Source organism: Sipha flava, unplaced genomic scaffold (genome assembly GCF_003268045.1).
Source record: "Sipha flava isolate LNK unplaced genomic scaffold, YSA_version1 100_pilon_pilon, whole genome shotgun sequence".
In the NCBI taxonomy this organism is placed as follows: domain Eukaryota; kingdom Metazoa; phylum Arthropoda; class Insecta; order Hemiptera; family Aphididae; genus Sipha; species Sipha flava.
Genome location: NW_020271714.1, coordinates 731,222 through 796,524, shown reverse-complemented (window position 1 = coordinate 796,524; position 65,303 = coordinate 731,222). Strand labels below are relative to the sequence as shown.

The 65,303-nt window shown below is 26.8% G+C and overlaps 4 protein-coding genes across 5 annotated transcripts in view; 3 read left to right on the top strand and 1 right to left on the bottom strand.

Annotated features, from left to right (window-relative positions):
- The window catches only part of LOC112679516 (eukaryotic translation initiation factor 3 subunit C), a 12,991-nt gene extending 5,512 nt beyond the window's left edge, over nucleotides 1-7,479 (top strand). For both annotated transcript variants that reach the window (XM_025549364.1, XM_025549357.1), the window contains 13 exons: nucleotides 2,629-2,761; nucleotides 2,844-3,220; nucleotides 3,328-3,455; nucleotides 3,525-3,663; nucleotides 3,764-4,026; nucleotides 4,098-4,310; nucleotides 4,388-4,541; nucleotides 5,842-6,057; nucleotides 6,132-6,272; nucleotides 6,347-6,485; nucleotides 6,568-6,761; nucleotides 6,818-7,160; nucleotides 7,230-7,479. In XM_025549364.1, the coding sequence (XP_025405149.1) occupies nucleotides 2,629-2,761; nucleotides 2,844-3,220; nucleotides 3,328-3,455; nucleotides 3,525-3,663; nucleotides 3,764-4,026; nucleotides 4,098-4,310; nucleotides 4,388-4,541; nucleotides 5,842-6,057; nucleotides 6,132-6,272; nucleotides 6,347-6,485; nucleotides 6,568-6,761; nucleotides 6,818-7,160; nucleotides 7,230-7,384 (2,595 nt within the window). In that variant the 3' untranslated portion in view covers nucleotides 7,385-7,479. The remainder of the gene's footprint in view (nucleotides 1-2,628; nucleotides 2,762-2,843; nucleotides 3,221-3,327; nucleotides 3,456-3,524; nucleotides 3,664-3,763; nucleotides 4,027-4,097; nucleotides 4,311-4,387; nucleotides 4,542-5,841; nucleotides 6,058-6,131; nucleotides 6,273-6,346; nucleotides 6,486-6,567; nucleotides 6,762-6,817; nucleotides 7,161-7,229) is intronic.
- A 6,635-nt stretch (nucleotides 7,480-14,114) lies between these two features.
- On the top strand, nucleotides 14,115-19,675 carry LOC112679830 (serine/threonine-protein kinase polo-like). The gene is made up of 9 exons (XM_025549757.1): nucleotides 14,115-14,747; nucleotides 16,273-16,517; nucleotides 17,753-17,950; nucleotides 18,014-18,109; nucleotides 18,179-18,480; nucleotides 18,545-18,751; nucleotides 18,820-18,973; nucleotides 19,041-19,287; nucleotides 19,354-19,675. The coding sequence occupies exons 1-9, from the start codon at nucleotides 14,130-14,132 to the stop codon at nucleotides 19,543-19,545; spliced, it is 2,259 nt and encodes a 752-aa protein (XP_025405542.1). The 5' UTR covers nucleotides 14,115-14,129; the 3' UTR covers nucleotides 19,546-19,675.
- A 6,600-nt stretch (nucleotides 19,676-26,275) lies between these two features.
- LOC112679816 lies at nucleotides 26,276-27,558 on the bottom strand. The gene is made up of 2 exons (XM_025549737.1): nucleotides 27,254-27,558; nucleotides 26,276-26,862 (listed from the first exon to the last, which is right to left on the bottom strand). Exons 1-2 carry the CDS (start codon nucleotides 27,270-27,272, stop codon nucleotides 26,294-26,296), a joined length of 588 nt encoding a protein of 195 aa, XP_025405522.1. The 5' UTR covers nucleotides 27,273-27,558; the 3' UTR covers nucleotides 26,276-26,293.
- Nucleotides 27,559-39,588: 12,030 nt separating this feature from the next.
- On the top strand, nucleotides 39,589-61,055 carry LOC112679822 (ubiquitin-like protein 3). The gene is made up of 5 exons (XM_025549746.1): nucleotides 39,589-40,180; nucleotides 40,248-40,432; nucleotides 53,018-53,126; nucleotides 59,356-59,520; nucleotides 60,371-61,055. The coding sequence occupies exons 2-5, from the start codon at nucleotides 40,397-40,399 to the stop codon at nucleotides 60,433-60,435; spliced, it is 375 nt and encodes a 124-aa protein (XP_025405531.1). The 5' UTR covers nucleotides 39,589-40,180; nucleotides 40,248-40,396; the 3' UTR covers nucleotides 60,436-61,055.
- The last annotated feature ends 4,248 nt before the right edge of the window (nucleotides 61,056-65,303 follow it).

Here is a 65,303-nt window from a genome sequence, read left to right as displayed (position 1 = left end):
GTATCATTATGTATATAAAATATTAGTTAAGAATTATAAAAAAAAAAATAAGCATTTACTTCCTAATGTTTTTCACTATTAAACTAGTTTCAATTATTCTTATCATAAAATGTAAATTAACCAGTGTGTTCATTACTAAATTTCTAAATATTTTGATTCTTTAACCCATATTTTGTGCCATTTTATCCATTTTTATTATAAAAATATGTAACAAAAAAATAAACATCAAAATAAAATGTAAGCTAATGACTTGAGCCATCAGTAGAAAGCATGAACATTGATAAATTCATAAAATTTAATTTTGTCTATATTGGTATATAGTCAATTAGAAATATTTATAGTTTTATATGAAACTAGCTGAATTACCCGTCGTTGCCGGGTTTAAGTATATAAATGTATGTAACCTGCCAAGATTAAATTTTGTTAAATCTATTGAAATTTAAATTAATTAAAATTTTTGAAATAATATTTTATACATATTAATTTAGTTTTTAAGATAATGATTATTATCATAACCTATTCAATAAGTTATAGCTTTTGGCGGCAGATGCTTTGTTCACGATAAATTTTAGCACTAAAGGTTCAAAATAAATGTTTTACTAATAGTTTTTCAATATGTTATCTACAAAACTTCTTTGTAGACAATGTTCTTCACTGATCTATTAGTAGGCAACAAAATCACCAAGCTACTGGATGAGCTTACGCGTGAGCAAGCTACGTAGAAATGCCCATGTGAAAAACATTTTCTTGCATATCTATTCCTGCAAATTTAAGAGTTTGGTCTTGAGACTTGTTTATAGTCATTGCAAAACAGACTTTCAGGGGAAACTGTAATCATTTAAATTCGAACTGATGATCATTCGGAATTAAAGGGATTCTTAGTACAAACACAATTTCCCCTTTTGCACATCCTGTTAAAATTTGACTTTAAGCCTGGTCCCATTGCACAGTTTAGGCGGTTTCAAATTTCGCAACAACATAATAGGTATGCCCACACGCAGAATAAGCCTATGATATGGCATGCCCGGTGGTTTCAATGAATTTAAAATCGACAAAGCAGCCAAGTACATATAATTTACAGCACGTGGGCATACATTTTATATAAGCAAACGTTTTCGTCACGCGCAGCTATAAATATAATATGTAGGATAATCACAATAAACGACAATGGTGCTACCGCGGCTCTATCCGCCGACAACGCGTTAACGCCGACTTAGGACCTTTAGGTTAGGTTAGTTAGGTTTAATAATACATAATTACTTGTAAAAATTTTCTTTTACCGATTTTAACCCTTTTAATTCAAAATTTCGAAAAATCCTTTCTTAGCGCACGTCTACATCATAATAGCTATCTGTATGCCAAATTTCAGCCAGATCCGTCCAATGGTTTGAGCTGTGCGTTGATAGCAGTCAATCAGCTTACTGTTTTATATACACAGACAGATATTCCAAAAACAAGCTAGTTTTGACTAAATGTGTTTAAATGTGAGGGTAGTCCTCATATCACGTCTACTGATGAGTTAACATATCTTCTCTTAATATAATCTTATCAGATACCAATATAAGCTTTATAATCTTTAATGTTAAAAAGATATGAAAAAAATTAATTACCTAATTAGGTATTTGATACTATATAATAATTTTTTGGTTTTATGTTAGATTAAACAATTATTAAACAAATGATAAAACATTTCAATGATCTAATAAATTATACTAGTTAATAGTAATTTAAATTTTAAACTAGCTTAAGTATTTAGTCTAGGGTTGCCATACGTCACAGAAAATCGGGATTGTCACCGGTTTCGGACTTTTTGTCCCGGTGTCCCGAAAAATGTTTTTGGGGCGTCCATATATACCAGCTTAGATGATAAAAAGAAATGTAGTATTGTTTAATTTTTAATTTCGACCATTTTATCTCAAAGTACATTTTTAATCCTAATCGATTAATAATATATATTAAAAACAATTTGTAATTTATACTTATAAATATATAATATATTTTATTTTACAAAAGAAATTTTCATATTATATTACCTGTCATTAATGATCCTCTTCAGTGGTGTATACATAAATTTTATGTGGGGGGATCATTTGCAAACAAATCATTATTTTTATTTTTATCATTACTTTTTTTTTACGTTTCTAACACCCTTACATTAAAAACATTATTTTATAACATTTAAAAAAAGGCCTAGAGGGGATCTTACCTCCACGTTCCCCCCCTTGTATACTCCACTGATCCTCTCACTATATTAAAAGTTATATAAAAAGTATATTACTCGATACTGTGTTTGTGTTGTCCCAGTTTCACCTTATAAACTTATGACAACCCTAATTTAGTCCTGAATAATAAAATTATTTGTATTTTTTTTTTTTAATTTTGTTATTATTTGCACCAAATTAAATTTAATAAATAAATAATTTTAATATTACATTAGCATAAATTATAAACTTGAAAGAATAGGTTTATTTTTCGTTATTTCAAGGGGGAGTAGGGAATTTTTATTTAAATTACATTAATTTCCTCCCTGGAACATTTTTCTATTATGATATTTATATAGATCAAGTCGCTTGAAAATTTTGTCAAAATTTATTACACTAATATTTAAACCAATTATTTTGTTTATAGTTTAGTGATGATGAAGAAGACACAAAACGTATTGTACGTTCACTGAAAGAAAAACGATATGAAGAATTAACAATGACTATCAAACAAATAAGAAATCATAAAAAAATTAAGGATATGAGTAGCTTGCTAACTAGTAAGTTGAAAAATATATTTTATTTAATTGACAGCTATAGAATATTATTTTTTAATATTCTTAAATATCCTTTTCTATAAAGGTTTTGAAGATTTAACTCGAGCATATACCAAAGCATTTAATGCGGTCATATTGAAAGAAGAAAATGGAATAGCTCCACGTTTTTTTGTCCGTTGCTTGGTTGAGATGGAAGATTTTATCAATGAAGTCTGGGATGATCGTATAGGACGTAAAAATTTATCTAAAAATAACTCTAAAAGTTTGGCTTCACTTAGACAAAAGTTTAGAAAGTATGTTAAAGATTTTGAGGGTGATTTAGCTAAATTCCGAGAAAACCCGGATCTTCCTGATCAAGAAGAAGATCAAAAAGAAGATGAAGATTTAGATTCTGATGAAAGTGAAAGTGAAGATGAAGCTCCAGCTGCATCATTTAAAAAAATGGAAGATAAAATACCCAAAGTTAGATTTTTTCTTTTAAATTCTAAAATAATTACTTTGTATTTAGTAGTAGTATTTAGTAGTTCATATTATTGACTAACTTTCTTTTTTTTTTTTTTTTTATTTAGGTACCAAAAACTGGTGGTGAATCTGACAGTGATGATTCTTTCGATTGGGGTAGTGATTCTGAAAGTTCCTCATCAAGCAGTGAAGACGAAGGACAATACCAAAGTATAAGAGAACGGTTTTTGAAAAAGTTAGTAGATTTTTATCTCAATATATGTATTTAATTATAATATAAACTAATTATCTTATTTTTTACTAGATCAACTGATAAAGATGATGATGAAAAAAAAGAAAAGAAAAAAGAACGTAAGGAAAAACCAAAGAAACAGAAACGTGAAGAAGAAGATGAGAGTGATACTGAATGGCAAAAAGTCCGAAGAGGAGTAGCTATTCCGTCTGTAAGTTATTCTAATCACAATTTATATTATGGTTAATTTTTTAGGTAATTTAATCATAAAATATTTAGTATTACTTAATCTTCAATAATTAATATAATAGGAAAAACCAAAAATGTTTGCAAAAGATGCAGAAATTACTCCAGAAGCTGTTTTACGTAAATTGTCTGAAGTAGTTGCAGCACGTGGAAAGAAACGTACTGATCGCAGAGAACAAATTGAACTATTACATGAACTATTGTTGATATCAGAAGCTCATAATTTAGGATTAGGATTAAGAGTAAAAATAAAGATGTCTATTATATCTTCTATTTTTGATTACAACCCTAAAGTATCTGATGCTATGAAGCCAGAAATTTGGAGCAAGTATGCATTCATTGTTTATTGATTGTATATCTAATACAAATCTTTATTATTAATTACAATTTTTTAAATAGGTTGTTAGATTGTATCGTTGAACTTCTAGAATTGATACTTCCTGTTAAAGACACAATATTCATTGGAGAATCCGTAGCAGAGGATGCTGAAACATTGGATAAACCTAATTTTAGAGTACGTGGTTGCATACTTACAATTGTTGAAAGATTAGATGAAGAATTCACTAAACTTTTGAAAGAATGTGATCCTCACAGTAATGATTATGTACAAAGGTTAGTATATTTATATAGATTTTAGAGTATCAACATTTAGTATTCAAAGTTTTATTTTTATTTTAATGAACATATAGACTTAAAGATGAAAAACGAGTATGTGACATAATCGATAAAGTTCAACTTTATTTAGAACATCAAAATATTGAATCTGAAGTTTGTCGTATTTATATGCGTAAAATAGATCATTTATACTACAAATTTGATCCATTAGTGCTAAAACAAAAGAAGGTAACCTTACATAAAATTTTCATAATTCAAAATGACATTTTTACCTGTTTTTTTTATTTAATTATGTATATATACAGTGAAAACTTTATAACGAATCTGAAAATACCAAGAGATTTCTTTCATTTTAGAGAGGGTTTAAAAAAAAAAAAATTATATATATCATTATTTTTACATTATGTTATATTTACGTATTTTATACAATTACTTTATTTAAAATAGTCTGTCATTTTTGTTTGAACTTGTTTATTTTGCTTTTTTTTTTTATGATAACTTTGGATCATCTTCATGAAGCAGTACGTACTTTTCTAATAATATAGCCGCGTCAAGTGCTTGTTGAATACTTGGTGTTACCACTACGTCAGGTTGTTCTTCCTCTTCATCTTCTTCTTGCTCCTTGTCTTTTGTCACTGCATTTAGGAATTCTTCACCAGTTAACGATATTGTTGTAACCCAGTTCTCATCTATTTCTACATAGTCTTGTAGATCATCAGGAGTAAAAGTATACGGAGTATTGAACTGAAAAATACACTCGCTCAATGATGTATCATCTTCTTTTTCAAATTGTTCTTTTCTTCAGCATTGACAAAATTACTACAATGTCCAGCATGACAAAAGGAATGCCATATAGTTTCTGCTATTACTTCTTCCCAGGTTTTACCTAGAAAGTTTACCACATCAAGCATATTGATAGAGACATTGCCATTAGATATGATAATTTCCATCAATATTTTCTTTCTGTAGTGGCCTTTCAAACTTTTTATAGCACTTTAGTCCATTGGGTGTAAGTTACTAATTGTGTTAGCTGGAAAAAATATAATTTCTATGTTCATAAGATTAAATAGATTTGGATAAATAGGACAATTATCTACAAGTAACAAAATTTTTCGCCCCTTTAATTCTGCATCCCATTTTCTTATTTCTTTTCAAAAAGTATTGATGTCATCCACACTGACTTATGTTAGGCATTACGACGATTATAAAATGAACATATTCGATACTGATAATAACGATATTATTACGATATTAAAAGTAGATAATGAAAGAATGTAATTGTTCTTGGACATTTCTTGGAAATTTATAATACGATAACACATAAATTATACTATGAAACATTAAATATTGTTACATTATTGAGAGTGACTAATACATTATAGAAAATGAATTGACAAATATGTTATAAAACAAACAAACCATTCTTATGTAATGTTTGCATTATATAGTTTTTCGTTGTAAAGAGTTTTCACTGTATTTTCAATTTTTTTTTTTTTTAAAGTTAAATTTTATTTTAACACTGTTGTAGGGAGAAATACTTGCATCTCATAAGACAAATGTTCAGATCATGGAAAATTTGTGTAAATATATTTATGATAAAGATGCTACTGATCGCTTAAGAACCAGAGCAATTTTATGTCATGTGTATCATCATGCTTTACATGATAATTGGTTCCAAGCTAGAGATTTAGTGCTTATGTCTCACTTACAAGAAACTATACAACATTCAGATCCTCCAACTCAGGTATAGAATATACATATTTTATATATGATTTGATTTTGAATAACTTATACTTATTTTAATTATAATTATTGCAGATTCTTTACAATCGTACAATGGCTCACATTGGCTTATGTGCCTTCCGTCAAGGTAATATTAAAGATGCTCACAACTGTCTAGTTGATTTAATGATGACTGGTAAAGTCAAAGAGTTGTTAGCACAAGGATTGTTACCACAAGTGAATACATCATTATAGACATAATTTAAAGAATTTAGTACTAATTTTGAGATATATATATATTTTTTTTTTAGAGACAACACGAACGCAGTAAAGAACAAGAAAAAATAGAAAAACAAAGACAAATGCCTTTCCATATGCATATTAATTTAGAACTCTTGGAATGTGTGTATCTGGTGTCAGCTATGCTTATTGAAATTCCATACATGGCAGGTAAAGTGATAAATCATGAATCTAATATAATTATAATATGAGAAATACTAAAATTTGTTTTTAATATTTATTAATATTTTAGCTCATGAATTTGATGCGAGGCGTCGTATGATTTCTAAAACATTTTACCAACAATTGCGATCAAGTGAGCGTCAATCTTTAGTTGGTCCTCCAGAATCCATGAGGGAACATGTAGTTGCTGCAAGTAAAGCTATGAGAAATGGAAATTGGTTGGCTTCACGTAATTTTATAATCAATGAGAAAATGAATGCTAAGGTACTAAAAATTAAGTTTTTGTGAAGTTAATACTTAAAATGTATATTTTATTATAGGTATGGGAATTGTTTTATGAAAGTGATAGAGTCAGAGAAATGTTAGAACGTTTGATAAAAGAAGAATCTTTACGCACATACTTGTTTACTTATTCTCATGTTTACAACTCCATTTCAATGAAAACATTATCAGAGATGTTCGAACTTCCAAAAAGCACAACTCATTCTATCATTTCAAAAATGATTATTAATGAAGAACTAATGGCATCTCTAGATGATCCTACCCAAACTGTTGTAATGCACCGTAGTGAACCTAGTAGGTTACAATCACTTGCTTTACAACTGGCCGATAAAGTTAATAACTTTGTCGACTCCAATGAAAGAATTTTCGAAATGAAACAAGGTAAATTAAAACTAATTTTATTAAGTACTGTTCATTTCAACTTTCATTATTATTATTTTATTTTTTTAGGAAACTTCTTCCCAAGAGGAGGTAATCAAAATCAAGGACAATATAGACAAAACTTTGGTCGGCAAGGTGGTGGTGGACATGGAGGACATGGAGGACATGGAGGACATGGTGGTCAAGATTGGAACAGACAGCGACGAGAAAACCGGGCTTATTAACTTTCTTAAACAATTGATAGTTATTTTCTTTTTCTAAAAATATAGTTGTAAAGTATAAAAATTTAAAAACACTTCCACTTTTATATTAAATTTAACTGTGGATTATTTTCTAAAAGAAATACTCAAAAATTATAATTAAATATTATTTTTTAATATTTATAATTGTATCGATTATTTTATTTACATAATTATAATTTCAAACCAGATGCCCTTAATATGTACCTCAAATAAACAAGATACATGAAAATTACTTTAAGTTAATTATTCTTTATTTATAAAATTAAATCTTGTCTATTCATGAGTTAAATTATCATGTAGCTACTGCAGAAAACCATTTTTCTGGTGGTGAAAGCACACTACCATATTATTTTAGGGATTAATCTGAATGAGTAATAAAACTCATAATTTTTTTTTTCCATAATTTAATATCAAACATCTTATTTTAAACCAAAATTATGATTATTAATCTATAATTTTTCAAACCAACATACATTTGAACATGAGTAATGACAAAAGACAAGAATATCTAAAATATTTATCAATTCATTAATAATATATTTATTAAATTATTAATAACAAAAAATTACTGGCATAACTGCTGTACGCGCATTGCCTAAACCAGTGGGACTGGAATAAGGCAGGTGGACGCGGCTCCTGTACAGGTCGAGATCCCGGTTCGAGTGCTTGAGCACCTCGTAGGCATCGCCTATGAACCGGATACATACGTCGCATGTACTGACCTGAGACTCCAGGTGTTGCGTGCTTGTGTACTGGAGCAGAGCAGAGCAGCTTGCACGAATCTTGCAAAGTTGTATTTAATGCTAAATGACATAGAAATACGTTATAAGGTACCACGGTTAATTATATGAAATTTTATTTTGCATGTTTTTGTATATTTGACATATTTATGCATATTTTTATTTAATTGGGCATATTCAGGGCCGGCGTTAGAAGTATTGACGTCTTGGGCAAAAGCATGTTTTTGCGCCCTTAACCTTTAAAATTTAGGAACCGTAACTGAAACCAGAACCTTTATTTCCAAAAATGAAAAACCGTAACCATAACCATAACCTTAATTATAAAAGGGTTAATTTAGGTCAGTTATTTAGACTGGTAAAACTATGGCAATTACTATTATGTTTGTCCATTTGTCGGTTCAGAAAAATAAAAGTCAAATCTTTTTAAGTTTTTATTATTTTGTATTTTATTTTTGTATGTTTATTAATATATTACAATTGATTATGAGTATATCATCTTGTCTATTAAGTATTAAATATAATTAATGTTTATACAAATTTGTAGCTACAACAGTAGCCAGTATTAACTTTGATTCCTAATTAAAATTAAATTTTAAATTAAAGATATTTATTTCATCAAACCATAATCACAATATTACATAATATTTAACAAATACTTACTATGAGTTGGAATAAAATAACTTATCTAACTCAAAGATATATAATATATTATATCTGATATAATATATATATATATATATATATTAAATATATTTATAATTATTTTTTTAACTATTTATAATAACTTCTATTTTCATGAAATGAAACAATTACAATTTAAACAAGAATAAATAAATAATTTCATATTATTTTTTAATAAATCTCTAATAATCAGAATTAACCGAAATTAACTGGTTCTAGAACCCTTACTCTTTTAAAAAAACCGAAATCGAAACCGGAACTCTTAAAAAATTAATCTAACAACCAAAATCGAAACCGGAACCAAAAACCTATGGGTTCCAGACTCTGGTTTACACATTTGACATTACAAAGCAGATCGTACGAAGCGAGAGCTCATCAAAAACAATAAATTGTGCATGCGTTTGAGGCAATTGTCTTCTTGATTTGCGCCACACTGCGGTATTTTCGCTATAAGGTCCGAACGATTTTTACGTAATCGTCTAGTTATATGAATCTGTTTATAAATGGGTGAATATTTAATGAAAATAATTTTTACGAACTAAATATATATTTTATTTGCACACACAAATGCGGTGGTATGCAGTAAATATTGTTACATGCATTATTTGTACATTAGAACCAGCGGTATCGATGCAGTATTGAAGTAGAAGGCACATCTGTTATATTCTTACTTTCTGTAGGTTGTTAAGACGTATTAAAAGATAAATTAGAAGAAAAAAATGTCAGTTTGGCTCCCGGATCGCCCATAGCTTTCACCGGCCCTGGACATATTAAGGTCCCCACACACTGCCGCGGTGGCGGTGGCGTTAAATTTGTTCACACGTATTGTAATGGGAGTCCGCACACTACTGCGGTATTTCGGCCGCGGTATAATATTGCCGCTGCGATATTTTAAAAACCGCAGCACGCTCGATTTCACCGCCACCGCTCAGCGGTATTTTCAATTGACTTATCAAATATACGCTAATACTACTAGTATCTATACTATCTAATATATATGGTATATATTAGTCTAGACTTCGATTATTTTCTAGAAACTATTCAAGTTATAGTTTAATATACTATTTAACTTAATTAAAAATAATTCATATAAAAATAATCAATACAATATTATATATATATAATGAATATGATACGTACAATAGTATAAATACTTAATATAGTACCTACCAACGTACTATATAGATAAATCAATTTATCAAGAACATAGGAGTCCTAAAAACGCTCAATCAGCTCTACACATTTGTAATGAAAAAATATTTCCAACTGTTCAAAAACTTCTTCTCGTTCTTATTACTTTACCAGTGACAATAGCCACTTCCGAAAGAACTTTTTTGACTCTACGCCGTCTCAAAACATAACTCTGAAATACAACAGGAGAATCTAGGTTAAATGGATTGGCAATGCTAAATATTCACCAGGAAATTAAAATCTCAACAGACGCTGTACTCGATTAACTATCAAACGCATAAAGAAGAATTAATATTAAGTTTTAAAGTGTAAATAAAATACTCACAGGTACATTTTTTTTAAATTTCATAAATTATATTATGACAGTTAACTTAATGTTCAAAATTTTAATACTAGAAAAATAGTTGTACAAAAATGTTTTTAATATATTTATGGTAACCTCCCCCCCATAAACAAATTCTGCGTTGGCCACTGGTCGACAAAATATTTCTTTTCGAGAGCAGAGATTCTGGAATCCTGAATTTTAAAGAACCGATTGAAAATTACAAACATTTTCGTGCCTTATTGCGATTAAGAATTCAAAGTGAAAATACAAATTTAAAAAAACATTTATCTTTATCATCACTTATTTCAACATATATTAGTCCGAGAATTCAAAATGAAATTATCAGTTGCTGTAATAACATAATAACAATGGATAATTCAATTATTTCAAAGATAAATTTTTTTTGTGTTTGTATAAAGTGATACTTTAAAATTGCGTGAAGATTTTTGAAATTTATTCCTGTAACTAGTTTAACGGGAAAAAGTCTCAATAAAACTTTATTAGACTATATAAAAAGTATTGGTATAGATTTTTCTTTCATGATTGGTCAAGGATATGATGGGGCCGTATCTATGAGTGGTTGTTTTAATGGCGTACAAGCACATGTCAGAAAAAATGATATGGCTATTTATTTTCACTGTGCCTCCCATAATCTTAACTTGGCTATTTCAGATGCTTGTGATCTTCAAAGTATTCGAAATTGTATGGGTGTACTTGGAACTGTATTCAATTTTTTTAATACTCCAAAACGGCAAGTTTTTTTAAGTACAATTATTAACGTAGAAACAAATGCAAAAGCCACGAAACTTAAAAATGTATGCTCCACAAGATGAATTCAGCGACGTGAATTTTTTTGAATTTCAGACCAAATATTGGGGTATATTTTTGATAATAATTGATATTAGTGGTTAAAGTGGAAAGAATGTTATGGGGGGACTGTATGCATCAAAAATTGAGGAGCGTCCCCTACCTAATTCTAAATCTTACCAACTTTTTTTAGGAAACCCATGAGGTCTAAGCCTCTTCTGTTATACATATATGTTTTTAAAAATTTATTTTCATAGGGCGTAAAAAAAATTTTCCCCCAAAGAAAAATAATTCTATACATATGCATTCTCAGTAAAAATAAATTAAAATACATTAGTACTGTAATATATAAATACAAATAAATATAAGTACTTTATATATTATAACCAGTGGCGTAGGTAGGATTTTCTTAAGGGGGGTGTTAATTATAATTATTAAATATTATATATAATACGTATGAACTAAAACTTTTATTTTAATTAATTAATATGTATACATAATGTCTGTAATAGAGATGTAATGTATATTCGAATTTGGATAGCTTTACCATAAATTATTCGAATATCAGTATTCGATGCTACAATACCTATTATTATTAAACGTTTTGTGTTGCACGAAAACGTAAACGAATAATTTTCGTCACGTATTGTCGCAATCGCGATAATGTTAACCTGTATATATGTAATTAGTATTGTGCATTATTTTATATGTCATATTGTATTATCGATTTACCTATATTCCTATAATAATGTAATATATGATACGACTCAAGGGGGGTGTCATATCTACCAAACACCCCCCTTGTATACGCCATTGATTATAACTACATATTATTTCTTTTTTCCATTTTTTAAAATTAATCAATAAAATAAATATCATGTAATATTGTAATATTATAATAAGTATTGTATATTCAATATTGTATTTTAGTGACCAATGCCATTAAACGTCCACCCGGACTTTTGGCGACTTAAATTAAAGAGGACGCATAATCTTACCTTAAATAAGAAGGGGGACTCTGTCCCCCCACTTTAACCACTGATTGATATATTATATTACATACTTGTTTATTTATGTTATTCAATAAATGTTTCATTCAATGTTTATAAATATTATACCTACATGTCTACTTTTATTTATTGATAAATGTATACAAGTCAAAAGTATTAGTTACTGTTTATTTTACCAGCACAACCATTAAAATATAAGTAAATCTATCAAATTACCGTAGCTTTTACAGTTATATAATTATAATTATTACTAGGGCTAGGATTTATATGGATTTGCATGTTTTTTTCCTCAAGTCCAAATTGATTGGTTTTCAGTATGTCCACGATTTGAGTTATTGTCGATTAAATAAAACCATTTTTACATTGCATATTTTGAATATAATGCATATAACTGCATATTTATAGATTATTGAGAATCTAATTTTTAAACTTAAAATGTCAAATTTATTTAATTATTTTTAAGTTATTGTTAATTTTAAATGGTATTTATCTAACGAACGTCTATTTTTTTAGTTGTCGTAAATATACTACGTATATAATCTTATCTTGATCGGACGACCGATATAATTATCTATAAATTATTTTAAGACGTACTTATTGGTGGTCTGCACGGGCCAAAAATGTTAGGGCCGGCCCGGTACGAACTTTCTGCTAACGTAAAGTCATGTGTTTTACAACCGCGCGTATCGTGTCACGTTTTCGAATTACATTTAAGTTCATACGCGCCGAACTGACGAAAGTACATATGGGTTTTTTCGATCGGTACGTTATGAACTTAAACAATGTAAATTAAAAAACGCCACGTATGAACGCTCGGCTGTGGAACGGGCCTAAAGCTGTAAAGATATATTTTAAAACTCGATTCGGTCCAAAAGAATGTTTTATCAGTAAAATTGAATTTTTGTACAAGTTTTTACATTATAAAAAAAACCCGGCAAGGACCGTAATAGATTTAAAAATTTAAAAGCCCGGCCCTAAGTCCGTGTTTCATTTAAATAAAGCCCGACTCGGCCTGGATTTAAATGTTAATAAATGTTAAGGACCGGCCAGGATGGTAAATTAATTAAATTAATTAATTTAATGGTAATTTAAGTACTAGATACCTGAATGGGCCACATGCAGGTATCTAATACTTAAACTATGATACAGTACATAAGTATTTCATTTCATTAATACGACTTATAAACTATATCAGTATAAACTAATATTTAATGTAATAATAACAAGTTATGATAAATAATAATTCTAGAAATAATAAAAGTTTGTTTTTGCATATTTTGGTAAATAAAATGCACATTATACAATTTTTTATTACATATAAATCCTAGCCGTAATTATTACAATATGTACTACTATAATATAATACAACATAATATAGTAAAGTAGTATGGTAAAATGATATAATAATAAATGTGGTTGAGATAATGAAATATTAAATTTATATCTATTTTTACTAAAATAAAAAGGTGGTGATTACCGGGTTGGTTCCCTTAAAGTTTAGATAATTGTTTTATTGGAACTTGGATATCATGTGGGCAACTATATTTTATTTTTCACGAGCCGGTCTATCTCATGCCTATACGCCCCCCCCTGCATCCGGATCAAAGATTACGTTTCCAATTATTACAATTCGATGTGAGCAACACTGTAATTATAGATCACGTAACACGGGTCCATAAGGATTTACGATTAATCAATTCATGGTACTAAGTTATTCGCTGAACTAGCATACTTAACTGACGGGTCGATCGGTTCGACAGTTTCATAACTGACCAAGTGTCCAGTGAACGATCAACGAACGGTTAAAGATGACAGGTGGTAACGGGGGAGGAGAAATAATAGAACGCGTGAACCATCTGCTGAATGCGAGTGTGACAGACTTTGGACCATATATTAATATATTATTTGGACGGACAATTTATTCTTCCACGGCTCAACGGTCGTTTGATATCCCTCCTACCTACCGCTTCGTCATGCATGGCCCGACGGCGGGTTGCGCAGGCGCCGTGCACGCTCTCGCGACGCACTACTGCGGCGGTCGTGAACGTATTTTCAATTTAACGGTTATTCTTATTTCCACAACGTTTTGTTCCGCACTTGGAGCCTTCCTGACCACTGTTCGCAGTCGCCGTAGCCACTCCTTTATTCGAAACGTCAACACACAACAACCAACAAACACGAGAAACGATCAAGTGTTGACCCTTGTCAATTCGACGTTCGTATCCGTCGCGGCCAGTCACCAACAACGCTACTACCACGACATCGCCGGACTGGATGCGCGCCATACACCACCACCCCCGTACCGGTTCCGTCGGTTGTCGCTCACTTCGTCTAATCAAAATCAACAATATCGTATTATTATCGTCCTGGTCGCAGTATTATTAACGGATCAAGTCCGCCGTGTGTCGGTATTACTGTATTATTGTTTTTCTTTGACCGATCCAACGGCTGATAGTTTTTGTCAGATAAACGGTGATTTGCCACTTGTCATCATGTCGTCCAGGTCCAAAGAAGACGAAGTTAGAATCCCAGAAATGATTTTCGATAACAAGACCAACAGGAAGTATCAGCGAGGCAATTTTCTGGGAAAGGTAATGTTCTCGTTGTTCGTGCGCGTGCACTCGGTTGAACATGATTTCAGGCTGGCGGAATTGCATTACATGTAATAACAACAATTTCGAGTGTTTTATGCGAATACGTTGTTGACTTGGTTTAATTAAGAAAAAAAAAAATTATACTCGTTGATATTCAGACCCTCGGCGATGTGTATTGCGCACTCATTGTTGTTTAGTACATTATTGTTAAGTCTGCTGTAGGTCTTGCCGTTTAAATTTTTTGAAGAGAGTTAATTTTAAATAGTAAAAATTATTAAATGATTATTACTCGTAAATAATTAAAATCTTAGTCTGGAGTATTATATTATATTATTATAAGTAAGGTACGATCAGTTTCAAATTAAAAATTCAATGTCAGGTATATACAGTAAATAAAATCGTGATTCACTCAATTTTATTTTGAAACCGATTGTACTTTACAAATATAATAATTTTTTAGATTAAGCTTTTATATATTTCTATATATAAACTATTTGCTTACCTATTTATACTTGAATACACAATTCTAAAGATGTTTCTGATTTAGGGTGGTCAGATAAAATTAAAAAAAATCCAAGACAGTAAATTTTAATTTGACCTAATCGCCCTATCTAACTATTACTACTTAATATTTTTATCTTAAAATTTTTTACTAGTGGGTTTCATTATGAAATATTAAACACTAAGTATTAAAATTATAGAAATAGAAAATATACTTTTATTTTAAACAAAAACTAATTTTAAAATTTTAAATACAGTTTACATATGTTTATACTTCATAGTGACATGTAAAATTTTTTAAGCTTTAACTTCAGCTGTCATTGTATATTTTTGCGTGTTGTGGACGTTCTTCAGAAACAAGTGGTTTTTTATAATTTTGTTTTAAAATTCCATGCCACTTTAACCATATGTTTTGATAATCAAATAACTTTCTACAGTTGCCACATCCATTTGATTACAAACGTCGGTCCAAGTGGATCATCATTGTTATCAATGAAAACACTCGTTCTATTGATGCATTTGAACCCGACAATAATAATAATAATTATATGTTGATAGCTAAACAATGCCTTATCCTAAAAAACTTTTGGGACACTGGAACACGATTTCCTAAACCGGTAACGTCCTGGAAAATTCGGAACGAATGGTCACTCTATCCAGATTTCCTATTCATTTTTAACACCTGTTGATTTTAGAAAATCTCCCTTTGTCTGAGGTTATGTTAACTTCATTTAGTCAGAAATGTGTTGAAATATTATTATTTCTTAGTTTTATGCATAATTAATTAGAAATTATATTAATATTTGAATGACTTTTTACTTTATATATTTTATTAAATTAACTATCAACTACTATACATTTTGAAAATTGAAGCAATTACTCTTACTGTACCTACTTTATACAATATTCTCATCTCTATATAATTATATAATTTAATGAATTATTTTTTATACGTAAAACTAATATTCAATTAAACTTATATGTACATTGTAAAATTAATGTAGTAATTTCTTTATTATAGGGAGGTTTTGCCAAATGTTACGAAATTATAGACATGAGAACAAAGGAAATATTTGCTGGAAAAATTGTTTCCAAAAAATATCTTTTGAAACATAATCAAAAAGATAAAATGACCCAAGAAATACACATCCATAGAATGTTGAAACATACAAATATTGTTATGTTCCATAGTTTTTTTGAGGATAATGATTTTGTTTATATAGTTTTGGAACTTTGTCGTAAAAGGTCAATGATGGAGTTACACAAGTAAGTAATTATAGTTTTTTATTAATATGTTCAGAATTAAACTATTAGATGTTTAAATTATTATTATTAATTAATTATTTTCTTGTAAGCCATTATGATTATATGACAAATGTTAGTATATTAATATTTTACTAGTATTTACACAAATAACTTTTCATACGATTTTAACTATCTAAATATTTTCAAATTTTATTTTTTTAAAAAATTAATAAAATATCAGATTTCAACATTTATAAATATTATGGTTATTAAATAAAGTTAATTTATCTATGTAATTTTGTGATTTAGGTCAAATATGCTAAGGAGTTATTGTCATGCAATGTGTAAAGCCTAGTGTGTCATTCAGTATCAGGTTTCTAAGTTTAATAAAATATTGATTTTTACTAGAATTTTGTCCACAGTGTTCAAGTTTAAAAATTAAATGTATAAATAAGGAATTTGTTTTATTTGAATAATTAATATATTGTATACAATTCGAATATATTTCTAAATAAAAATTAGTTTTTAATCAAATAATTGAATCGAAGAAGGATTTAATCATTAACTATTAAAGATTGTTGAATTTATTAAAATAAAATAAATATATATATAATTTCTAATTCAACCTGTTTATTAGTTCAATTCCCATGACATATGATAATTTTGACATCATTAAATTTAAGAGAAAATTGGGTATATTTTAAATTAAAAATTCAAAAGTATTGATTATTATATCTAACCAGGATAACAGACATTACAATAATAATGCTTGGAATATGCACACAGAATATTAATTATTCACTTATGCAGCTACATTTTATTTTTAACTAAAAATATAGATAGACAGATGGAAACTTATGGAATGTTTAGAAGATATTATTAAAGTATTGAATTTCTAGACTATATTATGATGATAAATTAATAAATTAAAATTCTTATAGAACACATTTAGATTTTTTTTTGAAATATTCTTGTGTATAGGTCTAAAAAAATGTTTGAAGTGGACTTATTTGATTAAATAAAGTTTAACAAGTAATATTAATAAATAGTGAAATATTTTAAAAAATATAATCTTTGAAAAATGAATCAAAAATAATATATATTTAATTATTGAAAATAAAGATTCACAAAATCTATTATAATTTAATAAAATGCTTTCCATTTTTTGTTAAATGTGTTTGTATTCAACAAAATTAATAAATATATATCATATCTTATCATAGTTTGACATTATACTATGAATTGTTTGTTTTTAGGAGAAGAAAAACTCTTACAGAACCTGAAACTCGTTATTATGTTTATCAAATTCTTGAAGGTACACTATATTTACATCAACAAGGCATTATTCACCGTGATTTAAAATTAGGAAATCTATTTTTGAATGATGAAATGGAAGTAAAAATTGGAGATTTAGGTTTAGCAGCTAAAATTGAGTTTAATGGACAACGTAAAAAGTATTAGTTGCTTTTCATTTAATGAATCTTAAATATATATTTATAACTCAATTTTATTTTTAGAACTTTATGTGGTACTCCTAACTACATTGCTCCAGAAATTCTTAGTAAAACTGGGCATAGTTTTGAAGTAGATGTATGGTCCATTGGCTGTATTATGTAAGTTATTGTATTTAAATTATCAAAATTCAAAATATCTTTTGTTAATTATGTTTTAATATATTTTAGGTATACACTACTGGTTGGTAAACCACCATTTGAAACTAATTCTTTGAAAGAAACATATGCTAAAATTACAAAATGTGATTATAATCTACCTTCTACTTTACATAAGAATGCCAGTACTCTTATTAATATGATGCTTCAGTGTGATCCTAAAAAGCGACCTCAGGTTTCTGAAATAATGAAAGCTGACTTCTTTACTACTGGTTATATGCCTAAAAAGTTACCAGCATCTTGTCTCACAATGGCTCCTCGCTTTGATTCTATTAACTATAGAGAGTCGATTTCTAATCGCCGACCACTTAATGGTAATTTTTTTTAAAAATATTTCATAATTTAAATATATCTATAATATAAATTTTCATTACTTAGAACTCAACAGTCCAAAAGCTATTATTAAAGCTATTGCAAAACCCCAAGACCCGGTTAGTAAATTACCAATGTTTAATATACCAAACAAACCTACCAGTGGAAATGGAGTATCAGCCAATGAGTGTAAAGAATATATGATAACACTCGAAAAAGAATTAGAAAAAGTATTGAAATGTAAACCATCCATGAGAGGAATGAAAAATATGGGTACTAATTTGATAATTATAATAATACAATTACTTGTGAATTATTAAATATAATATTTCGTATTATAGAAGAAAACACTGATCCAGCTGCTCAACCTCTAATTTGGGTCAGTAAGTGGGTAGATTATTCGGATAAATATGGATTTGGTTATGAACTGTCTGATGATTGTGTTGGGGTTATGTTCAATGATTTTACACGCATTGTTCTATTAGCTAATTTCAAGTAAGTATTCCTGTAAATAGTTATTATTTTTTTCTCGATTATCTAAATAATATTTTAAATATTTTAGGGATGTCCATTATATAGAAAGAAGTGGTGCAGAACAATACTATACTGAAGATAATACTCCGCAGTCATTAGAGAAGAAAATGAAGTTATTAAATTACTTTAGGCGTTATATGAATGATCATCTCATTAAAGCTGGTGCTGATGTATTAGCTAAAGATGCAGACCAACTTAGTCGTACGCCATATTTGTACCAATGGTATAGGTCTACTACATCAGTTATTATGCAACTTACTAATGGCACTTTACAAGTATGTTTAAATGGATATATATGTATTATTAAAATTAGATTCTAATTTATTTAATTATTATTTTAGATAAACTTCACGGATCATACTAAAGTGATATTATGTCCATTAATGAATGCTGTGACTTTTATTGAAAATAGTGTTTTCCGTACTTATCGTTTTAAAACAATTGCTGAACACGGATGTAGTCCAGAATTAGCTAAGTGCTTAGAATATGCTTACAGAAAACTTGGTTCTATATTAAAAGACATAGAAGTGTAATAATTTATTAATTATACTTGAAATTTGACTAGTATATTTAAATCATTTATAGTTATTATTAAAACAACTGTATGTTAAAGGCATTATATTTAAGATTGTAAATAATTTAATAATAATTCTCATTCGTATATTTTACTGCTATTATTTTTATTAATTTTTTTTTTTTCTATATTAAAGCTTAGATTTAATGAGTTTCATTTTTTTTATTATTATTATTATTATTTTTTTTTTTTTTAGATTAAAATCTTCCAATGGAAAGATAAGAATTTGAAAATAAAAATGAGTATTGAAAACACATTTTATTTGAAAAATGAATTAAAATTTTAGCACTAATTATTTTCTTTCAAGTCTCATTAAACAAACTCCTTTTCTGTTATTATTAACATGTACTATATACCCCCATTATGTAAATGTTACATAAAAATAATGCCTATAGTTAATTATTGCTCTAGTTTGTATTCAATAAAATTTATACTTTTGCATTTAAGTGATTTGCTAAAATAGTTATATATGATAAATCTTTGTTCATTGAGATTATAATTCAAACTTTAGTTTTATTTTATTAGAACATGACAAGATAAAACATTTTTAATTTATCTGCTTGTTTTTTGCTAATTCAAAACAATGTACAAGTGCATTAGTTACAAGTACAATATGATTTTTCATAAAACAATTACTTTTATTGATTTTATAGTATTTAATTTTTATAATTGAGAAATGACATTCATAATGTTTTAACATTGTGTTGGAAGCTAATTGCTAATTGATATATAGTAAAATATATTGTTTTCTTTTCATTTAGAGATGTATAAAATGCCTAGTTTTTTTAAAACATTCTGTTAAATAAAATATATTAATTATTATATATTCTTATATTAAATGTATATGATATATAATATATATTGATATCTTTATTGGAGTTCCTATGAAAAGTAGTTTACTTTTAAGTCTTACTTAGGGTGATCTTTATTATTAAAGTAATAAAAAGATTAATATTTTTGATTTCTTGCCCTATTATATTGTTTATTCCCATAAAAAAGTTGTTATTAAATATTTGACCATGTTTAACTACTTCACAAACTACCAAGGTGTTAAATAATTTCAAAATTGGGTAGTTCTGTTTTTTTTTAGTTTTAAATTTGAAATAAATAATTTTATAATAAGTTATCAAGTAAAATTAATGAAATATAATACTTTAAAAGAAAGATTATTATAATTTATATGACACATGCAATTTGAAACGTTATAATTTGCTAATTTAAAAATAAAGTAATATATCTACAAAGTTTCTCAAATATGTATGAATACCAAATTTGTAAAATTAAAAAGTAACTATTTTATCATTTTTATTAGCAATATTTATTTATTTGACTATTTGAATTTAATAAATTTGACAACTCAATTATATAAGTGATTTTAAATGTACAGTGCACGGTAGTATACAGTATAAACACAATATAACTATCTATAATTTGTAATTTAAATAATTATCAAAAATTAAAGAACATTCCTATTTTGTAACTATTTAACCTCTTGGTGGCATATGAAAAGGTGGATTAATCATAATTAAATTTAACAATGTTTACTTTTTTATAGTAATAAATAAAATTGGATGTGAAGAAATTAAATATTTAATAAAAGATCAAAAATAAAGTCCACTACTGTATTTTTATTTTTATTATTTGTAGCATAGATAAGTTGATTATTTTTATAGACAAAAATAATCATCTTAAAATGCATCAAAGCTACAAACATTTTACAAGGTTTCTTTTAAGCCAGCTTATACAATTAAATTTTCCTGTTGGAATAAATGAATCCTTTTGATTTATTAGTAGTTAATGCTTAAAGTGGACAGATACTCTAAGAAAACAAAATGTTTTTCATTGTTTTAAACTATTATTTTTTCTTATTTGAATGCAGACAATCAAATGCTTCAAGTATTTTGTTTTATTATTCGATAAAGTAAATATTCACATTTATAATACCTTGTTGGAACTTAATGAAAGGTATGCCCTAAGAAAAGATATACTCCCATCATTTAAATATTTGTAAATATAATATTAATATTGTTAAATATTTTATAATCACATATAATTTCTACATGATAATATTGGTTTTTTTATTTAGTTGAAATTAAATAATAAGCCGTTGGAAACACAAACTTAAAATAGATATCTGATAAAAAATATCCAACAAACATTACGTTATAAACAAATTCTTAAAATAAAAGACTATTTTTCTATCAAGAACAGTCTGAAACATTCAATATATACCTATGATACTACTAGTTAATCTGTAAATTAGAACAAGTACACTTGCTATAAAAAATATTTTTAAATGTTAGAACATATAGAATATAATTTAAATTTAAGATATATTACAAAGTGAATTCAACTACAATATACATCTAATTATTTATTATTATTAGTATTAATTATTCAATGTATATTAACAATTTATAAGTTAACTAATTGTTATTTCTCGATCTATTTTGTTTTTTTTTTAACATTGAACTTAAATCAATACATTTTAACATTAAACAATTTTTATTTGAAATGTAAAAGTATAGATTTCCATATAGTTCTTTATAAGGTGTAAAAATAACGATAAAAAAAATCAATAATGTCAACAAAAGAATTTGTTTTTTATTTAGAGTTTATTTTTCTTAGAAAATAATGATTTTGGAAAAAATGTTGTTATAATACTTTTTATATATATCAATGGCGAGCCGAATATAGGTCTAAATGAAGCCCAGGCATCAAGTTAAGTAGGGGTGGGTGGTTGTTGGATAATAATATGTAAATCTCATAATTATCGTATATATTTAGGTAGAGGAATATTGATATATGAGTTCTGGATGAGATGAATTTAAATATGGGTGATAAACTAGACTTTGCAATTGGCATCAAAAAAATGTTTATCTCGGCACGTCACTGATATATATATTATTGTATTCTTTAGTTAAAATTCTGTACATTTTTATGCTAATTGCAATAGATTTTTACATACATTTGAAAAACAATTAAACTACCTACCATCTTCTGCCATTTTTCAATCCTAAGTCGGCACCAGAAGGAATTGAGTATGTCTTCAAAATTTTACCCAAATGACTCTTATGTGACATAACAAATCTAGTTGATACAGGCTTAATAAAATTCAAGTTTAAAAATTAAAGACCACCCTAATAAATACATTTTAAATGCTACTAAATTAACTGAATTATATAAATAATTTTACAATATTACATTTATTTTTCATACGATTTTATTTATTTATTATTCATAAATAATTTTCCTTTGAGAATGCCAAAAAATCGATTTGTTTTTATTTAGAATCATCGTAACAATTTTGCCATCCCCTTAAATATTTCAGAGGGCTATTGCCTCCTCAAAACACTCCTTAAATACGGCCCTGAGTATACTGTATTAGCATTAGTATTTACCAAGCGTGCACCCAAGATTCTTGCTTGGGGAGGGAGCTCTCCAATTTATCAAGTTTTCTTTGTACAGGTACGAGTAAACCATTACCATTAATTTTAAAATTATTTTTTTATTACCTATTTTTTTTTATTATTATTATTATTATTATTAGCAGCACTTACCTAGTGCATAGTAATCGATAGTGCGTATTTAGAATACACTAGAATCCATAAATCTAAAAATAATTTTAAATTAAATCGGCGATTGCCCCAACCTCGAATACGTTATCGTGTACTATTATATTAAACTATATGTGTATATCAAATATAATAATCAAATTTGAAGAAAAAAAATATTCATCCTTCATAGTAATACTAATTAAACTACTAATAAAACAATAAGCTATAATAATATATAGTCTAATATACAATATTTTTGAGGGTCTTCAGCCTCAAAACCCCTTTCTTGGGTGTGCCAATGGTATTAACAATAATTATAATTATTGTAAATACCATTGATTATATATATATATATATATATATATATATAGGTATACTAATTATTATTTATTCTATTGGTCATTAGAACATAAAGCTGGGTTAGATTAATTTATGTTTATCTTTATTAACATATACCTATGATAGAACCCAGTGGCATAGACATGATTTCTGAAAGGGAGGAAGGGTTAAAATAAAGAAATCGACAACTAAATGGGAGAGGAAAATTGGAAAAATCTCTCACCCTTTCAAAACATTTTTACTTAGTATCGACAACTGACTATACTTTTATTGAAATACGAAAGCAAAGTATTATTTTTTCTTTCATTACTCGTATTTGATTACTATATAACAGTAATAACTAATATTAAAAATTATAACAATGATATGGTTACCAATATTACTGTTTAATAACTTTATTATTTTTATTCACTGTTGGGTATAGTTAATTTTTTTTGTTTGACTATACAATGCGCTTTTTCTATTGCCACTTCTCTCATTCTTTCTGCGCGGGTATTAGTGGTTAATTGAGAAAGACGGTTAATGGGTAGACAGATTATCAAAGTTCTACTCTGTATTTAATCAATACAAGTATATGCAATCAATTTTAACATCACATTCCTAACAGCAGCGCAATAACGAAAACAGAGGGAGAGATCTTGAGGATTATCTTAGAAAAAAAATTTTTTCTGAAATGTATTTTGATTTTTTTTCTAGTCACCAATTTATAAATTTAACACTCCCTATCTTAATCTCAAGTGTAACGAGACATTGTTACCTACGCACTTCTCTGATTTCTCACGTATTAATAGAGCCAGACTGAGTCAAAAATTTCCACCGGGGAAAAAAAACGGCCTACTTTGATATACTAAAGGTATAAAAACAACCATAAACAAACGTATATTTTTATATAGGTAATATTATTGCATATTATTTTGAAAATTTGAACACTTAATTATATTATTAAAAATTAAAAGGCCATTTATTTCAAATTTATAAGGTTTCTAAAGCAAGCACATTAGAAAATGCGTCTGTCTATCGACACAGTGAGCCTAAATCGATAAACCTAAAAAAAATTCCCAATGAGTAAAAAAAAGTGGCCTAATTCAAACAAGTGGCCCACCGGTAAACTTCCGGTAATCCGCCTGTCCAGTCCGGCCCTGCATTTTAATAAAATATACAGTATGATAAGCAATGGCACAAACAAGGGTGGTGTTTTGTGTGTCTGGACATTACCCTTGGATTTATAAAAATTTTATTCGATTTTTTAAATGTTTAACGTTTAACAGTCGTCATATTTTATTCGTAAAGTTTATTAAAAAACATTGTAATACTATTATGGCAGTTGAATGTAAATCATTATACGTTATAACTTATAAATGTAAATCATTACACTTTATAACTTATAAATGTACATAATGAAATTTATTCATATAATATACAGAATAAATGTTGAAATGTATCATTAATTATCACGAAAATAAACATATTATTACAACTATGTAAACTATTTTATTTTTATGATGATAATGATAATCACAAGTGTGCATCTTTTTTCAATTTTCCAAAAAATCAACAATACACCCGCCTCACAGTGGCGTATTTAAGGAAAAACATGGTCATAACTTAAATAACATTCCAAGGTGATAATACATTATTAATATTCATTAAAGTTGCAAATTTAATTTATTTTTAGAGCAAGTTATAAATAAACTTATGATTTTGTACATTATCTTTAAAATAAGAAATACAACATACAAAAAATAAAAAATAAATAAACATTTTTTAAAAAATAAACTTCCATTCGCTAGTCGCTACTATCTGTACTGGAATTATATTCAGAATCTGAACTGGAATCGTTAATATTTTTTTCGGTGTCTAAATTATAATCAGGAGGTTGTAACAAGTCTAAAACTTCTTTAGAATAAGTTTTCAGTTCTTTTTTTGGCAGGTTTCTCATACTAGATATATATGGATCTGATGATACAAGAAGACGATTGAAAACGTCTTCCATTGTAACTTTTCTTGACATTTTACGTGAAAAGTCCTCACGATATTTTCTAAAATTCTTATTACGTGCCTCTTGCGCTTCCTCGGACAATTGACCAATAGGCAAGATACAAGACGATATAACTTCTGAACTATGAATTAAAATTTTATGTACAGCTGTAGACATTGGATACCATGGATATTTATTGACAAAGTTTTTTGCCGTATCAAGAGTAAAAATTTTGAATTTATCCACATTTATATTATAACCACTTGATATGACTAAAAGTACAACTTGAAATTGTTTTATTATACCTTCATCTATTCCAGTTATAGAAGATGATATGAAAGAATTTTCAAAAAAACTGCGTGCCGTATTTCCATCATTTGAGGAACCGAACCCAGGTTTTGGTTTATCTACTATTAGTCCTAATTGTGATTTAAATTCTTGTTGAATTCTAATTTTATTAGTTTTAATAACTTCCTTACTTTTGCTATCTAATACTCGCCATTTTTTTACATTTAATTTGTAAGCTAAATGAAGCAAACATTCAAAAAATCGTATCCAGGCATGTAATATAGATAGCCCAAAATTTAACTTTATGTTCGATTCGTCGATTCTTATACGAGTTATATTATTAATGTCATTAAAATCCTTAGATGTTGCACCACAAATGTAACATTTTAACGTGGATTTATTATCACACACTGCATTGCATACTTTTCCGTCGACCATTGTAAATAATAATTGATAATTTACTACCACTTCACGATCATTAAAAATAAAAGAAGAAGGAATCAATGATTTTATTTGATTTTCTTTGTTCTTGGTTTCAATAGTAATTACTTCTGTGGCATAACTGATTTTGACGTTTCTTTATAAGCCTTTCTATATTTTTCTGCTCGTTTAGGTGTTGTTAATGTCACATCTTTTATCACATTAGCAGCATCTAACTGGCCACTTGCACGGAGACTCATCTGAGCCGCATAAGATAATTCTAAAGAACCTACCTCGGACCTTAATAATTGAGTTTTTCTACGTTTTGTACGTTCACTACTCTTAGAGAAATACACTTTTGGTCTTCCACCCTTAACTTTCATATCATTTGAAGAAAATGAAGAAGCTTTGTACATAGGAAAACTTATTTTAGTTTCCAACCAACCAAAATTTTTTTTTAAAAAATAATCTACGTTTCGAGATGATGCAGACCATTTGGTATTAAACTGGGAAATAAAATAAGATAAAACCTTTTTTATATCCTTCGGTAATTTATTTGGATATTTAGTAATTTCTAGTATATATTTTGTTAAGTGTTCATAATTTCCATGTGGATGTTTCGATTTTGTTGAACCTTCTTTTAAAATTGTATACAAGTCTCTTCTACTAAGAACAATATCATTACATCGAGATCCTATATAAAAAATTAATTTTTAAATATTATAAGTTTTAAAAGAATAATTTATTTATGATTTAATATGATCCTAATAACTATAAAATATAGGTTTACGTGCAGTAAAAATAAAATAAGTAATTTATATAAAAATATTTAATAAAATTATAAATATTTTTTTTGTATATTTACAGGTTTTTAATATGATTTAATTAATTTTGACTAATATCGCAGATATTAGCAAATATTTTTTGCTTTAATATATTTGTTATAAGTATGACTATTAAAATCTGTTACAATTTTAAGTTGATCTCGCTTGATCCGGAATGTAAAATATATATAACTATACACTTTATATGATATTTAGTAACTTATATTTTATTGCTAAAATTAGTACGATAAATATAATTACCTCCAGGGATAGATTCCATCTTTTATAACTAACAAATAACGTTTATTTTTAATGTAATAAACTACTTAAATATGAAGTGTAAAACAAAATTATATTAAGGCAAAACTATAAAACACTATTTATAGTATTCACTTGTGAGTTGTGGTGAACAAATAGATTGGGTATCTACTATTCGATTTGTCATCACTAAGATTGTTTATCTAACTGAACTTTGTACTCTGATATGTAATCTTTAAATTACCGTCAATAGTTATCTTATTCAGTTATTTTTATTTCTTTCGGTTTTGACCATGTTTTTCCTTAAATACGCGTCTGTGCGCCTCCTGGAAATTCCACAATAGTGGGTATACTCGTACTTACCTAAAAGCTAATATTTACAATTTATTGTTGTCAAATTTGGTTAGTATAATATTTGTTTGACTGTCTGTGCCTACATGTTATTATTAAATCTGTTCAGTTGTTCGATTGTTGCTGTCGCCGTCGAACAAATAAAACGAATAAACGTGGTATTAAAAGTATAACCAACTTTTTTGCTTAAAAAACTTTTAGAATACTGAAAACATACCTCAGAAACTCAATATTAACACATAGGCTAAATGGATTCGTAACGTTAAATATTCACTATGCAATTACAATGACTACAGATGACGTCATAAAAGAGTTAACTAGGAAAAAAAACAAAATAAATAAAATTGTAATATGTATAATAACTTTCTAAAATGTCTTTATTTTTAACGTGACTACTAAAATTGTAAGTGATTTATATCTAAAAATAAATGTTGGTAATGTTTTTCAGTTTATCGTATGAATGCCAAACACAAAAATAATTACAGTGGTAGGTTTGAATAATACAATAAATGTTAAAAAGTAGTGATTTGAAATTCTATAATTATTAGTTTTTAAAAATAAACTATACAGATGTATTTATTACATTACCACATTACATTATACCACTTGTGGAAACCCTCCTTGAAAAGGCTTTATTTCAATCACGCCGAAAATCGCAGATAAAGAAAGAAAAATTATGGGATGAAAAAAAGGTATACATCTATTACGTCGGTATAAAAAGCGTATAATTTATAGGTATACATCTATTGCGCCGATTGATATTCGACTACATTTTGTGATTACCTCATTGCTACATATATTGATGAAAATGCAACTTTTCCCCCGTATCTTTGGTCCTTGTGTAACATATCAAATGAGAAAATAACAAATGCCTGTGAGGCATTTCACTCAGCGTTTGGGCAATATTTTTACTTACTCCATCCAAATATTTTTGTTTTTATGAATTTTTAAAAATAATATAACGCAACAATCAAAATACATATTCTCTTAGTTATCACAAATAGACCAAACTTTACATTTATGACAAAAAAATAAATAGTAAAATAGACATAACTAATTTTAATATTAAACCTAAGAACTTTTCAATATTTGTAGGATTAGTGTATATATATATATATAATTTACTAATAGTGTAAATACCAAGTATGTAGAATGATAAGTTTGATTTTAATTTTAATTTTTGTTTTTGCCATTATGATTTTTACTTGTACTGTTTAGCTGTTATACCTGCGCAATAGATGGATAGGTACCTTTTTAATATACCCTTTTTTATACCGGCGCAATAGATGTATACTATATAGGTGCCCCAAATTCGGCGCAATTGACGAATATCGCTTGAAAAAATCCAGGTTGTGCTAATGATGGTAAGTATGACAATCATTTTTAACTTTCATAGAAAATTCTGTTTATAAAATAATTTCAAAATAAAAAAAACTGAACGAACAACATTAGTAAATATAAACAATAATTACAACTTACAAGAGAAAAAATCTATAAAGAGAATCCCCATAAATTTCTGTATTTTTGGGATGAAAGAAATGTATATATACCATTGTAGTTTTGTTTGTGAAAATTTAAAAGTAAACTGTAATGTTAATTTCTAATATCAATATTTAAAACTAGTTCACTTTCAGTGTTTAAAATGGAGTCAGTGAAATTAAGCCAGTGAAAAGATCATCGCTGAAGAACATAACCAACTTTTTATTCTCCTCATAATTGAAAAGGATCTTTCACACGTTGCTGTATTTATTGGTAATATTAATGTAGGTAACCTTCATAATTTTATACAAATTAGGAAACACATTTTCATTTAAAATTGAAATGAAATGTTCTAATTTCCTAATAAAACCTATAAATCGGTATACTTATTCATTTATTTTAAGTAATAACTTATATCTAATGGTTAATAAACAAAGAAGATCCTTGTGTATCGATTTTAAAAAAAAATTTTCAAGTGAATTAGTTAATACTAATACTTCAGATGTAAAACGAGATTTCAGTTTTCCTATAATATTATCCAACACTTGGTTGTATAAATGTGTTTTCCAAAATTCTTCCAAACCTGAAGTATTTACAACATCGGCGATTGTAAACTGCGCCCAAAATACAGGTAAACACAAAATCACATATGTAAAATGTGCCCGAGTTTTTATCAAGTGTAAAAAGGTGACAAAGGTAAACTGTGCACCGATAAAATTCTAGGTAAAATACTTAATTCCTTACAGTCATATAATATAAATAATTAAAGAAAAATATAATTTTTAAAAGAAAAATAAATACAAATATTACAAATAATAACATAGGGCCGATACATATTCCTTAATTGGAATTTGACCACTATTATATTCTGTATACTTCTATTTGAATTTCTTTTAACTTTTCTATGAAAACATGAAATTATTTGGATGAGTTATATAAAAGCTGGAATTAAAGTAAGAATGAAAAGACTGGCATGCATTTGTGGTTAAAGTTGGCTCTGCTGATGCTCGAGCCCATACTTCAGGTGAATACTGAGTTTATTCACTTATATTTACGTCTACCAAATAATCCGCAAATCATGTCACTCTTTCGTCGTCAGACTTTGATTTAATTAAATAATTGACAAAATACTCAGATTCACTTCCTGGACTAAGAATTGGTAAACCGTAACATTGAACTAACCATCTTCTAATATCACTATTTTTATTTTTATAGTCAATACTTAAACCATTTTATTGGATACTTTTATTCCAAGACTGTGCTAAATGAAAGCGATTACATAGAGACTTTAATAAGTCAAAATTTAATAAGTTAATAAGTCGGACACAGTTTACACTATACCTTTTTAACATAGATAACAATTCGGGCGCGGTTAACAAAAAAAAAAGATCATTTGGGTGCAGTTTATATATGCCCTACGGAATCATTATAACTATTTGTTGATTCAGTCTTTAAATTAACCACTATGAATTTTTTTTTTTTTTTTTTTAAGTAGTTCCATAAACTTCTAAACCAATATTATGGTTGTCAGAAAAAGTCGCAAGCATATTAAATTTATCATTATTTTCTCGTTTATCCTGTAAAATTTTTATTACAGAATTTATGCCACCCATATTTTCCTAATAAAGCATTTTTACTCTGCAATATTTAGCTTAATATATTACAATATATATCGTTACCGGATAGCGCTTTAACTTTTATTAATAGGTCAAAAAGTAACTCATGTATATTACAATGTTTTATTAAAAATACTAATAATGACGATAATTATAGTAATAAAATTGAAATAGATAAAATCATTTTACAGAAATTCCTTATTGGAGACACTTATGCTCCTTGTACTTACCCCAAAGTCTGCCTATGTTAAGGTCTCAAAACCGGTGATATCCGATTGAGCACGGTCGTTATTAGCCGACCCTTTTTGACGACTCGATTGAGCACGGTAAAAAAAAAAATATTGTGTACAACATTGTCAGATTGAAAACTAACTATTAGGCTGGCAACACACTAGCGTTATTTTACCACGCCGTAATTTTACTGCGAGTTTTGTTAAAGTACATTAAAATGAATAGAGCACAACACACGAGTGTCGCGCAGTAAAATTAGGCTCGATATTTCGAAAACTGTCGCGTGCACCTTGAATTTACCGTGCATTAAAAATACCGCTATAAGGGCTTATCGTGAGCCTTTATGTGAGCCAACCTACTTCAATACTTATTGAAAGTTGAAAAGTAAGTATTTAGGAGAAAAAATTAAAATTTTTACCTTTTTCATGACAGTTATATGCGTGCTATTTTTTAGCAAAAAAAAAAATGTAATTATAACATTTGATTAAAATTCAATAAAAGATTTTTAATTATAAATAATTATATTCAAATGAATTTTATTTTGTAATAATAATATGGACGCACCGAGCTCTATACACAAACAATATAAAAAATGCCAAAAAAACGGTGTATTGTCGTTTTTCTATTGGAGAGTTATTTCTTTTAGGAAACCTGAGCCGTAAAAATTTTAAATTATGAAATAATCATTACAAATTCAAAATTGAATTATAATAATTATAAAAAAATCTTGCATGCACAGTAATACGGTGTACCAAATATTCTACGGTAAAAAGTGGCAACGTCGCACCCATTTTCATGCTCAATCATTTGGTTTTTGGGTTCTTTTTTGGTTCCTATTGTTTGATTGCAACCGTGCTCAATCGGATTTCAGCTCTCAAAATGCCTAAATCGGGCCCGAGTGGTAGGTAGTTCTTTATCCAAATTGATCTCTATGTGTACCTATAGCTCAGGGTGGTCCAACCGGGAGTAATCGAATTGGTTCCCGTTTGAAAATGGTATTTTATTAGGTACCTCTGGTACTTTTTGTTGTGCATAGGTATTTAGTCATTTTTTGTACACAAATTCATACGTATTTGTTTATTTTATAGAGCTAGAAGCCCCTAACCCAAATAATAATCATAATAACTGACAATATTTGTTTCTATGTTCTTTAACTTACAAATATTGGCCAAAAATATATTTTTGTAAATTGAAAATATGGTTAAGACCAAGAATAGGCCAGCATGACTAACAGGTTTGGCTTTGTTGCATGTACTTAAAATATTATTGTATCCATTGATGAAACAATCAACAAATTTATTAAAAAGAAAAAAAGAAATTTTGGAATTTGTTATTTGATTACCTACTTACCAACCTTATGTTTTCTACTTAGGTATTTGCTAAATTAAGTTACCTATCTTAATTGTTTTTTAAAGTTTTTGAAAAGTAATTAATAGGTATTATTACTACTATGATAATTTGTTGTTTTTTTTATACAGGAATCAGACTGAAGGTACAATTTTAATATAAGAACTACCTATTTGTGTTTTTATTATTAATACTTATTTTATATGTAGTAGGTTTTAAATATATTTATTAAATAAATATTTAACTCTATTTAGTACTTGTATTTTTATTTATTCACTCTAATGAACAACAGGAACATGAGCTGTAGATAATGAACCAGAGGCGTACACAGGAATTTTTTTATGGGGGGTCCAATATTTTTATTTTATCTGTTTTCTAATTATAATTATAGTTTAATTAAATACCAACAAATTACTGTTAATAACTATAGTAATAATAACAATTGTTATACACACATCACACAAAGGTACACAAAGATTTACTATAATAGGTAGGTACTATAATTTGAAATCAATTTTTATTTGGTAGTAAAATGTTATAAAAAAATACATTATTTAACTAACAATAACAAATAATATTAAAAAGCAGTATAAATTAAACATGGTTTATACATTATTGGTATATTATATAATCTATAAACTGAAGATAATGAGAAATTAAAATACGCTATGTACTATTTACTATTAAACCATTGAGTATGTAGAAATTTCAATGGGCGGTCCGGACCCGAATACGGACCGTAACCCCCTTGGATACGCCCCTGTAATGAACTGTAAATTATTTTGAAGTTTGTATTGAAGAAAAATTAGTTTCGCCAAACCCCCACCTCCCCCATGGCCACAATTCAAATACGCCCTTGATACTGCAAGTGTTCAGAATAAGTTTGAAATAATAATTACGTGTATTTTTTACCAATCGTTATTTTACATCATTAACAAAGTTTTTAGTTTTAGATTTTAAATCATAACACGGTCTACACGTACGTGTTTATAGCTTCCCCTTTATACTTTTTAAAAAATAACCAAAAAATGACAGAGCACATTCAAATGTAAAACTCTGGGTCCGTATATGATAATACACTATAGATTGCTATAGACTAGAGACTAGAGACTAGCAAATTATCGACATCAAGATAACGATTGAAACTTTAAACAGCATTCAGACATTAAATTATATTAATTTCGAAGTAATAATCAAAGGAAACTTACTAGCAAACAGGAAAGAAGTAACAAATATTTGGTCAATTGTATGACTGACTACATTAATAAAAAGATTACATGAATTGAATATTTAAAGAAAGTCAGCTTCAAATTTACACATCAATTGTTTAAATTGTATTTATTATATTTTATTATTTGTATTTAAAGTAATGACAAGTTTACTTCAAAATCAACGATTTAAAATTGTAGATTTTATCATATTCTTTTAACACACATTAACGTACATTTTTAACCAAGCTTACTTTAATGTTGACAATCCTAAGCCTATAAAATTGAGAAGGAAAATGTGCGTAATTAAACGGGAACCAATTCGGCTAAACCTAATAAAATACCTTTTTCAAACGGGAACCAATTCGGCTATACCCAGGGGCGGATAGGTTAGACCACTGCTTATATTGACGAAAATGAACCGATGAAAAATATTACTATTAATACTATTATAAATGTAAAATGTACATATATACAAATAAAAGTAAATAAATATAATACTGATAATATATATTTAAATCTAGCTTAAATCTATAAATATCATAATAAATTTCTTTAAAATGAAAAAGAAAAAAAGTATTTACAGTAGGGCTACATAATTTTAAATGTAATTTTTTTTATGTATTATTTTAATTGAATAATCAAAAATTCAAATTAAATTTTTATTCAAAATTTTAAGTTCAAATTTACTTTCTTTAATTCACATTTTAATATATTTTTGTGCACGTTAAAGATCTTTTAGCGCATATTTGATTGGTCGATATTCGTACCTTTTTTCAATTATTTGACCTATTATGGATAATTGTTCTGTTGTTGAACGATCCTTCCAGAAACCGCATTGGTATTCACCTAGGCAACTAGGCAATCCTCCGAATAAGAGATAATGCGATTTAGTAATATTCTAGAGAAGACCTTGTACGCGGAGATCAAGAGTGATATCCCTCTATAATTGTTACACTTTGTCTTGTCTCCTTTTTTGTGCACTGGTATGATGATTCCCTCATTCCAGCTACCCGGAACTCATTCTTCCATCCATATTAAGTGGCAAAGTTTGTAGACTACTACATGTAGCTCCTCACCTCCGTATTTTAAGATTTTAAGGATATCATCGGTACCTGGTGCTTTCCGATTTTTCAGGCCAAAAATTGCAATTTTTACTTCTTCTAAACTAACATCCTTTACATGTGGCTCCACACTTTCATAATCGATATGTTCTACAGGCTGACCTGGCATCCTATCATTTAATAATTTTTCGAAATATCCTTTCCATATATCAGCTCTTGACTCTGGCTCCATTAGCATTTGTCTGTCTTGGTCTCTGATTGCATTCCATATAGGGTTGAAATGCTTATACTGTTTAATGACTCTAAAAAAGTTTCTAGTTCTTCCTTGTGTATGGTAATTATCTGCAGTTTGAAGTACGTTGCTAAAAAAATTTCTTTTTTCCCTTTGAAGAGAACTTTTGCAGATTTTACGTTCCCGTATGAAAACTTCTTTGGTCATTTGGGTGTTGTTCTTAATAAAGTCATCTCTCGCTTTACAGCGTTTGTCTATAGAAATTCTACAAACATCATTATACCAGATATTTCTTGACCTTTTTAGCTCACCAATACTAGTGGCCGCTGCTTTGTTAACAGCATTTCTCACTATTTCCCAATCCAAATCTACGTCCATTTGTGCAATATTCTCTTTAAGGTTCTTCGTAACTTCGTTCTCATAATTTTTCCTCACGGTTTCATCTTTTAGTATCTGTAGATTAATTTTAACCCTTTTGTCTTGCTTTAATTTCGATTGACTTTTTAACTTTGATCTGAGTTTGGCAATCACTCAGTAGTGATCCGTGTCACAATCAGCGCCTCTATGGCTTCTTACATCGTAAATTGTACTACGGTATCTAGTCTGTATGAGAACGTGGTCAATATGGTTCAGGGTTTCTAACCTCCACGTGGCTTTGTAAATATTTTTGTGTGGAAACGTAGTACTACTAACAGTCAACCCATTTGATGTTACAAATGCTATCAATCACTGACCATTGTCATTGCTGTTATTATTCAAACTTTCTCTCCCTATACAGGGGAAGTACTGTTTCCTGTCCACATTTTGCATTGAAGTCACTTAGTACAATCTTTATCACGTTCCCAGTGATACTCTCGTATGTTTCAGTCAGTTCGTCGTAAAAAGCATCTTTCACATTGTCATCTTTTACTTCTGTTGGTGCATGTCCATTTACTGTACAGATATTGATTGGGCTAGTGTTGATGGTTAATATTGATATCCTTTCGGATACTGGATCGAACACTTTAATGTACGGTATTAATGTTTTATGGACTGCAAAACCGCTACCGAAGTGATGCCTATTTTCCATTCCAGAGAAGAAAATTGTGTATTCTCCAATTGTTAGTTATCCTACTCCTAACCATCTTATTTCCTGTATAGCTGCTACTTTAATGACGTATTTTTTAAGGACATCAGCTAGATTTTGGCTTGCACCTGTTCTATACAAGCTTGTTACATTCCATGTCGCAATCTTAAAATCAGTATTCCGTTTCCAAAAACCAGTCTTGAATCCATGTAATCTTATCCTAGGCTTAGGTGTAGTTGGTTTCATAACAAGGTTACTAGGCAAGGTTGTTAACCCTGCGCTTAACCCTCAACCTGGAGGACCAGATTGAACCAACCAGTTAAGGTCTGTTCAGGCCTTAGGGCCCCGGATACGCCAAACCCGTAGCACAAATTGCATCCCCTGAGGGATAAATTATCATATATAGTCACTAATAGAGCAAGGACTTTCATGCACTAAAAAATCATCAAATATTTTTTTAAAAATTTGCGGTTAAATATGCTCTTAAAAGAATTAATTTTATTATTATTCACTATAAGTTTTAACTAGATTTATTTTATTAAAATGATTTGAAATTTTTTTTGAATGTTGGATCCCAATCTTCTTAATTATTATTCTGCACCTAATAAAACAAAAAAGGTATTTTAAAATAATTGTTAAATTATTCTCAAATATTCATCTTACCTAAATTAGAATTACACTGAATTATTAAACACACGAAACTAACACACACTTGGTAAATCTTCTATAACTAATCTAATCTACCTACTGACTATAGATACTTGATACTATCGTTTTTAATTTATCATTTTATATTCGATTTGTATTATAATAATACAAAAATAGACATAATAAATACTGACCATTATTATTATTTCAAGATAAAATTTATCTCTATCGTCTTTATAAGTTTATAACAAATTGTTGACCTTGATTTATGAAAAATATTCACCAGAGCATTTGATTTTTGATAAACCATCAAAATATGCACTAAAAGCTTAAAATATAATCAAAACATATGTCCCTCAAACCAAATAATGTCCAAATATGCAAAAATATATACAAAAAACTTTGAGTTTTTCATCATAAACGTTATGAAATGTATTTTGTACTTACCAAGCATACGATAAAGTTAACCAGAAAAAATGTGCAAATGCATGAAAGTCCTTGCTCTAGTCAGTAATAAAACCCCACGGCAAAGTTGTTTACTGATATATCATGTTTTTCCACAATAATTATACGTGAACCATGTAAATAGTATAATATTGCTAAAATGTTATATAACCAGATATGCTTCAAAACGAATTAAAAAGAAAAGGAGGTGCAGAAAATAAAAGAGATAAAAATCGTAGAGTTTTTAGAAGAGAGCAAAACATGTGTAAGTATAATATGTATTATAATTTTAAACATTATTTAAGAACGTCGAAAAAAAAGGTGGTGATTGTCGGGTTGCTTCTCTCAAAGTTGAGTTAATTGTTTAGTTGGAACTTGGATATAATCATGCGGGCTGCTGTATTCTATTTTTCCCGGACCGGTCAGATTATGCCTATCTGCCCCTGGCTATACTTAATAAAATACCTTTTTCAGACGGAAACCAATTCGGCATGTGGGTTTGGAGCTCGGGAACCATTTCGGTACTAGACGTCCAACCCACGGACCGCGGGCCACATGTGGCCCTTGAAGACTTTTAATTTGGCTCTCCTCCAAAGAAGACTTATATTAAAAAAAAGTAACAATAATATAACAAAATTGTTGTATGATTGTATACTTTTTATGTTTTTTTTCAATCAAATTTAGGTATACATTTTCAGTGACACCCATAGGTTCTTATATTAAAACAGTGCAGTTATAATTATAGGGCCCCTATTTATTGTGGTCTATATCCATACAGCCATATTCGTTTGATTGGAATAATTTTTTTCCAAATGCATTTTTAAATGCATGTTTACCTTAAATAAATTAAAAAATATTACAAATTCCTGTACAAATTTTTTTATAGGGGTTTGGATTTATAATTTTACAAAAAAAAAAAATCTTTACCGGTTAGGGAAGTTTTTCAAATACAATAACTTATTGATTATTAAAAATTTCAAAGATAATATTACAACATACATAATAGTTTTAATCAGTGATTTAATTTAAGGCATTGAATATGAATTGATTTGTTTTACAAAGTTTATCTATTACTTCATCATCATTTATTTCTATATACCTAGTAGTTACATAACATATTAACATAATAACACATAAATCTTGAAGCAGCTTCCTGAGCTCTGACACAAACTATAAACGCAATCAATATTATTATAGTTATACAAATTAGTTATTATATACTTGGATGGAATTGCAATGCCAAGACTCAAGTCCCGCCACCCTTTTCTTGCGAAACTAGAATCAACAAATGGTAACAGGAGCCTTCAGCCAGACCCTTGGAAGGAGGAGTGGAAAAGTGACATCCCAACTAACAGATTCTTAATGGATAATGTACACAGTAAAGCCAAGGTCGGTGTAATTACTTATTGCATAAGTGGAAAATCAAAACAGACCCTAAATGTGGCTGTGGTGCAGATAGGCAAACGATGGAACACATAGTAAACGAGTGCGCAGAGGAAATTCTCCGGATCCTTAACCGAAATACACGCAGCAACGGACAATCAATAAAATGGCTGGATTCATTAGACGTCGAAATTTAATGTACCTACCTATATAATTAATTTTTTAATTACCTATTGTATTCTATATTTTTATTTTATATTAGTTTATATTTGTTTATTTATTTGTCCTGTTAACTAGTAGTAGCAGTATTGGTAATTTATAGTTATAATTATTTGCATTTAATAAAGGTTATACGATAATAATAATAATTTTATACTTATATTTGTTTGAATATTTGGCACCGCCAATTCTTTACGTTTTATTCAATGACCTAAAGATCCAGATGAATAGTTACGCATTTATAGTGTTTGCTCCAGAGACCAGAGTGGGACCCTCAAATGTATATAGGCTCCGGGATCCACGAGAAATCAGTGCAATTGCACCATTTGGTACCCTACGTGGGCACCACTGTATGTGTTAGGAGTAAATTTAAAACAAATGATTAAATTCAGCTTACTATGTAGGTACGTAAGTAGGTAGGTATCGTGTTTTTATAGCAGCACAGTGAATCTGATTTTTTGTGGTGGGAGATTGTGGAAGTGTTTATTATTATTATAGTCATTATTAGGCGGCGATTATTGACTGCAGGTTTTACTGGATATTAATATAATTTTTTTATTTTTTATTTTGTGGTCCATAGTGTTTTTATGAAAGTGTAAATTGGCCCGCCAGCTACAAAAGATTGGACCACTCTACTACAGCTTATGCATTTACAAGCGGTCTTATCGGGAATTTATTATAAAAGCAATACTGCTTATTTCTTTCCGAGTTTTAGTAGGTCGATGGATCATTGCGGATAACAAGAAAAGAGTTCAGGAACACACGCACATTAAACACATGAACTACATTAAATACGATACTTGGCGTAGGTATTTAAAATAATCATTCACGTTGCACGACACAGTACAATAGCACATCGCACACAGTGTTACCAAGATTCTGAATTGATGATGTACGCATGCACCTTGCGAACGACCCACGGCGACGGCGGCTACAGTGTTGCGATGGCTTCAATGGTGGTGGAATCGGCGGTGGTGGGGTTAGGAAACCACCTGACACGCCCCCACCGTTTTCCCAGTCATCACAAAGGATCCGCGCTAGCATCTTCTAATCAAGCACAGCATACACACACACACACACACACACACACACGTACATGCAACCTCTCTCTTATTCATACGGTCACACATATACACAAACACATATGCGTGTGCCCGTATTCACACGTACACATAGTTACAGATACATTTTATTATTATTATTATTATTATTACTTTGCTTTTTTTATTTTCTCTTTTGTATGTCCCGTACGGCCACTGAAGTGAATTCTGACTAGCGCTGCACTGGCTCTTCGTACGGCTGGTGTCTTGATCGGATTCTCGTAAAACAATATTTTATTAGGTCGTATTCAGTCTGCGTAGTCGCCTGCGATTTTGTTCACTTTCGTCACATCCACGGTTCATGTTTAGTGTTAATGTCAATATAGTAATATCGTAATCACGTCAATATGGCGTAGTGTTGCCGTTCGATTTCATCGACTTCGCCGTCGTCACCGTCACCGTCATCGTCATCGTCACCGTTGATGGATATTACCGTAGTGCTATCCAAGACGCAAGTGCAATAAATTATAATTTCAATGCTTAATATTATTGTGGATAGTGCAGTATAAATAGTGCAATCAGTGTCTTATGTTTAATTTTTTGTAAGTGTTTTCAGCTTTTAAAATTCAAATCTTTATATGTATATTTAAATATCAAAATTCATTATAGAAATATTGACGTTCAGTGCTCATTTTATTGGTTCGACGGCAGAGAATAAGTAACGGAATCCCATGATTCTGACGGCTTTTGGTACGATCCTACAACGGATATCTGTAGGTTCTTTGTAAACCAGAAAAGTTGCTTGTCATTTCTTAAATATGACTACGTCCATCAGATCCATCCCATCTGACAAGGTAATAGTTTAGTCTCATTACTTTTAGTATTAAACTTAAAGTTAGAAATTATGTTCCTGTTGTTTTTGAAAAATTATTGTCAGTATCGTAAATAGATTAATTACTAATCATTGTTTTGTATTAATATTTAATTTTAATTAAAATATATTCATATAATCCACCCTATGGGTACACATGCAATGAACATATTTGTATGGGCTACTGTGTACCTACTTGTTATTTTTATTTTGTAATATACTTTTTAGTATCTATTATAACATCGAAGAGATAGTTGTTAACCCGTCATTGGTATCGCTATGTAACGTTTCGCCATTGGTGTTGAGTAAGCGATACATTCACCTCGTTGTTTTTTATCATTATTTATTATTTAATAAGCATTACAATTGAAACCAATATTAAATTATTTATATTTAAATATTTGAAAATTATAATTATTATTATGAACATTTTTCTTGATTAAAATATTTCAAACAATAAAAATTATAAACTACATTATTTAAAAAAAGAACTTGTTCATACAATCTTTCTAATAATATTTACTTTTATATTTTTTTTTTTGTTAGATATGTTTATTTTAAATACATAGTTTGAATATATTGCAATATTATATAATAGTACAATATATATTTTTATTCATCTAGATCCATATTGCCTTAGGAGTGAGCACAACGCACACTTTATGGACATTAATGATATTACTTGACGATATCATATTAAGAATTATTTATAAAATTATTAAATGACAAAAATGCATTTAAAATTGTGTCGATTGAAGGTAAAAATAGTATCCGAGGAATCATGAAATAATTAAACAAGTGGTTTTCAAAATACTTACAATACATGAGTTGAGCGCTCACCACAATACCAATGACGGGTTAAAAGATCTTTATTAATGTCATCATTTTATTTAGTACCAGATTCAGTAAAGTCAACTGACAATATCACTTTTGATATATTGCATTCTTCTTCTGGCTTTTACAACTCTCTAAGAGTCTAAGTCGCCAATACAACCTCGCCCCACTTATCCCTATCAAGCGCTATTTCCCTCCCTGCGTCTATTCCCATATTTCTTAGATCTTCTTCGACAACATCGATCCATCTTTTCCTGGGTTTTCCCTGTGGTTTCCATTCTAGTGCTAGTTTAGCAGTACTGCTTTCCCCTTCTCATGATATATTGCATTAACATATTTAAAGAGAAAGTCTTTATATTATTAATTATGTTTTTGTCAATCTGAAGTAATTAAAATATCTCGTATAATTTTTAAATTACATATAATTGATAAAAATATATTATGATATAGGGATGAAAAAAAAATATGTAGGTAATTTAATGTTTATTATCTATTTATCTATGTATTTTAAAATAATATATTTTAAAAGATATTGATGGTAAAATTATTTTATACTTGCAGTTATTTAATAAAAGTGATTAACAAATAAAATTATAAAAATTATATTTTAAGATATTTCTAAGAAAAATAATTAGGTACTTTAAAGTCATTGATTAGATTCGGTGGCGTAGCCAGAAACATAATTTAGGAGGTGTTAAGTTTTAAATTTTCAATTACATTAGTACTAACTTTTTAATATTAATAAGTTGATTAAATCTGTTAAAATGTTATTAAAGTGTATTATTATTTAGTTTGTTGAAATTGTGAAATTTGTTTAATGATTAAATGATATAACAATATACCTATGTCTTAAAATGATTGTATAATTTACAAAATTAGAGAGACATTTTGGGGGGTTATAACTCGTTAACTCCCCCTAGCTTTTTAACGAGTAAAATTACTTATTACTAGATCTTAGATTTTAAAGTACAATAAATAACAAAAAAAAAAAAAAAAAACATTAAATAGTTTGAAAAAAACAAAAAGACATATTTATTTTTATTAAAAACAAAAAAAAGAACATTAAAAAAATAAATAATTATATGAGGTATAAAATTATTAAAAATAATTAAAAATGAATTTACTACCATGTAGATAGTAAGATATTTAGTTGTGAAGCTTACTCTATTATCAGACAAAATATTTTTATGCATTTAAAACAAACACTAAATTTACTGAAGTGATTGGTGCTCAATTTATTTAAGCTGTTTTGTTTAAATATAATCCATGATAATCAATATTTAATAAAACATCACACAATAATGTTTTGTGATTTTTTCCAATCCTCGTTTTTTGAATGAATATGGTATAATTTGTTTAACATATTTAATAGATCAAATGGCCGATGTTATAGTGATTCAAACCATAGATTGATAACATTATGATTAACCAAAAACAAAAAATAATCCGATAACCATACTTTTTATTCTGTGTTTAACATAGATTAAGAACTGTCATACATATCCAAGAAGCATATTTTTAAATTTCTTATTAATTAAATTATTTTTTTTATCATAGCATAATAAACCTTTAAAAATCCTTAAAAAAGCATTTACATAAAAAAAATGGTTTAAGTATTTAGAACATATGTGTAAGTACCTTAACTTTTAAATAATATATTTCTTAAAATCAATTTTGTTATAATTCATATAATCAGTATATTTTAATTTATATTGTAATATTTACCTTAATAAACTTAATGTTTATAATAATAATATTTTATAATTTTATAACTTTGAATTTAAAGTATAGGTACTTATAATTATGGGTTTTTATTTGTGTACTTATATTAATATATGGTTTAGATTAAATAAAAATGAATATTTTTAATTAGGTGAATGTCTACTATAAATAAGTTAATTTATTAAGAAAATAAAATAATATACATCTCTATTTATTTATGACCCTAAGTTTAGTATTAATGAATTAATTTAAATAGGTAAGTTTGTATTTCCAAAAAAGAACTAATAACATTATAATAAAATAATAACATCATCATAATATAACAATAACATAATAACATCTCAGAATAAAATATATCTTATAATATAATATGTATACTTACTTAATTATCTTTTTCGTTTTGTAAGTTACATGGTTTTTTTTATCAATATAAATATACCATATGTTCATCATTGAAAATATATTACATACCAGTTTGCTTTATATTATAGTGGACATGAAAATAAATTTAATCATATCTTTATCTATTTCAATTTTTTATTATTTAGCAAGTAATTAATATAATAAATGCGTAAATATAAATAAATTAAAATATTATATTGACATTATTTAAAAAAAGGTCTTTGTAAGTTAAAATCTTCTCTATGCTATGATATTGTATAAAAATATATAAATTAAAATTAATTTGTAATTAATACATTTTAATTTTGAATATAGTGATTATTTGATAACATTTAAATTAGGTATTACTGTATTTGTAATTTAAAAACAGTAAACACTAAATTCAAATCTTTATTTATAACTGATTACTTTAATTATAACTGGATATACAACTGAATATATTCATAAAAAGTCTTGGACATTGGTAAAAAGTGATATTTGTATTTTATTACAATGATTATTAAAGTTCATTTTTAAAACTGTACAATGTCAGGATTAAATAGTACAAAAAAAAAAAAATAATATTAATCCTCTTTTGCCTTATATTTTAAGTATTATTAAACATATATAAATTATATAACACAAATATGTATCTTAAAAATATACTTATAATATTAACAAAATTTTTCAATTATAGTTTAATGAAAAATTAAGACTTAGCTGAGTTCTCACCCAAATAATATTAACATATTTTTAAATACTTCACTATTTTTTTTTTTTACAAGCTGAGTTATAATTCAATTAAATTTAAAAATGTTTATACTTTAATCATTTAACCTTGTTAGTTTTTGTGATTATAATTTAAAAAAAATATAAGTTAAAAATTTTGTAATTTTTTTTATAAAGTTTGAAAAATATAATACTTTATACTATGATATGACGGTTTAAAAATATTACACAAAATTTGTTGAAGTTAATAATTCAAATAAATTAATTGTACATTGGAGATATTCTGTTATAAGTAAAAAAAATAACTAAATTGTTATAACAAGCAACTGTAATATCTCTATTTATATTTTTTCAGTATAAAATATTATTATTATATAGGATATTATAGATGCAAAAATATTTTAATTATGTGATAAATACATTTTTATGCAAAAAGCAAATAAATGGAATTTATAGGGCTATTAGTGTAAATTATTTTTTTGAAAATTAAATCCACTGTAAATATTGACATCTTAATTGAAGTTAGAATTTTTAATAGCTTGATGTTCCAGTTTTTGGTATTTTACATAAATTTATTTTTATTTTATTAACTGTAATTATCAGAATATTTATTGATTATTGGTCTATTTTTTTTTTTTTTATTAATTTTCAGTTTTTAGTACTTTTTTTTTATTATTATATATTAATGAATATACCAACAAATATCAATTCAATTATTTAATAATTAAAGATAATAAATTAAGTTATAATTAAAGATCGGATTTTTATGTTTTTATGTATTTTTACTGAGAGTATGCAACTTCTATTAAATAAAGTTTCTCAACGATTAATTTTCCTATCAATTAATATACAGATATTTTTAGGGAGTATAAATAAGCATATTTCTAGGTTAAAGAATAATATATTGTACAAAATAATATGTTTTAGAAATATATTACCATATTGAGGTTCAATTTGAACATTTTATAAAAAATTTAATGGTTTGTACAAAAATGAAAAAATGTTTTTAACCTCCGTTAGTCTCTTTCCTTTTCAAGACAAAATGTGCAAATCAATATTGATAAGAACATAACATTGGTAAGAAAATCAACTATTCTATGATTAGATATAAGATATAAAATGAAAAACTTCACTTTTATCCATAAACCTTATACCAAGAATTAAGGTAGATCATAATTCGTGCCTTATACTAATAGACTGGCCTTTTGTACTTATAGAACGGTTATAAATAAAGGGTGATTTTCATGTGTGACTTGGGACTGCTTGATGATTAATATTATCGTAATATCATAGTGTATTAACATTGCTCCATTATGGGTTCATGTTTTAACTTAAACATGGAAGTGTTCATTCAAATATACTAAGAGGAACTATTTTGTAGTGCTTATATACAGTTAGTTTTTATTTTTATTATTTAAAATATGTTATTTATATTATTTTTAAATAAATCTGAATTTCAGGTGGGTAGTACATATATATATATATAAATGACTATGTGCTACAATCACACTAGTCAAATATAAAAATCAATATATACCAGTACATCATCATAGCATAGTTTAAATATGACCATTTGAATATTTTTTTAATGGTTAGGATTAATTTAACTATATTATAATTCCTTTAATAAAGGAAAAATTTATAATTTTTATAAATTGTTACTTTTATTTGTGTTTTCAGTATTTAATATATTTTTATGAAAAACATATTTTTTCAAAAAATAATATTTATAGTTAAAAAAGATTATTTTGATGAAATTATAAAGCATAAGGCCATCTTATTTCTAAGATTTTAAGCGCATATAAATCCGGTCTCTAGTTATAATCATAGGAACAAATTAAAGCTTACATTTTGAGGAGGTTATAAGTACCAAGATAACAGATTCTCAAGGACTACACCCCCATACCACCCATCTACTTATTTGTACACAGACAAAATATATCTCTGGTTGTATATGTCACTTATACTTACACTTAATTTTTTGTTACTCATTAATTTATACCAATGGTTCCCATCCTGTGTTACGCGAGCGCCCTTCAAATGTGTCGCGATAAATCTATAAATTGTTTTATAAGTATGTATTCACCAGCTTATTACTGATTTCGAGATGAAAACTGATCGAACTAATCGTAGATACATATAACATTATTTATTGTAAGTATGCCCGTCGCATCCGTCTTGATCGATCAATTGTATTAATATATTTCTCAATAAATAATCCTCTAATAGAATAGACTGTAAACAGTATATATAAATAAAATATGGTTCACGCAATATATGGATTAGTGTGTCGCATTGTTAAAAAAGTTGAAAGCCACTGATTTAAACTATATGTTCAGTTAAAATTTTAGCAAGAAAATGAAAAAGTGCAATTTTGTAAACCAAGTTTTGATTTTGAATATTCTTAAAGCAAAATCCATAATACCTGATTGACAAAAATTGTGTAACTTAATTATTTTCATGATTATAAATATCATCATATTTAAATAATCCCATTAAAAAAATGTATTTATTATAGATTTTTTAAGTAGGTATTTATGTTAATATAGTTTGAATATTATTGAAGTCATATATGTGTTTATGATATTTGTAGTTGAAATTCTAAATTTTTAAGCTGATAAGATTTTTTTATAATTTAAAATAAAAAAAGTTAGTTACATTTTTATGAGTTTTACATTATTTTATTATAATTTTTTTTTATAAACATTTAACTTTTTAAATTATTAGTCAATTAATTATATATTTATTTTTTGAAATATATTGGTTAATTAGTTACCAAATTGTCAAATTTTCAATGCTTAAAATATAAATTAAAGTTTGCATATTAATGTTAAGGAATAAAAAAAATGTATTAATTACTATTATATCTATGTTCATATTTAATCAGATAAAAATTAATTAATTTATATTTATAAATATTTTATATAAATCGTTTTGTGAAGTATATAATTTTTAGGATAATTTTGAAAAAAAATTAATTCTTACCAATTACATAAGGAATCTTTTATGATGGTATTGATTTTTTTAAGAAGCCAATTCAATGTCTGCTATATTGATGAAAAATGTTAGAATGAGGTTATTTCTGTTAATGATATCCATTATATTTAATTTAAACATTAAACATTTACTAAATTTATATTAAATTCGGAGTGAAACAAGGAATGTGTTAGTTTTACTATGTTGTGTGTGTATGTGTTTTTTGCATGTAGATGATATGCTTGTGCCATTTGCTATAGTTGGTATCATTAAAAAAAAAAAATGTATAGTTTTTATAGGATATTGAAATAATTAAGCTTTCTTAGCTTTATTTTAAAAATATCAATAAAATAATTTTGGTTAGACAAAAAGTCTTAAAATTTTGATACATTGTTCCTTTTACACTAGAGCATCCATTTTTGAAAATCTAAGAGAGGGCCTAGTATTTTTTAATGATATTGACTACATTATTATATTATCAAACTTGTTATATTTTATTATTTACAGGTATATTTTTATTAAATTCACACAAATTAGATCAATTTATAATAGAATGTAAAAAATGTAAATTTAAACATTGTATTCTTGATTCTTTAATTTATTAACAAAACAGATATCTACTTAAAAATAAAAAATAAACGAAAAAATATTTTTGTAATGAATAAAATGTATATAAATATGAAAAAAATTATATAATTTTACTGTATATGTTTATGTCACTGAACTAAACGGCTGGACCGATTTGAATGAATTTTTTTGTATATGTTTGGGGGGGTTAACAAAAATAATCGCTATCTTTTTTTTTCCTTGCACAGATAAATAAGATAAATAACTGCTATAAATAGATATTATTTTATGCAACTTTTTTACCAATTTACAGTTTACTTTTACATTACAGTAAATAAATAGCTATTGGAATATAAAAATAGCAGTTAACAAAACTTTTCAAACACCTATCAATATAATTATTTAATTATCATAATATTTGTATAGTTGTATATTTTAAGTTCAAAGCGTAATAATGAAACTACGAATATATTACATGTCATCAATAATAAAACAATTTTGACCTTGGGGATTTTGAACACGGACCCTCTCCCCCTGTATGTACACCACTGTACCATACTATTTGTTCTGATCTAATTGATCTCTGTCGCTCAGAATAGCTTTATCGAGAGTTACAACATATCGGTTTCAAGTTTAAATTACCAATACAGCAATGCTATTCCCTCCATTCATGTATCAACTCCGACTGTGGAATCTTGTCCTTTTTATTTATTTATATTTAGGTAAACTTGGTGTAATTGTTAAATAATTTTTATTTAAAAATATCCCTGATAATATTTTAATATCCTATCAAATTTATTGTTCTTTTATAGTATTTTTTCTTTTTATCTGACCTGTTGGCCTTCTTTGTCACTTTCAAACTTAAATCAATAAATCAATAAAGCACCGAAATTTTCAACAATCAAACAATAATCAAATGGGGAACTAAGTTTTTTAAATTTTGAGTTTTTATGAAGATATTTTTTATCTTTTAATATGTTTACCAATAGTATTAAATTAAAAAAAATAAAATAAAAATTAATGCATGGTTAATACTCATAAATTAATGTATAAATAAATAGTTAATGGATAAAAATAAATTAATAAAAGCTTAACCTGGAGTATTGTTGTATTTGTATTGTATGACCAATTTCAAATTGAAAATTCATCATTAGGTAGGTATATAATAATGAATTAAATTAATATTAGTATAGTTCAGTGTTGGCATATAATGGACCGATAAGCTGAGGAAGAAGAAGAAGAGTGCAGTATTTCTCAACCTTTTTACTGTGGCGACCCACCTTTTTGAATTTTAATTTTTTAGGAACCTCTTTTCATATATTTTTATAAACTCGTATAGATAAAAGAAGTACTATAAATAATAGTAAATATATTATTAAAATTATTTTTTATAAAAAAAAAAGATATCATACAATTAAGGTTTTTAATGGCTTGGTTGTTGCTGTTGGTTGGAAATTATGTCGTCAATTATTGGCTTTATTAAGTTTATTAAGCTAATTTTCATGGTCGCTAAAATTTCCAGCATTTTTCTTTTAATTTGCATAAGTGTTCTTTAATTATAACACACATTTCATTTTTTGTTAATATATTTTCCTGGATCATATTAAAAATATTCGGAAACATCAAATATCTCGTTATTAACTAGATTTGTCTATAGTGAAATTTTTTTTAAAAAGTGCTTAAATTTTGTTGTACGATATAATTAAATTAGTTTGTGGTCCTTGCATACTTAAATTTAAATCATTTAAAATTGAAAATATATAGGAATGATATGAAAGTTTTGCTAACCATACATTTTTTTCGAAATAATCACTAAGTGGTGATTTTTTCTTTCAAAAATATTTCTACTTCTGTTTTCAGTTCGAATAACCAGGCCTACATTTTTTCTTGAGACAACCATTGAATATATGTGTGTAATAGCAGACTTTTAAAACCTGAACCCATTTCTTCACACATTACTTTGAAAATGCGAGTGTTTATGATACTAGCTCGAATAAAATTTACAATCATTATAGATATATTCATATCATATACTCGTAATATCATGTTTTATTTAAACTTGTTATACATAATATATTATATTTTTATATATTATTCCTTGTACTATTACATATTGTAATTTATTTAATTATTTGAGATTTTTTTTTATTTTTTATAACGATTTAAATCGTATGATAGTTACCCTAAATAATTAGTTCGCGACTCCCAGGTTGAGTAATATAGAAAATCTGGTATAGTGCAATCAAATTATTAAATGAATTAAAAGGATTGGTAGTCATTCGCGCACAAAAACATAACTCGTTTGCGTACAATTTACGAACAATAGAAATCTTTTTTCAGAGAAAATTAACCATGTATAGGGTATACATAACCTCCGTAGCTCTCCAAGTTTTCGAGTTTGTCATTACTGATGGTGAAAAATTATTATATTCTTACAATATTTTATTTCGACCTTTATAAGGCCTTACACTCTTTGTCTAATCATATTCTGGTATCATAGACTGGCGGGTTTAAAGATGTTGTTTGAGCTATTTAATTTATCTCAACTTCCTTAAGCCATTATTTACAGTTTTATCGATTAAAAAATTAATAATTTTTATCACAATTACAATCATTTTTAAAACCAAATCATTAGCATAATTCAATAAATTATATAATTAACAGTTTAATAATAATTAATTCTTTAAAATAAAGTTCCTACATATTTATTATTCATTGGTACGTGTTTGCATTAAAAATGTTAAAATGTAAATTTTTGTAAATTCGAAATCTGAATATATTTTTTTCGTATAATTTTATTTTTAATATTTCTTTTCTACGGGTATTTTCTTTTCTTTTTTTTTATTGAATTAATTTTTAATACAATATCGACTGGAATTTATATTAATACTTAAATAACTTAGTGAATGTAAGGATGGGAGGTATGCAAATTGACTATTGAAGTACATGTGACAAGGTTCACCACCATTCGTTATTTTTGGGCTATTTCTAGTACACTAGCTCATAATTCTGGCCCAAAACTAGCACTAAAATCAATATATTTTTTTTAATATATAGTCTGAAAAATCCATACTTTTTGTTACATGGCGCTATTGAAATTATTTTATTATTTTAAGTTTAAATATAATTTTAATAAACCAAAAAAGTATTTAAGCCACCTTCCAATCTTAGAATCATTTTTCGAGCATTTATTTAATAAACTTTTATTTTTTCGCAACTACCTAAACCAACTTTGTCCTAACCTAATGGGAAACCACGATTGAAAACAAACGTTATACTTTTAGAGTATGCGGACACCCTTTACATATAAAATTGTACCTATAAGTTTGTTTTCATTGTTCACAATTTTGTGCACAAACGAATCTCCGCCATAATTTGGAATTTAAGTTTAATGAACTAATAGATAAAAAAAGTTTGAAAACAGATTTAAAATTGTGAAGTCTAAAAAAGAATTAACGGTCGAATTTCCATCAAAAAATTTTAATTTATTCAACAATAATTATGTGTGATAATTATAAAATTAATGATATGTAAAGTTAATTCCGCTTTGCAATAAATTTAAATCGGTTGGTTTTTACAAATTTTAGTAGGCCCAGTAACCGACATTTTAATAAAAGTGTAATGATTTAGGCATGATATTAAAATAATTTTGACGGCCAAATTAAATGATTTACTTTAAATCATATATATTTTTTTTTTAGTATATATTATGAAATCCAAAATAACTACACTTTTCTTGAAAGTTAAAATTATTAATTTTTTGTAAACTTGTTAATATAATATTTAACTTCGTTAATAATATATATTAGGTTAATTTGTATATGCCGTTGTATTTTACAAGTAAATATTTGAATTTAAGTTCAACTTAAATCAGTGCTAACAATGCAAAATAGTTCTTATTTATCTATCGTCGATTGATATTATATATTATATATATTTATTATATAAATAAAAACTAAAATAATAAATCTAATTTTATATCATAAATTTGACATTTTATTTTCATGATTTAGCGTAACTAAAATTAATTATTTCGTGCAACAATTTTTTACGTTTATACGTTATAACGAAAATTACTTTTTAGACAGGTCAGGTCTCCATAATCTAAAATGTAGAGCTTAATAACGGTATATTCTTTGTATTTGATATTTCTATAAATTATAAAGTTATAATTTTAACTAATTGAACGTTTTTTTGAAATTATTTACATGGTATTTTTGTCAGATTTAATTCAGACCTTAAAAATTACAATATCTTTTCATGTATTACATTATTACAATTTACTATAACTGTTAAGAAATCTTTTATTTTTAAAAAAAAAAAAAAATTAGTTTTTAATTAATTTTTGAGTTTTAAAATAATTTTACTGTTTAACAATATCTTTTATATCATATCTTTTTGTTATAAATTGAAACACCTTTATAGCGAGCAAGGTATTTTGTCAACTGCTAGATATCAGCAGTTTTTTCCCTTCTCTTGTTTCTTAGTTTACCACAGGACCGTCAGAATATCGATTGCGCCCTTCACCCGGTGGGTTTCATTCTCTTTCTCCCTTCCTTTTGCCTTGGATCTGAGCCCCGGTGACCCATTTCTGACTAGCAGGGCCACCCTTTTTGCAGCAGATGTGTCCTATTTACGTGAAATAACAACAATTGAATATCAACATACTATCTAGATTAATTAACGAAGCATAAATTTATTAATTTTACTCTATGGGTTATTATGTTTTATCCGTGAAATTATATTTTAAATCAGGATTTAATGGGATAGTTTTATCAAGTCATTTCCTCAATATTTCTATATTTTTATTAAAATAGATTTTTACTCGGATTATAATAAAATTAAAGTTACAAATCAGAATAAAAAATAGAAAATACATTTTTATTTTGAAACATTTATTTATGTAGGAAATTTGATATAATTAAACACGGTTAATTTCTTTTATATTATTCTAAATATAAAACTTAAATAGATTTGTGTATGAATGCTTTATTTTATTTTAGGTATAAACACTGTATTATTTTCATACAATATTATGAAATTCGTAATTAAAGTCTTATTTTAAATTCGACGCACATATGTATGTATTGATACTTTGTAATTTCCGTATTTATTGTCCTTGTTCAGAATCAAAGCCATAAAATGGAGACAAGTATAGGAATTGGATTTGAATTTATATATATAGAGAAATGTATTCGTTTTTATGTTAATCACAATGTAGTTGTTCTAGTATCTGTAGTGAGAGGTCTTAATGCTGAAGATTTATTAGATACAAAAGTTTTTTAGTTTCAAAACCGAAATAGTTGAAAATTTTAAACAATTATTCCTTTAATAATGCCAATAATAATTTATGTTGCAGATAAATCTTCGATTGATTCTTGTCAGTGGTAAGACTAAGGAATTCATTTTCAGCCCCAATGATTCAGCGGGTGATATAGCTCAAGCAATATTTGATAATTGGCCAGAAGGTAAGGATGTATATATATATATATTTAAATAACATAGTTATTATTTAAATATTTAAAAAAAAATTTGAACAAAACTCAATGAAAATTTCAAATATTTCATTTTATGTATATAATCTAATATTTAAGTAATTAAATATGTTTAGCAATAAATTCAGATTTATATAAATTTTATTTGATTTGATTTTAAAACTTAGTAGTTTGTTTATGAATATTTACAAATTATAGTTAGCTATAATTTTTTAAATTTAATTTTATTTATTTAAGCTATAAATAATTGATATTAATTAGTGGCATCGATTTGTGGAGGTTCAAATGTCGAACTGAACCGATCTCAAAATGATAGAAAATCGACTATAAATATTTACCATTTAAGTATGTTCGAAATTTGAACTAGAAAATATTCTTGATCAAACAATCTAAAATTAATTTAATATACTTTATATTAAGTATCTTATTAGTATTAACTATATATATATTATTACTATTAGGTACGATAAAATAAAATAATTCCATGTTGAAGCATGTTTTTGTTAATATCTATAGATAATATTATCACAGATTATTTTTCATATGATGTGAGATTAAATGATCAAAACCAAAAATCTATTTTTGGAAAAGTGAAAAGGAAAAATATAAATGTTGTTTTTATTCTATATTCTTAAAAATATTATCAGAAATAATAACATTGGCTGTTAAGAAATAATTATTATAATTTATTAAATATTTTTAAGTGTATCACATTTGCACAATGTAAGTCAACTTTTCATAATTTCAATCTATTAATAAAAGAAAAAAATGATGAGTTCAGTTCGAATTTTAGTTTGATAAAAAAAATTTTATAGTTCAGTTCGGGTTTGTTTGAATAATTGTAGGTTTGATTCGTTTCGGGTTCGTAATACATACTTTGGCAATGTTCGGTTCAACACCGAAAAATCAAGTTCCATCACTAAATATTAATAATAATTTTTTATAGTTATTAAATTTTATAGTAAACAAATTTGATATCATTGATTATTTTACCAATGTATATAGTTTATCTTATATGCTATCTCGTGAGTAGAAATTTTATGAATATGTATATTATTTAGATTGCCCATTTAAAATAAGTAATAGTTACGGTTGAACAAAATTGATTTTGTAACATTAAATAAATTTATTTTTTTCTTTGTTTCCTCTTAGTAGATGGTAAATAAAAAAAATGTTGATCTTTGCAATTATTATTATTAATTAATATGAAAATAAAGTTAACTCAAGTAAATAATGTTATTTTATGGCTTACATAATCTAAAGTAAAATTAAAAAATCATGGTTATTTATACTTTTTTAATGATAAAATATTATTTATTTGTATTGCTTCTCAATTTATTGTTCCGTGTATTTGAATTGATTGTGTTGTATTTGATTGTTTTGATTTACAAATATTTAATTTCAATGTAATAAAAATGAACTTTTATTTAGTTAATTTAGTTTCAAATGCGATTTATCTTAATTACTTTTTTATTCTGTTCATTGTAAAATCCATATTTCATTAGAAAGAACAATTAAAAATTAATTTCTAATGTTCATCAATTTAATTAGGCCTGATAGTATTTAAATATCCCCGCCGTATGAACATAGAAGTAGTTATCTTAACCCAGGTACTTCAAAAATTTAGTAAAAACCGTAATATACTGTTAGTAATTACTGTATTTTTGTTTTGTCTATAATTTGCTATCCTCCATCTAATGCTTAATCTAGTACAGGGGTCTCCAACCTTTTCAAACAAGAGAGCTACATTTGACATTTAAGTCCCTGGTAATCGACATCCATGAGAATTTAGGTCTTTAAGAAGATATTTGATGAACAAAAATAATAAAGGTTTAAGCTCCAAAAAATAATTATTTATTATTTTTTCATAATAATAATAATAATAATAATCTTATATTCCCATTATCCGATTAATCCGATTATTTTACAACGATCGACCTGTAATCCTAAAAAGATCGACTTGTTGACGATCCCTGTTCTAGTAAATCAGACTTATTCTATAGTTAATTTGGCGATAAAATAATTATTTTAAAAATATTTCATTCATCATTCAAGATCATATTTCTGTAACTTTTTATTTTATTTTAGTTACTGATATATTTTGATAGTTATTTTACACATTTAACTAGTTTAAACACATTTATATGGCTTAATATATTTGTCATACATGTTTAGTATTATGTTTATATATGTGTACAATTTTAATTTTTCAAATCCAAACTCTTGTGTTAACATGAAATAAAATATTATTGAGTAATAAGTACAGAATATAATGAATATGTTAAAACCAGTTTAATATAAACGTAAGCAATAAATAAATATTTCCTTTTTCAGTTATATAAATGTGTATATTTTGACGGCCAGATCCATTGCAGGTTCTAACATCTGAGCCTAAATTTACGTTCATTGTCTTGTTGTTGTGTTTTGTGAACCATTTATTGTAAACTCCGTCATTTTATAAGTTAATAATGGTTAATGGTATTAATGGTAGTATGTTAGACTAAATTTAACATAGTACATGCATTTTTATTCGTTCTTTTAAAAGTGAATGTTCCTATTGAAATATTGAAAACAAAAACATATAAAAAGAAATTCATTGTTATAACTAATCGAGTTAATGATGCAAGAAAAAGCAATTATTTACTTAAAGACAACACGTCATTTTTTACGTTATATACGTTTTATTTTTCTTATTATGCATATTTATGATTTCTTTATTTTTGTATAATATTTATATTTTAACATTATCAACATTTCATATTTCACATTGTATAAAAGGTTGAATATTATAAATTAAATGTTGATAGTAAATATTTAAGTACTTAATATTATAACTATATAATACTAATATAATACTAGTTATTATACTTGGCCTAGTATATAGTTTTGTTTTAGACAAAATAAAAATATTATTTTTTAATTTCGAACTTTAAAAATGTAAGTGAAGTGAGAAATATGTAATTTTACGTTTTCATGGTGTTTCTTCTTTATAGTGATATTGATATTTTCATCCTTCAGAATAAATATTGTAAAAAAAAATTGGTTTGAGGATGTCGTAAAACCTAGAGTAAAATGTGGATAGTTAATACGAGGAAAACGTTGTCTTTATTTCGGTTAGGTCGTGTTATAAAAAACTAATAACAAGATTGAAAGGTAAATTAGGAAAGTAAAGATGTTATACAGATTATAATGTTGGGTAACAGACTGAGTACTACACAGATGATAATACTGAAATGGATATTTGGTATATCTAGAAAATATTAGAGTTTCTGTGTTTTTACAGTTCAAGTTATGAATAATTATACAAAAACTAGAGGTTGTGAACGGATATTAGAATACATGGGTACACGGAGCTCAGGCACGGGGGCAAAAATATATTAAAGCCCGTGTATTTAAAATTTTTTTTAACCAAATATTCAAAACATGTTGTTCTATCTGTATCCAATGTTTCATTCTGATTGGATGGACCAATTTATATTAATAAAGATTTAAAGTTAAACACCTTTATAAAAAAAAGAAAATTCCGTAACAATCTTATAATAATTTACTTAAACGCTTATAAAATAAAATCCTGATTAACGATTTTTTAAATTTTTTCAGTAAGTATATGAGAACATTTACTGATGTAGATTTAATTTCATAGACTTCAGTTTTTACACAATTCTAAAAAGTAAACCATACGCTGTTAATTCTAGTAAACTAGGGTACTAACCATAATCACTTGGTCGAAGTAATAATCATTAATAATCGCCTTAGTAGCTCTTAATAAAACCATAGATTATTTTTATATATATACTCAGTTATCTGCCGCCTTGTTAAAACCATATTTAGTCCATATTTATGAATTTTACACAAAATTGTTTATTTTGATAGCACATAACTATCTGAATTATCTGTCTGTGAATTTCAACTATGGTTTTCTAATAAGTATAATGGCCAATAAATAATGTTTTTGCTGATTTTCCATTACGTCTAAGAAGTGATTTTTGTTTTTGTTACACTAATAAAATATTAAAATCACACTTAACATAATATCGTAATTAGTTTATTTATAGAAATCGACTTCAAAATTTGAATTGCATTTCATTCGACATAATCATTATTATATATTGATTTTTTTTATAAAATCAAGTATAATAACATTTTTAAATTTACGATAAAAAAATCAGTAAAACATTTAAATCCGTTTTAAATATCAATAAAATAATTAAATGGATAATTTGGCAAAAAACAAAATTTCTTGCTACAGATATAGTTCATACAGATCCGTCTGTTCAGCTGCCGGTAAGCGTTTACTGAATATGAAATAGTCTTCATCGTGAAAACCGCGCATTCCGAAATAATTTATTTTATTTTTTCTTCGCAGGATAATAATATCCTTGACTCACAGCTTTAAATCCAGTGGTTTTGAATTTTTTTTCTTTGTGAAACTAATTATAACTGGTCAATCTGCAGTGTTTGAATAAGTTATAACTATCCTTAAAATACTAAACTAACTCATAGAATAATTAATTAATTCAACTCACGAAAATACTTACCTAACTTAGGTATTGAAATTATTTAATTATGTACCAATAATAATTTAAATTTAAATACCCTTCCGTTAGGTTATCTTAACAGTAAATATTGTCAAGATGTAATTTTTCAGGTTGTAACTATAGTTACATTAGTTTGTTAATATTAATTCTGCTTTTATCGTGGTATTCAATCTACGAGGAACCATGTCGTCAAATTAATATTGTTTTTTGTTTTAAAATATTTATATAGAATCATATTGTTTATGAATAAATAATATGGAAAACCGTTACAAGACAGCTAAAAAACACACTGACACACTGTTACCTATTTTATTCAAATAATTATAAACTTACTAAACGAAATTGATCGTTACCATCATGTTTTAAGTTTATTCTGTGTCAGGATAAATATGAAAACCCGAACGTTGCCAGTTTTATCATCTTCGGTTTTTGTATTCAATTTAAAATCATTTGAAATCTATGTATATTAAACTTGGAATACATTTATTGCCTGTCAAAGTATAAAAAATAAAAAAATAAAACAATTCTTGCTTTACTAGGAATCTAAAATATATTTGTGAAATTATAAATCGTGTTAATTAACGTTTTAGTGAAAGGTTCTTCCTTCAAATGTATGTTTTGATTGGTCTGTATTATAGAACATGTAAATGGCCCGGTCGACCAGCGCTCATGTTTTTAAGACTTTCTCTCACTTTGTTTTACATCTACAAAATGTAATATATATATGTAACGTGGAACTCCAATATAGATATAATATTGTTAAAGAATATTGTTCTAAAAATATAATTAAATCATTATAAATCTTGATTGACACATTATAATGTACATATACAATAAGCAGATAAATAAAATTAAAATATGTTATTTTTACTCATGCTAAGATAATTAATACAGTTTATTTGATCTTGATCCTGTATATTTACTTACAATTTTATTTCGTTTCTAAAGTATTTTAAAATATTTGCAAGCATTTCAAAATTAATTTCAGAAATATTAAGATTGTAAGGTTTAATGTATACATTTATTATATAGGACACAATCTGTTTTGAAAAATTCAAAACTAGAGTTTTGGAAATAACTTAATTATGCTCTGTTTTTATGTGTACGTCTTATTTTTACATTGTTAATTGATCTTACTAGACACCTACTACTCTACAATGGCTCAGTACTATTTTATAATTGGAGGTGAACTTTATACATGTATTCACATTTATGTATTTTCCTAGTGTGATATAAATATTAAATAATGAAAATTTGAAGAAAAAACCATGCGGTTGCCCTATTTGTCCCCCCTGAAGACTACTTTAGGTAAAATATTATCACGCAGAAGTTTTGAAAACTTGTTACTTACAATCAAATGCATTTTGGACTTGATGAAAAACTATGCAATATTAAATATAACTTAATAGAATATAAAAATAAAAAAAAAAAAGGAAAATTAGGTATAATAAAACGGTTTTTTCTATGACTTACTTTTTAGTCGTCTGCATTGTGCTTTATATTAATTTTTGTTGTAGTATTTAACCCAATCTGTATAGTTAGTTTACTACCTTTCTTAATTCATAAGTGTTTTATGGTTATAACACATTATTAAAATATATTTTGTCTATATTATGTATTTCATACATATTCATTTTTATTTATTCGTTTTTTCGTGATTGCAGATTGGGCGGACGAAGCGGTTGAAAAAGCTGAGATCCTCCGACTGATATATCAGGGTCGTTTTTTGCACAGCAACGTCACATTGGGTGCTTTAGGCCTCGTGCCAGCCCGTACAACTGTTATGCATCTAGTGCCAAGGGAAACATTACCCGAACCTAATTCACAAGGTGAGCAGCATGGTCGAACGGTTTCCGGTCATTGGTTGTGGTTTTCCCATACTACTTCCTCTTCTAATCCACAATCTGAACAAGACTCCTTAGTTGATAGCCAACCTCAAAATTATTTAGATCCTTAATCATCCATGTAATTGATATTTTATTATCATTTTAATTTAATTTTATAGTATTTTTTTTTTTTTTTAGTGTAATGAACTTTATATTTATTTTAATCAATTTATTATTATTTAAGATTTCTGAGTAATCATTAAATCTATCAATTACTAAACTTCAGTTAAAATTTTTCTTTATGAATATTAAGGAGTGTCGAATTACATATTATGGAATATTTTCAATCATTTAATTGTGCGCAATATGTTAATTGCAATTTATATAATTTTAAATTCAAATACTTTTATCCACCTGTCCTTTAATTCAAATATTTTGTGTACAGTGTTTATATCTATATTTGATATAAGATATAGGAATCTGGACTTTTGGGAATTCATATATTTACATATAAATCTAACACATTACAAATTTTAAAATTTCATAAAAAATTTTAGGTGACATGGAAATAATCTCCGATTGTAAAAATAAATATACAACATATTTTATTTTTAATATTTATAACATTATTATATTATCTAAATATATAAATATATAAAAATGAATCCCTATTTTCCTAGGTCATCATTAATATATATATATAATATTCTTCTTAATATTTGAATAAATGTTATTAACTGGCTATTGCTTTAAAAATATAATAATTTCGTCCATAATAACTATTCCTTTAAACTAACAGAAATTTTTTTATTAATTGTGTTTAAAACAATTCAATGTGTTTTTTTTTTTTTAGATCAAAGACAGAAAAGTAAAGGTGCAAGTAGTAGTTGTTGTTCGGCAGCCTGTACTATATTATGAATGTGTTCTATAATATAGGAAATATTATGTATTTAATAAAATGAATCAAGTTTACTTAAGATACAATTTTTTAATAAAATGTGTAGTAAGCTATATCACCATTTCCCTATTCCCGTTGATTAATTGTGACCATTGGTGGGTTAATGTTCTATACATTTTTTTTTGACTATTGTATATTTTCAGAAATCCCCTCCAATTTTTTAATTATTATTTTTATTAATTGTCTTATTTAGGTCTAAGGACAAAAAGTGTAATTAAACTATAAACTAGGTTTATAAATTCATCACAGTTATATAGCGCATGATTTTTAAGATATGTGCAAATATTTTGCTTCATTTGTTGATATTTTATAAAACAATGTTCATGCGATTTGTTAAGTGCTTAATTAATTTATAATTAACACATACAATTTACACTACCATTAATAAGGATAACCGAACTAGCCTTTATTTTGTGTTATTGCAATTTATGATAAAATCTATAATCCTTATTATTATCTGTTACTTAGATTTGTTCGGTCTTCCTCGATTAAAGAAACTAATGAAATATAAAATATTTTTATAAAAATATGTATGTAATTAATATACATTATAAACCATTAAGTGCACGGTATATGATTACTGTTCTCCATTTATCTTTATACAATATACAATATGTGTAAATAATAATATTCATACAATTTAATTATATTTTAAATTATATTTTTGAGATTAAAGAAATGCAATTTACAATATCTCTCAGAGTCATGCTTTGGTTTGTGCTCATTATTCTTAAAATATATGAAATTAAAAGTTGAACTTATTATTGTATGGATAATATATTGGTTGTATTAAATCATATTGTTTATAAATAACTCGTATATACAGTTGTATGTATTAAAATTATCATGAAACTCAATATATATATATATATATATATATATATATATGAATTTTTTTTGCTTTTACTCTTCTGTGATTTTTTCGTTATTTTACAATATTTTTTTCTAGATAATTTAATTGTATAATATAGTACTACAAGAATGTATAATCTCACTTTTTTAATTCTTAATGTGATTGTGTTTCATTTCTAATCTCCTTATTTTTTTAAACTGAAATTATGTATAGAATTAGGTGTATATTATTATCGTTGTCGTTGTAACATGTATATAGTATATTAAGGAAAAATTATTACATAATTATATATGATTATTTTAAATATTACAATATGTAATTAATATTATAAATATAGTATTATTTAACTGTTCATAAATATTTGAATATTTATTAAATCCTTTTCTTATTTTATTGTTGTAATAAAAATATTATAAAATTACTATTATTTAAAACCATGTTTGTTTAGCAATAAAAAGTATTTTAAAATTGTATTAAATTTGGGAAATTTGGGAATTTGTATAAAGGAAAAAAGAAGAACGTGTTTACTATAAAACCCTGCTACTACGAGATTTAGAAAACCAACAAGGAGCACCATATTAAAAAGTATTTTGTATTAAACCATTTTAGGAAACTTTAATAGAACGAAACATATAACAATGAAGTTTTAATGAAAATGTTATGTAGAGTACATTTTTCATAGAAATATCTACAATTTCGAGTTGCTATAAACCGCATAAACTTCATTAAAAAGGAATTCAAAACTATGAAATGTCTTTAACTAAGTAACTAATATCGTTTAAATAAATTTCGTTGAAGTATCCAATTTTGTAACACTTATGACATTTTATTATTTTTCAGTCATTTTTTATTTATATGTGGTCTACAAAGTAAAATCTTGTATCCAATTTTTAACCATAATTTTACTACAAAAATGTAATAATTAAATGATTGAAGCTGTTTCTGAATGATCATTCTCAACTTTATGGAGACTCAAAGCACTGAAAAAGCAATTGGAACATAAAGTATATATTCGTGTTAGTTTGGACATTTTTGCCAATACTTGGCTGAATATTTTCCATTGAATATTTTCCTAACCTATTTTAACTGAATCCATTAACAGTACATGTTGTTGTTGTAGTTTTTCAATAGTCGAGGTTTATTTTCCAAAGTTTGACTAAAACTTTAGAAAGCGGATTTTTAGACTCAGTGAACTATGTGGCCGCATAGGGCAGAGGTTCCCAACCTTTTTTGATCAAGACACCCTTTATTATTTTCTAAAAATTTAGAGGCACCCTATAGCCTATGCCCTATACTCTATAGTTTATACTGAATACGCAATACTAATATATCGTATGTTTAAATCAGTGGCGTATTAAGACTTACATCTAGGGAGGGAAGGACTCAAATTTTTACTTTAATTCGGGCTCAAAATTTACAAGTAAAATTTTTGGTAATATTTATACCAGGTGAATCTTTGATATTTGTGGTTTTTTATTTAATCTAATGCCGGATTCACTTAGAATGGTCTTTTGTGCAGTTCTTTTTTAACACCTATCTGTGTTTTGAAAGTTTTGTTTGTGTTTTATCTAATTTTTCACTAAGTATGGACTGGGTCTTTAACCAAAATAATATGTATTATTTATCGTTATGGGACATATAAACGTTATAAGCAATTGAGCGTTTAACGCTATAAATAATTTAAACGTTATTCAATTTAAGCGTTTAAAAAATTTTCCGTTTACCATTATTGACAATTAAAACGTTATGAATAATATAGCATTTTACGTTATTTAAATTAGTGTAAAATTTTAAACGTTTTCAAATGTAGTAATACTATAAAATAAATCGTAATTTTTGTTTCTTAATAAAATATCCATTACTTATATAAAAATTGTCTTGGTCTAAAAATTCTAGGGGGGGGGGCGATTTTCCCCATCGGGGCCCCCTAATACGCCTCTGATTTAAATTTATATTTTGTAAATTCCGTTTTTTTTTTAGTATTAATAAACAATAAAGATAAGATAAAGTCACAAGTATTTCATGGTAAATAACTTTAAAACAGTTCACATCAAATCAATAGCAATCGAGCCAGTATGAAAATTAAAATAGATTGAACATCTCAGTATTACAATGTAAAAATTATGTGTTTATAATTAATTAATTAAATTATATTGTTTATACCTAATTAATTATACACAATAGGTTTTATACTATAGACAAGAGTATAGTCTGTTACAGCGGCAGATTGGCTAAAAATTTCGGCCCGGGAAATTACCGTATGACTGCCCTACAATTTAATAATAATAATTTTCCATAAAAGTCTCCTTAATCATGGATTAAGTGCTCGTAGAATTGTTTACATCACGTTTACACTGGGTTTTTATCACAATCTTACAATTAAATTAATTATTTTAATAAAATAATTTTTAATCCAAGTACATCGGCCCAGTGTTATAATACGACTACCGGCCCACCGGGAACTTTCCCGTTATGCCGGTGGACCAGTCCACCACTGGTCTGTTTTATTACTCACAGTGCTATATTTTTCATGAAGGCGTTTAAAAATAAATATATATTTTAAGTATTTTTGCGGCATCCTGGTTGGGAAGTCTGACCTATTTGATTGATTTAAATTATGTTATTTACGCGTAAATTTATTTAAGGATATTTTATTATGTAGAAGTTTTTTTTTTCTGAATAGGAGCGGTAAATTAAATTTTGCACTTGGGTGGAAAATTATTAAATTCACTTCTGAACACAAACTGCATCATTTCTATCCAATATGATACGATGTATTATTCCATAATTCTCGCAAGAATTAACTACCGCGTCAATCCAACTTTCCCTACGAGTGAGAATTGGCTTCGAAGGTAAGGTTAGGTTTGGCGTTTCTGTTTTCAATACAAGTAAATTACTATGGGTCTATATTGATTTTTTTTACATTCAAAATAACTTTATCTACTGTTTGAAATTGATTTTTACTTCTTTGCGACTCTACGTAGTCCATATACAACACTTGTTACGTGAATCATTTTTTTTTTATTTACAATCTGTAATATAATAAAACAATAAATAAATTTGATAATTTTGTACAAGGTTTGGAGGCATGAGTGACATTACTTCAAACTGTTTTTTTTTTTATTTATTCATTTAGCGATGTAAGTCACGAGGCCAATTTCGTTTTAGTCGACGTGGAGGCTTATTAAGAAGAGTCTTAGAAGGAGAGGTTTAAAATTAGTAGGTTTGAATGATTAGTTGTATTAGAATGAAAGTTATTATAGTGTACAGAAGCGAGGGTGTGAAGAGTTGGAATGTTTAGGTCCTTATGGATTGTGTGGCTGCTAGGTGAAATTTTTAGGAGGCGAAGACTAAGCGACTGAAAGAATTGGAGAAGATTTAAGTTTGAATTTTAGTCGATTACCATATTTTAATTCCGTATGTCAATGCAGGACGAATTAATATTTTGCATACAAGAGTTTTGTCGCTAAGTAAAATTTTAGAGCGGAGAAATTATATAGTTTATATAGTTTTAGTTTCATTGATTTTCTTTTGGTTTTGATGTGAGTGGCCCATGTTAATCTTTGGTCTTGATGAATACCTAAATATTTTACTGAACTTTCTCTGTGAATAGTTTCTTTATAGAGTGTAACCGATTGGCTGTTATTGGGTAGAAGTGTAAATGTAATGTGTGATGATTTATTTTTATTAATTTTAATTTTCCATAGATTCAACCAATTTTAAAGGTCAATTAGACAGAATTGAAAGTTCTCCGTTACAATGTATACATCTAGGTCAGAAGTTGCTACGCATATGTCATCGACAAAAGTAGCTAGACTAGTAAGGTTAGAGTGAGGAATATCAGAATAGTAAATATCATAAAGCGTGGGAGCAAGAATGCTTCCTTGGAGTAATTCTGTTTTTGCAATATGAGTTACGGAGAGTTTGTCTTCACAGCGCACTTGGAAAGTACGATTAGAAAGATATGAGTTAAGA

What these genes read in the sequence shown, in the direction of transcription:
- LOC112679822 (XM_025549746.1), top strand. Translation starts at nt 40,397, where the DNA reads ATGACTACGTCCATCAGATCCATCCCATCTGACAAG. An exon ending in GATCCATCCCATCTGACAAG is followed by an intron (nt 40,433 to 53,017) that starts GTAATAGTTTAG and finishes TTTATGTTGCAG; the next exon opens with ATAAATCTTCGATTGATTCT. An exon ending in ACCCGAACCTAATTCACAAG is followed by an intron (nt 59,521 to 60,370) that starts GTGAGCAGCATG and finishes TTTTTTTTTTAG; the next exon opens with ATCAAAGACAGAAAAGTAAA.
- LOC112679830 (XM_025549757.1), top strand. Translation starts at nt 14,130, where the DNA reads ATGCATGGCCCGACGGCGGGTTGCGCAGGCGCCGTGCACGCTCTCGCG. An exon ending in TCAATGATGGAGTTACACAA is followed by an intron (nt 16,518 to 17,752) that starts GTAAGTAATTAT and finishes GTTTGTTTTTAG; the next exon opens with GAGAAGAAAAACTCTTACAG. An exon ending in TAATCGCCGACCACTTAATG is followed by an intron (nt 18,481 to 18,544) that starts GTAATTTTTTTT and finishes TTCATTACTTAG; the next exon opens with AACTCAACAGTCCAAAAGCT.